The sequence below is a fragment of the Coptis chinensis genome, chromosome 3, assembly GCF_015680905.1.
Source record: "Coptis chinensis isolate HL-2020 chromosome 3, ASM1568090v1, whole genome shotgun sequence".
NCBI classification, from domain to species: domain Eukaryota; kingdom Viridiplantae; phylum Streptophyta; class Magnoliopsida; order Ranunculales; family Ranunculaceae; genus Coptis; species Coptis chinensis.
The window spans coordinates 109,835,041-109,907,129 of record NC_141458.1 but is presented as its reverse complement, the minus strand read 5'-3'; the positions used below and the strand labels follow the sequence as shown (position 1 = coordinate 109,907,129).

At 35.2% G+C, this 72,089-nt stretch overlaps 4 protein-coding genes and 1 long non-coding RNA gene across 7 annotated transcripts; 2 read left to right on the top strand and 3 right to left on the bottom strand.

Moving 5' to 3' along the window:
- Window positions 1-6,350: 6,350 nt before the first annotated feature.
- LOC147512888 (uncharacterized) lies at window positions 6,351-7,235 on the bottom strand. The gene has a single exon (XM_086598818.1). The coding sequence runs from the start codon at window positions 7,233-7,235 to the stop codon at window positions 6,351-6,353; it is 885 nt and encodes a 294-aa protein (XP_086454944.1).
- Window positions 7,236-9,418: 2,183 nt separating this feature from the next.
- LOC147512887 (pentatricopeptide repeat-containing protein At1g06140, mitochondrial-like) lies at window positions 9,419-10,392 on the bottom strand. Its single transcript, XM_086598817.1, has 3 exons — window positions 10,137-10,392; window positions 9,746-10,053; window positions 9,419-9,541 (listed from the first exon to the last, which is right to left on the bottom strand). Exons 1-3 carry the CDS (start codon window positions 10,390-10,392, stop codon window positions 9,419-9,421), a joined length of 687 nt encoding a protein of 228 aa, XP_086454943.1.
- Window positions 10,393-24,528: 14,136 nt separating this feature from the next.
- On the bottom strand, window positions 24,529-26,160 carry LOC147512886 (cycloartenol-C-24-methyltransferase 1-like). 2 transcript variants are annotated; one of them, XR_015217293.1, is made up of 5 exons: window positions 25,998-26,160; window positions 25,818-25,902; window positions 25,689-25,744; window positions 24,762-24,974; window positions 24,529-24,622 (listed from the first exon to the last, which is right to left on the bottom strand). XR_015217293.1 is itself a non-coding variant. In XM_086599501.1 (5 exons), the coding sequence occupies exons 1-4, from the start codon at window positions 26,096-26,098 to the stop codon at window positions 24,953-24,955; spliced, it is 246 nt and encodes an 81-aa protein (XP_086455627.1). In that variant the 5' UTR covers window positions 26,099-26,146; the 3' UTR covers window positions 24,529-24,622; window positions 24,762-24,952. The 2 variants fall into 2 exon arrangements, 1 of the variants encoding a protein (XP_086455627.1); XM_086599501.1 differs by having other exon boundaries at window positions 24,762-24,956; window positions 25,998-26,146.
- Window positions 26,161-55,888: 29,728 nt separating this feature from the next.
- Window positions 55,889-58,652, top strand: LOC147512885 (uncharacterized). Of its 2 annotated transcripts, none has more exons than XR_015217292.1 (4): window positions 55,889-55,985; window positions 56,436-56,498; window positions 57,723-57,809; window positions 57,911-58,652. It is a non-coding gene; the product is annotated as an uncharacterized LOC147512885 (long non-coding RNA). The 2 variants fall into 2 exon arrangements; XR_015217291.1 differs by having other exon boundaries at window positions 57,723-57,818.
- A 1,878-nt stretch (window positions 58,653-60,530) lies between these two features.
- LOC147512884 (protein DYAD-like) lies at window positions 60,531-64,493 on the top strand. The gene is made up of 8 exons (XM_086598815.1): window positions 60,531-60,572; window positions 60,923-61,037; window positions 61,193-61,296; window positions 61,387-62,042; window positions 62,162-62,545; window positions 62,668-62,896; window positions 63,418-64,047; window positions 64,152-64,493. Exons 1-8 carry the CDS (start codon window positions 60,531-60,533, stop codon window positions 64,341-64,343), a joined length of 2,352 nt encoding a protein of 783 aa, XP_086454941.1. The 3' UTR covers window positions 64,344-64,493.
- Window positions 64,494-72,089: the final 7,596 nt, after the last annotated feature.

The window sequence follows — 72,089 nt, the reverse complement described above, 5'->3', positions numbered from 1 at the left end:
ATTACGATATCTCCAATTAGGGGTGTAAAATTACACCTTCACTTAGGCTCTACGTAGGTGCTATTAGGATTTTACACCTCTAATTGTATATTATTGTATAGCCTATAAATATCCAGTCTATACTCCCCAATAGAGAAGTGTAAAAAAAGTTAGATTTTAAACTTGGACGTCACTTAACCCTCTTTAATTTAAATTGACGTCCGAGTTAAAAAATTACTTTAGAATTAGAAAGGGATGTTACTTAAAGTGACGTCTAATTATTTTTTTGTCCGGACGTTGATTAAAGTGTCACCTGAGCTATTTATCAACTGATAACGAGATGGGGAATTCCCCACCTCCTCTATCAACTAATACTTTATTATCTATTGTATACCACTCTCATTGAAAATAGTTTTTTGATATTTGGAGTGTAAACTTTACATTCTATTCGGTTTACACCCTCCATTGGAGATGCTCTTAATTGACGTTCTATGAATCTATGTTGTTTGAATATTGTTGTCCATAAAGCATTTACAATTGCCCATTTGTGTTTGCCAAAATGCCACGAAAACACAGTGAAGGAGTAAATCGGTGAACTTTGAAGATGGAAAGGATTATCTTTTTGTATGATGTGAAGTCTACCGTTATGCTTTTCTCTAATTTCGCTTCTATTAAGTCGATCTAACTTCATCTTCCACTCAAATTTGTCATACCGATCCATTTGCTTTATACTTAGTTTTATAAACAGTGTTCAACTCAATGAACTCTCAAAGAAAATACCCGTAATTGAAAGAGATTATGACAAAAAAAAAACATTTTGAAAGTTCGTTGTTTTTTTTTAAATTAAAAAAAAAGTATGCTACTTTTTTTTGAAACCAAAGTGAAAGTTTGATGTTTTTTTTTGGTCATCTTTATCCTTAGATATATATTATAGCTATACCATCTTAGCTCTATTTTTCAAGGCTTCACAGAGTCTCCAATTTTTTATAAACTCTAATACTAATTAATAAATAAAAGGAATTCCAAATCATTAGATATATAGTATAGTTATACCCTCACCAATCTATTTTTTGGAGCACTCACAGAGACCAGTTTTTTCTAAACTCTATTACTAATTACGAAAAATTAGGATATAAATAAATAAACAATCTCATCTAGAGTTTCACAGTCTCCAACTTTTTCTAAACAATATAGCTAATTACAAAACAAACTAAGACAAAAAACTAAATTGTTAAAAACAATAGTTTCAACCAAAAATGATTTTTCTAAAACCCTTACGCCACAAAAAATTGTTTCCACATTAATCTTAGGTGAAGTTTAACATAACAAAGTTTCTTTATAGAAAATAAATTGAGTTGCTTGAACATTTACTTTATGCATTTGTTAACCACACATATGACTGGAAAAAAAAGAAAAAAAAATCTATTAATCATAAAATAAGTAATAATGTACACCCAAAACAAATAAAATTGTATTGTGTGCACTATATATATGGGCCTAACAAATAAAATTGGATTAATTTGATGTGTCTCCACTATGGGATTTAGATATTTAGTCATAGTTAAGAATTTCAAAAATCATAATTTCAGACACAATAATTACGACATGTTCCAATTAAATTTATGAATTTTATAATTTCCAATTTTAGCGGAATAACGAGATTCAGTTAAAGTAGACGTTGGCTTAAATAAATTATATAACTATGGATTTAGTTAAAGTGGATGTTGGGCTTAAATAAATTATATACCAAACCAAAACAAATTATATGTGGAAAATTAAATTATACAAAAAATAACATCACAAAATATATAATAGAAAATGAAAAAAAAAAGTAAATAAATAACGTCAACCTAATAATGACAAATATATATATAATAATGCATGAAACTAACATCAAAGAACAATTAACGGGAAACATAAAACTAGATGCAAATGCATCGAGCATCGAACTAACCTCAAATAATATTTAACGAGAAATTAGAAATTGGATGCACATGCAAACATTAAACTAATCTTAAAAAGTAATTAATAGACAATCGGAATATAGATAAAACTGCATTAAACTACCATCAAAGAATAATTAATGTGAAATCAAAACTTGGATGCAAATACATCGAACTAATATAAAAAAATAATTGTCGAAAAATCGGAAACTGAATGCAAATGCATTGAACTAACCCTCAGAGATTAAATTAACGGAAAATTAGAAACTAGATGCAACTGTATTAAACTAATCTAAAATAATAAGTATAAATTGGAAACATTATGCAAATGCGTAGAACTAATCTTAAAAAATAATTAACGGAAAATCGAAAACCAGATGCAACTACATTGAACTAATCTCAAAAAATAAATTGGATGCAAATGCATTGAACTAACCTCAAGAAATAATTAACGAAAATTCGGAAACTGGATGCAAATAAATTCATTGAACTAACCTTAAACAATAATTAACAGAAAATCAGAAACTAAATGCAAATGCAACCTTATCAAATAATAAAGGAGAAATCGAAAACTTGATGCAAATGTATTAAACTAATCTTAAAGAATAATTAACGGACAATCCGAAACTGGATGAAAATGTATTGAACTGACCTCAAAGAATAATTAACAGAAAATTAGAAATTAGATGCAAATGTATTGAACTAACTGCAAAGAATAATTAACAAGAAATTAGAAACTATATGCAATTACATTGAACTAACCTCAAAAAATAAATAACAGAAAATCAGAAACTAGATGCAAATGCATTGAACTAACCTCAAAATATAGCTGTGTTATATGTTGTAGGAATGGAATGTCTCAATAAGTATAGTTTTGCATTTAAAACGGTGTTTATCTTATCGTTTTTCGTATGATTTGAAATATTTTGTTATTCAAGTAGCTTCAATATGAACTTCGTCTTATTAGACAATCTCACAAAACTTCAATCAAACTTCTATTATTAAACAACAAAATGAAGCTGGAGGGTTTTATTAATGGCGAGTTATTTTTTTTTAATAGAAAGTACATGGGGTTCTCATGTTGTAACTTATAAGAAATTTGGATGAGTGTTCAATACAATATTTGTATATAATAGTTTTGCATATATAGTTGCATATATTTTTCAGAATAATTAATATGACAGGACCTGTTCGTAGATAATCTTTAAAGATCCCACATAGTGAGTCAGGTATAATTTAAAGAATAATTAACAGGAAATCAGGAACTGGATAATCTTTGATGATCCTATATAGTAAATCAAACATAATTTATTTTTATGTCATGTTTGCAAGGACACTACAGATGGATCGGTAGAAAGTTGGTATTATACATCATATTGGATAATTAAAAGAAAATCGCAAACTGGATTCAAATATATTGAACTGAGCTCAAATAGTAATTAACGGGAAATCGGATACTTTATGCAAATGCAATAAACTAAACTTAAAAAGTAATTAACTAGAAATCAGAAACTAGATGCAACTACATTAAACTAACATCATAGAATAATTAATGAGAAATTAGAAATTGGATGCAAATTCTTGAAAAATATTTAACGGTAAATAAAAAACGGTATGCAAATGCATCAAACAAACCTCAAATAGTAATTAATGGGGAATCGAAAACTGGATGCAAATGCATTGAACTAACCTCAAAAAATAATTAATAGAAAATAAAAAACCGAATACAACTGCATTGAACTAACCTCATAGAATAATTGATAGAAAATTAGAAACTAAATGCAAATGCATTGAAATAACCTCAAAGAATAGATGATGGGAATTAGAAACCGAATGAAATTGCATCGAACTAACCTCAAAGTATAAATAATCAGAAACCATAAACTAGATACATATGTATTGAACTAACCTCAAAGAGTTATTAATGAGAAATCGGAAACTGGATGCAAATGCAAGGAACTAATCTCAAAGACTAATTAACAAAACATCGAAAAATGGATGCAGCTGCACTGAACTAACCTCAATAAATAATTAACGGGAAATCATAAATTTGATACAACTGCATTGAACAAACCTCAAAAAATAATTAACTGAAAATTGAAAACTTGATGCAAATGCATTGAACTAACCTAAAAGAACAATTAATAGGAAATCGGAAATTGGATGCAACTACATTGAACTAACCTCAAAGAATAATTAACGGAAAATTGGAAACTGGATGCAACTGCATTAAACTAAAATCATAGATTAACTAACAGACTGGAAAATTAGAAATTGGATGCAATATCCTTGAAGAATATTTAACGAAAAATCGGAAATTGGATACAAATGCATTGAAATAACCTCAAAGAATAATTAACTATAAATCGAAAACCGGATATAACTGCATCGAACTACCCTCAAAGCATAAATAACTGAAAATTGGAAGCTATATGCAAATGCATTTAACTAATCTCGAAAAATAATTAACGGGAAATTAGAAACTGGATGCAGATGTATTGAACTAACCTCAAAGAGTAATTAACAGAAAATTAGAACATGGATGCAAATGCAATGAAATAATCTCAAAGAATAATTAACGAAACATTGAAAACTAGATGCAACTGCACTGAATTAACCTTAATGAATAACTAATGGGAAATCGTAAACTTGGTGCAATTGCATTATATTAAACTAGCCTTAAAGAATAATTAACGGGAAATCAGAAACTTGATACAACTACATTGAATTAACCTTAAAGAATAATTAATGAGAAATCGGAAACTAGATTCGTTACATTGATCTAGCCTCAAAGAATAATTAATATAAAATCGGAAACTTGATGCAAATGTATTGAACTTGCCCCAAAATATAGTTGTATTATATGTATGGAGAATATAATGTCTTGACAATCCCAAGTATAGGTTTGCATTTTAAGTAATGTTTATTATAATTATTTTATTATAATTGGGAATGCCTTGCTATTCAAGTAACTTCAATATCATCTTCGCCACATTGGACATTATAACAAAACTTCAATCAAACTTCAATTATTAAACCTAACAACAAAAATAAGTCGATGGGTTTTATCAAAGTTTGATGTTTTCTTTTTACAGATAGTGGCGTAAGAAATTTGAATGAGTGATTAATATAATTTTCATATCTCATAGCTATGCATCGTTACTAATATTTTTTAGAACATGTTAATATAACGACACCCGTTTGTAGGACGGGTTCGAAAGCTAGTATATATATAATAGCAGTCCCTTTTGGAGTGCTGTGAAGGTGTCCACGTCGGCAGGTGATTAAGAAAAAATAGGAGAAAAAAACTGCCGAACCAATAGTCCCAATTAATTATGTTTCCTTTATATACTAAATCTCTTTTCAAGAGTCCTAATTAATTGTGTTTTATGTTTTCTAATCTATACACTTCGAAACAACTAACGATTTCCTAATCTAACAGCTATACATTCGGTCCAAGAGTTTGTAGCCATGACTGAACAGTCTCTGATTTTTCTCTTCATCTTTTACATCTTGCAATACCCAACGATGATCTGGGACATATCCATTGCCATGATCGAAGGAATCAATAAGCTTAATTTTCTATATATCTTATTTGAATGAGGATGTGGTGTATCCCCAGCAGTAAATGTGTGCACTTGGCTTCAGTTAACAATCCAGCTAAGGCTAGGAGGCTTTGTTAAATTCTTATTCATTAGCCCAGTTCTCAAATTTCGACTTCTTCCCAAAGACCTGCTGCAAAATATATATTAGATAAGAATATATAATTTCCGGCGTTCTTGGGTTCTAATTCAACAAGCTTTTAAAGACCTTTGCTGCTAGCTTAGCTTCAGAATAAACGACAAAGCACCAAACGAGCTCTCGAGACAGTCGAGGGCCAGCCACGAGATTTGAGAGGCCCTAGGCGAGCTCTCAAAGCGGGCCTTAAGCTTTAACAAAAAAAGAAAGAAAGAAGAAAATTATCTAGGCAAAAAAAAAAAAAAAAAATTGTTATTTATTTTTGAAAGTAGGAAAAATGAAATCTAACCCCACCAAGTCACAAACTAATTACATCAAGTAAAATATCATCGAAAATTTCCCGTCTCACGGTTTTAGGCATGAAATCGGTTATTACATTTGCATAGTCAAGCTCCTCTGCCAAAGCTTTTTCAATAGATAGTATAGCTAATCCATTTAATCTATCTTGCGACATGGTCGTCGAAGGTAAGACTTAATCATCTTTAACTTTGAAAAACTTCTCTCTGCGAAGCAAATCAGAATAGGTATAGTTAATAATATTCTATAAGCAATCCATGCATTTGGAAAGCAACTAGCCCTTAAGTTCAAATGGTTTAGCACTTCAATTGCCTTCTTTGCATCATCTGGTAAAACTTCTTTCAAGAGTTGCAATTCCAAAATAACTCTGTCCCGTCAATATCAGAAATGTTGTCATGTTTGAAAACTCGCTAAGTTGCCACAAGAAGCCTTTAAACTATCTCTGTCTATAGACTTCAACTTCTCCAAATTAAACAAGAACCCAAAATGTTTCTCATATACTTGAAACTGTTCAAACCTACTCTTAAGAGAAGAAATAGCTTGGTCAACAATAAAAATGAAGTAGTTGACTCTAAATGATTCTTCAGCTGACTGTGGCACCTCTTTATCCGCATTTTCATCAAATTGTCTCTTTCTACGAATGATACGTTTTTCACGAAAAATAGGCTCAATTTGCATAGCACTTGCAACTTCTTTAGCTTCTATCATTGCTTCTTCAAATCCGATTTCTTTATACTTTTCAAAAAAGGAAATCAACCTTTGCAGTTCACTAATAGCGACATCAATCTGCATATCTTCAGTTTGTAAGAGTTTGCTAACAACATTAACACCATTCAATATCGTGTGCCAAACAATCATACCAATCAAGAACTCAAAATTTTCAATATCATGTGTGGCTAGAGACTCAGCTTCACTCTTAGTCTTCGGATCATCACTAGTATCCATTAATTCAACTAAAGCATCTCTTATCTGTGGAGCTTGACTTCTAATCGCTTTAACACTTTCCACACGACTTTCCCAACGTGTTTGTGACAATGCCTTCAAAGTAAGATTGGGACCTTTTTTCACATGTTCTTTGAAAACTTCCCACCGTTTTGTAGAAGAAGAAAACAATGTATATACACGTTGCACCACTCCGAAAAAGGACACAGCTTTAGAGCAAGAGTTAGCCGTATCACACAATGCAAGATTTAGACTATGGCAACCACATGGCGTATAAAAAGCTCTAGGATTTATTTCGAGCAATCTTTTTTGTACGCCTTTGTGTTTGCCTTTCATATTAGATCTATTGTCATAGCCTTGTCCCCTTACATCATTAATATCAAGTTGAAGAGTGCTTTCAATACAAACTTTCGGCTCATTAAAGAGTCCCAAACCCGATGTATAAATCCACCTTCATAAATTCTAAAAAGAACTCTTCAATCTTAACTGGATTTGTTGAGACATCCACACATCGTATCACCAGCGACATTTGTTCTTCATGGCTTACATCTGGAGTGCAATCAAGAATAACTGAAAAGTACTTAGCCGCTTTAATTTTCTTAAGAATTGCATTTTTCACCTCACCTGCAAAAAAAATTATGATAACTCTTATAGTAATAGAATGTCACGGATTATCTACCCAAAAGAAAATGCATTAATAACGTCACCTGCTAACATCTGAATTAGTTCATTCTGAATGTTGTGGCCAAGATAATGATAGTGAATTTCATGACTTTCAATACGTCGGATGTGCTCTTGCAATATTGGATCAAATTCTGCAATCATTTCAATCATGCTCAAAAAATGCGTTGTTTTTTCTTCCTTAATCTTCTCATTGTCCCCACGAAATGCCAAAGTATTTTTAGCAAGAGCTTTCACAAGAGCAAAGTATCCTCAATAATAGTTGTCTCCAATGTTCTTTTTCTCGATTGATTTGTTCTTTGCACACTCTTATCGATTGTTTCATTCTTTCCTAACCTATTTTCTAACTCACACCAACTATTCAAGTGTCTTTTTTTGTGCTTTCGGCACTTTGTTCATGTTTTTGAAGCTTTTCACCAAGATTTTTCCAATTTGAACATCCTTCACTATCCAATTGAAAAGCCTTTCTCGTTGCTTGAATAACTTACAACAAAAACAAAATACCACATCCAATCAATGAGAATAAACAAGCCACTTTTCGATCTTGCTTCAAACCATTATCCATCGTCGCGCGTAGTGGAAGGTTGAAAAATGTCTACCTTCATTATCTCTAGGAAAATCAGTAACATTGTCTCTTATTGGACCTTTTTCGACCAAGAAATCCCTATATTTCTGATCAATCTTATCCCAATTTGCTGGATCAAAATAGTTTGTCGGTCCATATTCTCCATTCTCATTCATAGCTTCATTAGGTTCTTCTTGACTTTCAATATTCATTGTCTCTTCATCTTCAGCATTTACTCTCTCTTCTAATTCAACATTATTCATCTCCTCTTCAGCTTCAACATTTGATCTTTCTTCAAATTCATCATTCCCCCTCTTGTCATGTTCCATATTCACTATATGTTCAAGCTCCTCATGCGCAACATCTTCATTAGAAGTCTCTATTTGTCCACTAGTAGAAAGAAATTTAAGAATACTTCCCGCTTGAGATTGAGCAAGTTCTTCTTGTTTTTGCTTCTTTTTTCTCTTAGCACTACCCGATGGATATTTTATAGCGCTACTCATGATACTAACCACTCAATGAATTTTACGAACAACAAAGACTAGCAAGTCGGACAACTAGCTTAGAACACTTTTCAAACTTTTGAGTCATTCAAAATATAGCATACATAAAACGAAAAATTCAATCAAATTCATATAAGATTATTGCTATAAAAAATTCAATCAAATTCATATAAGATTATTGCTACAAACAATTCAATCAAATTCATCCAATTTAAAAAGAAAAACAATAAATAGAGAATTGAGAAGGGTTAAGGGAACATACAAAGTATGTATATTGGGAGCACCTCTGCTAGCGTAGCAGTCTTGTTTGTAAGTTGTAACTCTTCAAAGACTAGGTTCTCTCTTCTATTTTTTTTTTTTTTTTTTTTTTAGTTTCTCTGTTTCTTTTAAACTAACCTTAAACCCTTAGTTTCTTTTTTAAAAATAGAAAATACCGAAATAGAAAACTTCCAGGAGACCGACCGTACTGTTTGAATTGGTATTGTTTTTTTGTTGGCTGGGCTGCTTAAATCAGTTGGGTCAATTGGTTTTGGGTCAATCTAATATTTGGGCTTTTATTTCTTTAGGTCAATCTAATGTTTGGATATGGGCTTTATTAGATAGTGGGTGGAAAATTAGGGGCCTTTTTTTTTGTCAACAAGTGGGGGCCCTAGGCGGTCGCCTAGTTGGCCTTGCCCCAGAGCCGCCCTGAGACAGATGCATCTGGTTCAATTGGCATTGAATCAATAAACTTTGCAGCTTTGTCTAAAAGTCCCCCACGTCCAAGTAGATCAACCATACAAGCATAGTAGTAGATCAACCATACAAGCATAGTGAACAACTTCTGGTGTTATATTATAATTGGCGACATAGAATCGAAATGCTTCCAGCCCTCTTCTATTAGACCAGCATGACTGCAAGCAGATAACACAGAGACAAAAGTAACATTGGTTGGAATGAACCCATCTCTTTTCATTTCGGAGAACATAGTAAGTGCCTCCTTCCCAAATCCATGCATTCCATAGGCAGCAATAATCGCATTCCACGAGATAACATCTCTTTTTCGCAAGCACCGAAAGACCTTTTCAGCACTGTGAATGCTCCCACATCTTGCGTACATTCACAAGAGCATTCCCCATGTAGATCTGGGAATCCACTGCAAACTCCCTCCTAATAGCATATGCATGTACGGATCGACTCAGAGGTAGATTTGCAAGATGGGCACAAGATGAGATAATATTAATAACTGTCACCGAGTTGGGATCCACTTCTGCGAGCATCCTTTGTAATATTAACAGTGCTTCATTGTGTCTGTTGTTTTCAATGTAACATGTGATCAATGCATTCCATGATATCAAATCTCTATCTGGCAAGCTTTCAAAAAGATGTCTTGCAGTTGCTTCATTACCACATTTCATATACATATCTGTGAGTGCAGTACATAATGCTAAATTAAATTCAAGACCATGTCTAAACACATAACCATGAATAGATTGCCAATATTCAGACAAGTTTCATCTTTGCATGCAGCAAGAAGTGCTACCATTGTAAAAGAGTTCGGTTTGATGCTTGACCTTTTCATCCGTTGAAAGACGTCTTTTAGCTGACCAATCAATTTGCAATTAGCAATTACCAAAATCAAAGTGTTCCACGATATTACATCTGTACTATTTATCTCATTAAAAATTCTTTTTGCAGATTCCACACAATTTAGGCTGGCATACATGCTTAGCAGTGCATTCCCAAGTGTTACATTTATGTCCATCCCTCTCTTTATCACATGAGCATGCAAGCCTCTACCTATCCCCAAGCCATTAGTTGATTATGAAATTGCTGAAAACACTATACAAACTGTCGTCAGATCTTCTCTATCGCGAGATGATTGCATTCTACCAGGTAATGCAATCATGTATTGTTAACACTTAGCAAATGTTAACTAACTTCCACAGCATCAAGTTCCACAAAAGTCAGTTCATTTATTTCTTTAACTCTAGGAACTAATTAACATTGCCATTTGCTAAGTGTTTGACAACAATACATTGGTACATAACACCTTAATATGATAATTAATGGCTTTAAAGCTACATATGGTAAACTTTCTGTGGTAGCTGATACCTCCACACTCTCTGTTTATGCATTTCGTAATTTGACAAATAGGGTTTTTCCCTTCTTTCGTAAAGAAAACTACGTCTTTTATATTGTTTTGGTTTGTTGTGGTACTTTGTATGTGACAATTGCTGTGAATTAAGTGTGTATTACCGTTTAAAAAAAATCTTTGTTATGTTGCACAATATGCTTTTAAGCATCTCAAAATGGATTTTTAGCTCAATGGAAGAGCATTTGAGTGTGGAAATACATCCAATAGATAGTGCTTCAAATCCACCAAGGTCCCATCCATAATTTGAGTAGTATATTAATAAGTGACTTTAAAAACTACAAATGATCAATCTTGCTGTAGTTCTAGCATTCAAATATAACAGTCCATCGATGATACTATATGCGAAATCCTTTATAACAAATTAATAAGTTTTTACAAAAAAATAATTAATGGTCTTTTTTTGTCTGGAACTTTTCGGCAAACATGTTTGAGATTTATAGTTCCGAAGGGTTTCCACAACATGATGTTGGTGAAATGTCACCTCCAATACATAAAAGCAGACCTTAAAGTTCCAAATTGTCATTTAAAAGCTGCCATTGTAACTTTTTATAGGTTGAAATCAGCAAATTATGTGCAGTGTAAATATCTTATGTAAACTAAATGCAAATGCAATTAACTAATCTCAAATAATAATTAATGAAAAATTAGAAACGGGATGCAAATGTATCGAACTAACCTCAAATAATAATTAACAGAAAATTGAAAACTGTATGCAAATGCATTGAACAAACCTAAAAAATGTTTGACTGGAAATAAAAAACTGAATGCAACTATATTGAACTAATCTCAAAGAATAATTAACGAGAAATCAGAAATTGGCTGGTTGCAACTGCATCGAACTAACATCAAATAATAATTAATTAACGGAAAATCAGAAACTTGATGCAAATGCAATAAACTAACCTCAAAGAATAATTAATGAGAAATCGAAAACTGGATGCAACTGCATAGAACTAACCTCAAATAATAATTAACGGGAAATCAGAAACTAGATGCAAATGTATCGAACTAACCTCAAATAACAATTAATGGGAAATCGAAAACTGGATGCAAATGTGTTGAACAAACCTCAAAAAATAATTAACGGTAAATCTGAACCTTGATGCAACTGCATTAAACTAACCTCAAAGAATATATAATTAACGGGATATTAGAAATTGTAATGCAACTACATTGAACTAACTTCAAAGTATAATTAACGGGAAATCAGAAATTTGATACAAATACATTGAACTAACCTCAAAGAATAATTAACTTGAAATCGGAAACTTAATACAAATGCATTGAACTAACCTCAAATAGTAATTAATGGGAAATCGGAAACTGGGTAATCTTTGATGATCTCATATAGTGAATCACGTTTAATTTTTTTTTATGCCAAGTTTGCAAAGGCACTACATATGGATCAATAGAATTTGGTATTACACACCACCATAGATAATTAACGGAAAGTCAAAAACTAGATGCAAATGTATTGAACTAACCTCAAAGAATAAGAAACGGAAAATCGAAAACTAGATGCAAATACATTGAACTAACTAATCTCAAAGAATAATTAACGGGACATAGGAAACTGGATACAACTGCATTGAACTAACCTAAAAAAATAACTAACGTGAAATCGAAACTGGAAGAAAATGCAACGAACTAACCTCAAAAAATAATTAACGGGAAATAAAAAATTGGATGCAAATGCATTAACTAACCTCAAAAAATAATTAACGGGAAATAAAAAATTGGATGCAAATGCATTAAATTGGATGAAAATCCGAAACTGGATGCAACTATATTGAACTAAACTCAAAGAATAATTAACGGGGAATAAAAAACTAGATGCAAATGCGTAGAACTAATCTTTAAAAATAATTAATGAGAAATCGGAAATAGGATGCAACACTACACTAAACTAACAACAAATAATAATTAACGGAAAATCAAAAACTAGATGCAAATGCATTGAACTAACCTCTAAAAATAATTAATGAGAAATCGAAAAATGGGCGAAACTGCATGTAACTAACATCAAATAATAATTAATAGAAAATCAGAAACTGGATGCAAATGCATCAAACTTATCTCAAAGAATATTTAACGGAAAATTAGAAACTGGATGTAAATGCTTTAAACTAACATAAAAAAATAACTAACTGGAAATCGGAAACTGGATGCAAATGCATTGAACTAACCTAAAAAAAATAATTAACAGGAAAACAGAAACTAACTGCAACTGTATTGAACTAACCTCATAGACTAATTAACCGAGAAATCGAAAATTGGATGAGCTATCCTCAAAGAATAATTAACGGGAAAATAAAAACTGGCCAGATGCAACTGCATCGAACTAACATCAAACAATAATTAATTAACAGAAAATCGAAAACTGGATGCAAATGTATCGAACTAACCCCAATGAAAAATTAATAGGAAATCGAAAACTTAGATGCAAATGCATTGAACTAACCTCAAAGAATAATCAACGGAAAATCGAAAACTGGATGCAAATGCAAAGAACTAAACTCAAAAAATAATTAACCAGAAATCGAAAACTGGATACAACTATTTTTCGTATGATTGGGATTAATGTCGTGCTTTTCAAGTAGCTTCAATATGGTCTTTGCCTCATTGTACATTCTCACAAAACTTTAATCAAACTACTATTATTAAACAATAAACAAGTTTTACAAGAAATTTGGATGAGTGATCAATATAATTTTTATATCTAATAACTCAACCAGAGCTAAAAATGTCTTTCAGAATATAATATAATATAACGGCACCCATTCGTAAGACGGGTTCGAAAGCTAGTAAACTCTAATTGAATTAGATAGGATTGCCGACTTTTCGTAAACTCTCCCACCAGCCGAATAGTGTAGTTTTAATCTCCCTATTTTTCTTTTTTAGAAACACCTCCCTACATATTTGTAAGCCCCTCTTTTTATTTAAATATTTTGTTATACCTCCGTGAGCTCCTATTTCATTATTTTGTAGACATAATGACCTAAAAATATGTACTTTGCAGTTTTTTATATCAAATATAATGTATTGTTTTTCTTGCCTAAAAATACAACATACTTTCAATTTATTACAATTGATACAATCTGTTAAATCAGATTAGATGGAACTCGATTTAGCCATTAAAAAACAGTCCCGTGAGTTGCACCCACCTCCCATTTTCCATTTTTGTGTTTTGGAAAATTCAAAAAATACTTATAGGTTGACTGCATTACTTACGTGGCTAAATTCAAGCACGCACCAAAGCTTTCCCTCGGTCTATTGTTTTCCCTCGACATTCTCCCGAATGTCTTGAGCCACCATTTTTTGAAGACTGAATTTTTTTTATCATGTAACAACCACATCAAGTCTTGTGGGGTACTTCCTTGAACGCAGACTCTCCTTCCCGATGGTCAAAGAGGTACTTACAAAAAACTAGAAATTGAAGGGTGGGTTTGAGATAACCACTGACAAAGACCTGTTTTACTTCAACTTCTCTTGTGATGAAGATCGGTCTAAAGTCTTGGAAGATGGGCTAGTTTTCATAGCTGGAAGAATTTTCATTCTAAAACCTTGGAATGTTGAGGTAGAAGTAGTCAGGAGGAATAAGGTGAGTACAATTCCAATTTGGGTAAAACTAAATGAGGTGCCGAAAGAGCTTTGAACTTTGGATGGTCTCTCTTATGTTGCAAGCTTGGTGGGAGTTCCCATGTTCATGGATGAGGCTACAGCCAAGAAGAAAAGGTTGTCTTTTGCCCGAATATGTGTGGAAATACCAATGAGTTTCAAGTTTCCTGATACGGTGAAGCTAAAAGTACAAGGGAGGAAAGTGGTCATTGGTGTTGAATATACATGGAAACCAAGTTCTTGTGAGAAGTGTGAAAATTTTGGGCATCAAACGGCTAAATGTTCTAGTGGTATAGGTCCTGCAGGGACTATGAGAAACCAAATTTGGAGGAGAACTCAAGGCAACGGAGCAAGGAGTGTCAATACTGAAGAGGCATAAGGTTCCAGTGAAATTTCACAGGTACAAGGACCTCAATCAGAAGTGGTGGGTGCCAATAGTAGAATCCAGGCCACCTCATGAGGGCAGTGAAAATGCAGGTAGAAGAACTGAAGTTGATAACCATGGGACTGAGAGCATATTACAGGAGAATGGTGCCATCGTTGAACCTATCCTAACCGAGTGCGTGGGTCTAATATCGCATGGAGTCCACGAAGCTCGCGGATGTCGGGTTTGAGGCCTATCCCAAAGATTTTTTGAACGTGGAATGGAAGGAACCTGGGAGTAGTAGTCTACAAATACTACCTAGTAGTGTAGTGGTCACCCGCTTGGAAGAAAATATTCCTCGTCGATTATCACGGAAGAGGAACGGAAACGAGAACCCGATGGGTTTATGTAGTAGGACAAGGGGTATGTTTGAAGCTTTGGTAGCGGAAGGGGGTGAGTTGGAGGATGACCTCTCAGAAAACAATGTTGAATTCTTTGAGGATGAAATTACTCCAACCCCGTTAAACACTGAAATGCCATTGGCAATGGAAAAAAGGGTCCAGAATGAACAACAGAATCAGCAGCAACAGAATGGAAAACAGAAGAAGAAAAGAGGTAGACCCCCGGGGTTAAGGAATAAGAAAAAACACTAATCTCAATGAGTAGAATAAGCTTCTGGAATGTCAGAGGAATAAATGATGCCACTAAAGCTAAAGAGGTGGATAAATTTAGGAGAATGAATAAGCTGGATTGCATTGCACTCTTGGAAACAAAAGTTAAGTTGGATCAATTTGATGAGGTCAAAAAGGTTGTTTGCCCCAATTGGGACTCTATGAACAACTATTCTAGTGATACTAATGGAAGAATACTAGTATTATGGAATCCACTTACAGTAAAGGTGGAGAAGGAGGTAGAAAATTCTCAATTTCTACATTGTAAGGTGTCCATGATGCAACTTCAGGAACCTTTTCTGGTGACATTTATCTATGCTAGCAATAACAGTGTAGATAGATTACTCTTATGGGAAGAGTTAAAGAGTCTACATGGAAGCTCCATAGGCCCTTTGTTATGGGGGATTTAAACAATGTTCTATATACCCATGAAAGAATTGGTGATCGACCAGTGCTGCCTAGGGAGACCTCTCCTCTGGCTGATTGCCTTAATTTTTTTGAATTGCGTGATCACAATGCATCTGGATGCTTTTTTACTTGGTCAAGTTGTGGTGAATTTGTTGGCAGGAAGTGGTCCAAAATCGATAGATGTCTGATTAATCCACAGTGGTCTTTTTGCAGTAGTGTTGAGTACATGCCCCTAGGTATATCAGACCACTCTCCTTGTGTGATGTCTTTTGCTGAAGTGGTAAGGAAGCCCCACCCGTTCAAATTTTGTAACTTCTGGAAGCTACATCCTTCCTCCTGGGACACCCTCATGGTAGCCCGTCGTTTATGTTGTTCAGAAAAATGAAGAACCTCAAAAATACTCTTAAAGGATGGGCTAGAGAACACTGTCATGGTATCAACAAGAGAATGGAAATAGCTAGACTTCACCTCAAAGATATACAGAGTAGACTAGCTCTGAATTGTCTAGATGCGTCTCTTAGTGCACTCGATCTACATTTTTGTTGACATGTTATTTACGAGTTTGTTATTTACGATTTGAAGATATACAATGAAGACTGCTTAACTACTTTTTGATAAAATGTTGGTTAACTGTAGTAATGCATACATAAACGAAAAACATATAATAACTTGAAAAAAATTAATCATAGAAAAAAATCTAATATCTTATTCTTCAATCAACAAAACATTGAACCCATTCATGTTATAATATAAACATGTTTTTGTACATTTCCTTGTTACAAGTAAACAGCGATTAGGAAAAATTTGGCATCAACACACAGTGTAATAATGTCGAATCAACGTTCTTTGTTGCCACCAAGCATATTAACGAGGTTGAGGATCCTCTTGAACGAAATTCACTGAAGTCCGTAAGCATATTAACAGGTTGAGGATCTGTTCGAAAGGCCGGAAGTTCACCGAGGTGCATAGAATTCCAATCAAGGTCTTCACAAAATATTGAAGGATCATAGGCATTATCTAGCATATCACCGGCTCGGGGAGCCTCTTGAGGCATAAAATTTTCATCGCCAAACTTGTTGCATAAGTCCGCCATCCAATGGCACTGCGACCACTCTCGAAGTTGATCCTAATGAGAGTCATGCGCGGATATGACTTCCGCGAGTCTAGGCTGCGCCATAGGCATATGTAACGATGGTACGTAATTACGGTTAAGCTCCACATTTGGCATACTTGAAGTTAAGACCTTGATTGGGTCTTGTTGCAACAAATTTCCATCAAAATTTTGTTGACAATCCTCTTGAGGCAGCTTGACTTGCTTTCAAGTAGACAGACTCCCAATCGATAATGTCATTATCAAATAATGAATCAAGGTTATTAGGCGTATCATTGGGCTGAGGAGCCTCTTGAGGCGTGTTCTTTCCAAGGCCGGGTTGTTGCATAGGCATACCGGACATACATGACCGCCGAGAACTCGATTATGGTCTTGTTTGCAACAAATTCCCATAACTGTTTTGTCGGATTTGTCGTTACTCCCTCATTGAAAGGCGATGTTGTTGAAGGGGACATTGGCGGGCGCCAATCTTTGTAGTTGTCTGGGGCGTTTTTCTCTTGGTTGGTATTCATCATTCTCCTCTAGCCCATCGGAAAAAACAGAGGCACATGAACTTGAAGATGCGCGGTTATCGCTCCTTCCCTTCTTGATCCTACAAAGAGCAAAAACGTCTTTGCGGTGGATATTCTTTCAAAGTGTACTCATGCATTACCCAACTTTTTCTTTCTTACCATTCACTACTTAACCTTGCTTTCTCACCTTTTGGCGTAAAAACTCAGATTTTTCCGATATCCTATTTCTCTGATTTATCATTAGGGTCATAAATGGCGGGATTTTGCATCCTCCCTCGATTTGCCATTGTCTTTGTGCGTCCACGTTCCTTTTCCACGGACGGTTCTATCCATTCTCACTCCATGACCAAATTTCTTCTTGAGGACTGTCAAAAAATATAACTCTGTCGCCGTAGTCCCATTGAATATTTCCGTTGGCGATTCGCTTCCATAGAGATCACGTTCCACAATGATGTTCTTCATTATCCCTTGTGGACCTTCTCCATAGACTTTCTCCCATAGGTAATATATAAGATCGATGTCGCTAGGAAGAAAACGTATTCCCACGGGGATCATCTTTACTTGTAAATAAAATATCACTTTTTTTCTATACTAGCAAACAACTCTGACTTCTTCTCCTATAATCTGCCTTCAACCTAATGAGTTATGCTTGTACTGAAACCTAGCTATAGCTTGTAGAGGTTTTTGTGAGAAAGGATATAAGGTGGTCGTATATTTATAGACGTACGTACACTTGGTGGGGTGGTGATGTCGGCATTTCTACATGTCCTAGTTAGAAGAGGTATCGGAGAAGGGTACGTTAGTTTGTACTTCTGTAAGTTACTGTTTTCTCCAAGCAATTACCATTGGCCGTTTGATCTCCATGTCAATCAATGACTAATCTTTTCTGGTGATTCCGAAATGTGTTGGTGTCCTTTTATCCATCCGATTAGTTTCTCATCATTATATTGATGTCCTCTTCATCCATTTGATCAAGTCTCTCAACACTAATATTGATCGAACTCCTAATCAAAATCATATAACGAGTATTTTCCCAACAAACTCTTATTCTCCAAGCGAAAAATAAGGATTGTTCTGCTTAATTTCTATGCAACATCCATTTCACGTACTTCTCCAATTCGGACTCAAAACTTAATTTCTTTGCTGCCAAGTTACCTTGGAAAATCGGCAGAGTGAGTTCTCCATGGGTGGCATGGCGAGTTAAAGTTACTACTTTCTAGTCCGTATTCCGATTTCTTACGACTTTTTCTCTATTTCTTTCTTTTGTATCATCGTTTATCCTTTGATAGAATTTTGTGCAGCTATCTATATGATTTCATTCTTGCAGTCTGAATATGGTTTAAACTACAAGATTCTGAACCAAACTTGTTTTACGAACTGATCAAAATGGTTCAAAAACATAATAATTAAATCGACGAAAAGTAAAAGGGACCTTTATCGTTGAAGATACGTTCCTTGTAGGCTGTAGCCCCGTGGTAGCTTATATAGCCGAGACTACTAATCTTAAGTGAATTTAGAACTGTTCGATAAAAGTAAATGACAGTCATATTGCCCTCATTCTTTTCAGGTTTGATTGAGTTGCATCTCTTATTCAAAAGTGCATCCTTACTAAATTTCCAGAGTTAGATCAAACTCTGTTTTGAATATAATGAATTAGAATATGTAGGATAGATTATTGTAATCGAAGATAATTCTAGCCATTAAACAATCAAAGATAAGTAGCTGTCAGTTTGATATATATTCATACAAACGGAAAGACTCTTTAGTGTACATCTTGCAAAAGCATATTAAAACATGGTTTCGCTATGTCCAGTTATGGTGGCAACTGCTGTGACCCAGCGTTGTTACTTGCTTCCCTTCCATCAATCCGCAAACGCAAGGAAGAAATTACAAATTTCTGAATGTGTAATGCTATCCCTTGCTCTCATGTTTCAAAAACCAACTCCAAATGTGATTCTCGCTTGTCTGTAAGTCCATTTCTCAATCTTGTAAGTTTTTTTTTTTTTGAATAAGTTTTTGGGGTTAGGCAGACCCCTACCTGCATTAAACTCTTATATAAACTTGACCTCTTTTATCCTCCTCCACAATACATGTCAGTCTGTTGTCTAGAGGAGGAACAAAAAAGAGAACCTCATTTACATTTGAAAGAGCTGCGAGAAAGTCTGCTGCCCTATTACATTCTCTATAGACATGTATGAACCTAATGACAGAAAAGTTAGCAGAAACTGCCTTAATCTCTTTGACTAGATTGACACAGTACCATGGTATTTTCTCCTTACCCAAGAGAATCTTGATAGACCTAAGAGAGTCTGATGCTACCTCCACCTTCAGAATGTTAATACTCTGACAACCATAGAGACCTTGCAATATTGCCTTTAGTTCTTGAAATAAGACAGACTTCATCCCTCCTGAACCCGAGAAGCACATTGTAATATTTCCCTCACAATCTCTTATTGTTCCTCCTGTTCCACACCGATCATCAGACACTGCACCATCAGTATTCAATTTGAACATATCTTGTTCTGGCTTTAACCATTTGCAGAACTTCTGAACATAGTTTCGGTATCTCACCATTATACCAAGTCCGTCTAAGAACATTCTATCACTATAGATATTCTTGACTTCATCCAATTGACTTTGTACATACACTTTCATATCTTGAAGGAGCCTCTGTTTTACCACCTGAGCTGGTTGCCTTTTGTTTTGGAATCTTCTCTGGTTTCTCTCAATCCACACATAGTAGATCGTAGCACAGATGTAGATTTTGGTGATCTCTGCTTGTAAAGAATTCATGCTTTCTGATTACCTATAAGGTACCACCATTCTTCATTTGAGCTCAAAGCAAAGCAGTTGACATCCTAGTAGCAATTTTACTTCCTCCCAAATGGTTTTACTATATACACATTCAAAGAACAGATGCTTTGAATTCTCCCTCGAGTTGTTGCACAAACAACATGAAGAGTTATTCAACACCTTTTTCTTGACAAGTCTGTCTTGAGTCGGTAAATTACCAGCAAACAATTGCCATGCAGTAAACGAGTGCTTAGGCATAACCATTTTCCCCCAAACCAGATTATACCATCTTACCCTCTCTCTAGGGACTCTCAAAGCATTGTAGGCAGATATAGAACTGTATGTACCTCTAGGATCTGGCGTCCAGATAATTCTATCTGAGTCGAGGAATGTGTTGATCTCAATGTTTAAGATTCTGTTTCTCAGTTCAGAATTTTGCAAATTATGCACAAGAGCATTCCATGTACCCGAGCTGATCAACTCACTTACCTTGGACTCCAAAGGCAGATGGATTTCATTCCTGGCATTTAGGTCTTCAATGAGAGGGCGTTGTGAGCACCATAGGTCATACCAGAGAGAAGTTTCATTACCTGTTGAAATACTATACTTAATGAACTTTGAAGCCACCTTTCTCAACTCAAGTAAGTTCCTCCACACCCACGAGCCCTCCTTTGGGCATGGCATTGACCAGAAGTTCTTACCCTTAATGTGGTGACTCCAAGTCCATTTGACCCATAAACTTTCCTCTTTAGTAACTATCTTGAATATGAGCCCACAATAGGCTGCCTTATTCCATAGTCCTAGATTCATGATTCCCAACCCACCTTCTTTCTTTGTTAGTGCCAAACATTCTTTACTTGCGTGATGCATTTTTCTTTCCATATCTGGGCCACTCCAAAGAAACTTCGCACATTTTTTGAAACTTGAGATATAACTGTCTCTGGCAAGACAAAAGTTCTTGCCCAATACACATGGAAAGAGGAGAGAACTGAGTGAATCAATTGCAACCTTCCCGCATGAGATAAAGCTCTTGTTTTCCAACTTTTGATTCTTGTAGTTATTCTCTCTATAAGAGGCTGGCAGTCCTTAATCCCCAATCTTGAGGAAATGAGAGGGAGACCAAGATAAGTTATATGCTCTTGAGCTAACTGCACTCCCAAGTTTGATGACATGAGTGTTCCTTCTTCGATTGTTAAACCTCCAGTGATCAAGGAAGTCTTCTGCAAGTTTACCATAAGGCCAGTTCCTTCTGAAAATTTCATGAGGATACCCTTTACAGCTAATGCAGATTCCATATCACCTTTAAAGAAAACTAATGTGTCATCTCAAAACATAGGTTCACGACCTTGAGCTTTTTACATTTTGGGTGAGCTTTTATAGAAGAATTAGTTAATCCCTCCAATAAAAGTTTGCTCAATCCTTCCATGACTATAACAAACAAGTAAGGTGACAAGGGGTCTCCTTGTCTGAGGCCCCTCTTTCCTTTAAAGTAGCTCTCGGGCTTCCCATTGATGATGATAGAATAGAAAGGGGTGGAGTAGCATAACTGTAGCCATAAAATGACTTGTTGGGGTATTCTCATCTTTTGAAGCATGACATGTAAAGCATCCCAATGAACAGAGTCATAGGCTTTACTAATATCCACCTTCAAAGCACATCTTGGTGATGTATATCTTCTCTTATAGTTTCTTAGCAACTCATGAGAGAGGAGGAGATTGTCTTGTATAGATCTTGAAGGTACAAATGCTGACTGGTTGAAACCAATAAGGTCAGGTAATATAGGCTTCAATCTGTTGACCAGGACCTTTGCCACACATTTATAGGTAACATTGCAACAGGCAATAGGCCTATAATCATTCACCTTTCCAGGGTTTGGTACTTTAGGAACCAGCGATATAAAAGTAGAGTTAAACCCACTCGGCATGGTGTGAGAGCTCAGTACAAACTTTACTGCATTCATAAGATCTGCCCCAACAATGGACCAACACTTCTTATAGAAGAAGGCATTATATCCATCTGGCCCTGGGGCCTTATAGTTGTCCATCGAGAAGAGTGCTTCTCTAATCTCTTCTTTTTCAATCTGTACTTCTAATTGTGCAGCTTGAGCTTCAGTTACTGTTGGCACATTTGTGATATCTTGAATAACTCGAATATCAGCTTGAGAAGTATCACCTAGTAGAGATTTATAGTGTTCGACTATTAAATCCACTACTTTATCATGTTCTGAGATCAATAGACCTTCACCATCAGAAATTGTCCAGACTTTATTCCTTTGTTTCCTTTCCTTGAGAATGTTATGAAACAAAGCAGTGCATCTGTCACCTTGAACCATCCACGTACAACCTGCTCTCTGTCTTAATTCCTCATACTCCATCTTCATGAGCTCTATATAAACCTCTCTTACTGCCCTTTCTTCTTGAATAAGAGAATTATTCGCCTGGGCAGTTTGTAGTTTTTCTTGGACACTGAACATCTTAATTCTGGCTTCTTCAGCTTTCTTCCCCACATCTGAAAAGTTTTCTCTTGACCAACTCTTTAGGATCCCCTTGAGAGTTTTCTGCTTTTGAGCTAAGATATAGACTGGATTGCCTGTCACTTGCATGTTCCAGGCCTCAGAAACAGTTTGCATAAAAGACTTGTGAAGCACCCAAGCATTGCAGAACCTAAAAGGGTAAACAAAATTAGGGGTTTCGTACCAATTTAGTACCATCGGTGAGTGATCAGAAACTCCTTTGGGTAGAAACTTTGCCTTGGCAAAATGGAAGGAGTTGTACCACTCTTGGGTTTACTAGGCATCACGTCGATTTTGGAGCTCCTTCTTTCTCTTCCCTCTGAATGTTAGTCCGGGTAAAGAAGCTCCACCCCTGTCGCGTAGATCATGCACCTCAAGAGTGTTTACACATTCTAAGAAATCGTCAACTTCTCTTGGGTGAACTAAACTTCCATATCTTTCGGATGAGGAAAGCACACTATTAAAATCACGGCTGATGCACCAAGGTTCATTAATAGTGTAACTACATGACTTGAGATCACTCCACAAAACATTTCTTTCTCTCCTTGAGTTGCTAGCATAGACAATAGATAAAAAAGAAACCTTTGTTAGTGGGAAGACAAGTGACTTTGCGATTGAATCATTTGGGGCTGTTGTTTTTGCGGATGAACAATGGATACCATCCCAAGATCCCCCAACAGAACCATACTCTTCCCGGGCGATCGGGCGAGCGATTAGTTATTTAAGTGAGCCCAAAACGGGCAGCATAAGCTTCTGATCGAGTCATATCTGCCTTGCCTCACTTTGGTTTCTAGTAGTCCAAACATACATAATTTATTCTCTAATCTTACTTTATTCACTTCCTTAGCCTTATCAGCTTCGTTTATCCCTCTTACATTCCATACTCCTAAACTACACATTTAAAGAACCAATGGAAGTTATTTCTTACTTGAGCCTCTTGCTCTACCTCCTCTTCTGCCACCACCCCTTTCACTGTGAGTTGGTACTTGTTGTTTATTTTTTGTGGAATCGTGTGGCCTTTGCTGATCAGGGTATAAGTTCAGCACCGATTTCATCTTTTTACTCCTTGTTTCAGTTACAGAGGTAGGAGCTGATTTTGCAATAGGAGTAATGACAAGTATCTCCTCATCTAGATGGTCCTCAAACACTTCCTTAGATGTGTCTTGTATAGCTGGCTCCTTTAACACCGAGTTAGTTAACAAGTCATGTTGCATTGCAAGGAAGTCCTGTTTCTCTGAGTTATACTGGTCAGTATCAACACTAAAGTCTTGAGTGTCTACACCTTCAGAAAATTCTATATGTGGAAGGTTTTCTATATGCAGGGTGGCCACATCAGACAAGTCCACTCCGTCAGTAGCATAAGGCAGTATTGTTGCTTGGGATGCATCAATCTCACTATTTATAGTAACTGCTGAAGCGGAAGGCTCCACAAAAGTTACTAATGCATTATGAATTCCTTGCATTGTAGCGTTCACGCTTGTAACTTGAGTAACTTGAACATTTGCAGGTTGTTTTTGAGCCCTTTCCACTAGAGTTTCTTGAGTATAATCAGCAGCATTTGTAGTTTCTCCTGCATTGGTATTCTCCCTATCCTGGTCTTCCATTTCTTCTACATCAGTAGACAATGCTTGGAACTGGTTTGAAATTAAGACTTCACATCTATTTTCAGTTCCAGTTATCCCTTCCTGATTCACATTCACTACACTCTCTATAGGGTTTTGATTTGTGTTCTCAAGCATGGTACTGTTTTCATTTCCATCTTGTAAGTTGAATTGGGTAGAACGACATCTCCCTCCTTACAAAGCGGCACTCAACATCTCTCTTGTCTTAGCCAGAGGAGAGAGGAAACTGCAAGGAATGAAAAGGAGAGGGGCGCGCACCAGTCAATAAGGGCTTAATAATGAACTATGAAGGCTCTGATAATGCACTATATATTCACATTGTGCATGCATGTCTACATATCTAACAGGAAATTTTGTTTGATTACCTTGAGTTGTTTATGGCACACATTCAATCTGTTGCCTTGTTTCATATTGGAAAAGTTCGAACTTGTCAAGTTCATTCAGTGAGTCTGAATCTTAAGTATCCACATCTAGAAGCACACAGCATCGGTTTGAACTCTCTATACATCGATAGAACCAATTCTTGAAGCCACGTATATATGCTAGGCCGCATAGCTCAGCTGGTTAATCAAGTTCCTCTTTACTTAGATTAGCAAAGGCGAAGAGCAGGTGAGCAGCACTAATTAGCACAGATAAATCTGTCTAAGTCTAGAGAAGTAGGCAAAGGTTCCTAAAACAGTAAGTTTAAAAATCTATGCATGTACAAGTAAAATCAAGTTGGCGCTTCCTCTTTAAATTAAAAAAATAAGTTCAAATAGTGGACAAGTAGTCAAGTTGAGAGAAGATAGAGTCATATCAACAGACAAAACAAGTTATTTCCCTGTTTCCAAGCCAGTCACTCTGATATTAACTCTCAATACATGTTACCCTACATATACACAAGGTGCCCAGATAATACAACCCTAAACTCCTCAAAAGCCCTCGTCCATATGCCATTTGAAATGAAGTAGGAAAAATATGTCATGGTCACGAGGCTTAAGCCTATGAGCCTATCAAAGCAAAGGCTAATTATGTCTACCACTCTACCAGAAAAATATGTCCTGCTGATAAACGTGATTTACCGACTACCAGATTACATCCATAGTCATTATAAACTACATAGTAGCACTCATTCTAATGATTCATCAATTACAACTATCAGATTTAGCTTAATGCATGGTTCATTGTCTTTACAAAGATAATAGAAAACAACTGTGTCCTGTGGGAGGAAACAAAACGTAATTCATAGGAACAAAATGGTTCTAGAATTTTTTGGTATAGAAATATGCAACTCTTCATGGTATATGGTTTACCTAAATCTCGCGATTTCTCTGAGTGGCCCACCAATTCCACATCCCACGTCCAACACCTATTTGGAAGATGTAAACATGTTTAACAAGAGAAAACTATCGTGTTACTGCAATCTGCATAAGGGAGCAAACCTTCTGTCCAGGTTTCAAGCATAGTTGTAAAGCAAGATAGTGCTCATGTCGCTTGATACTTTCCCGAAGCGACTCACCATTCCATCTAGATATATCATTTATACGCATCATCGATTCATAAGAAGCAGAAGAAGAAGACATCATAAGATACATATATAGTAAGAAAGGTTCAGTATAAACCTGTTTGCGAAATGGAAAGACTCTCCCCAGCCAAATTCATAGAGGCTGGTTGAAAGGTCATAGTATTTGTTAACCTGAAAATCAATGGTAAGATATTCCATAGTGAATGATAAAATAAAATAAAAAAAAAAAAAAGTTAGGATGAATGTATTGGTCGTGAGAAGAAAAAAAATACAATGAGATAATATAACTATTATTAGTTAACTCAGAGTTTTTATCTAAAGACGACAATATTTCTCGCTTCTGTATGCAAACACATTCACCGACTTTCATTCTTCAATAAAGATAATGATTTTCAAAAATTTAATAGTTATTATCATCCTCCCAAGGTTCCAGACAGATCTTTTCCAGTCTTAATTAACACCTCCATACTCTTGATGTTATTGTTTGATTCATCTAATCCATTTCATGATAAACAAGGATTCTTTTGATGACATAGATCATATGATTTATGCCAATTTCACTATTGAAACATATGCTTCAAAGTTTCCTAAAAAGGTAAAATCCAATACAATGAGCATAAACACCCTATGGAGAAACTTCTTTCCAATTACTTTGGTATAGTCACTACGTATTACATGGAGAATAATTCATCAAATACTAAAAGAATATTCTAGTAGATGAGATGTCATATTGTCACTTGGGACAAGTGCTAAATGAGTTTCAGAACAACATTAATAGGCCAACAAATCATAACTGTGTTGACTCAGGTTCAGTGACACATTCGGTAACGCACGAATTCAACAGGCACCAAAACAAATTCTTTGAATGGTAAATGCCAGAATCGGAAGTTGATTTTAAAAGTAGGACAGAAAAGTTTTATTCCAACTGAAGACATGGTCCCACAAAAAGCAAACGGTTTGTTACCTTTATACCCTTTCATTCTTTTTCTTTTTTTCTTTAACAGCACCACATAATGTCGTACAAGCAAAATACAATGTCTTAACAACACCACATAATGTCGTATAAGTGAGATACAATGTCTTACTATGAACATATTTAGTTTCATGCTTTTTCTTCTTTTCTTTAACAGCACCACATAATGTCGTACAAGTGAGATACAATATCTTAACAACACCACATAATGTCGTACAAGTGAGATACAATGTCTTAACAACACCACATAATATCGTACATGTGAGATATAATGTCTTACTATGATCATATTTAGTTCAGTTAAACATGTATTTTCAGGTTATCAAAATACAAATAACACCACCATATAATGTCATACAAATGAGCTATAATGTCTTAACAGCATCACATAATGTCGTACAAGTGAGATATAATGTCTTACTATATAATGTCGTATATATGAGATACAATGTCTTCATATATAAATATTGTGGAAGGGTATTAGAGGTATTTCATGTGGGGACCACGTCCAGAAGTGGAAGAAATCTTCTTTGCCACATTCAACGGGCTACTCTGTCCTAATCTTAAAGTCAACGTTCGATTCGGGAATTTACCCTTCTTTGAAGCATCAAATAAGTAACAATACAAGGAATATTGACTTTCAGTTACACTAACATGCAAATTTTAGTCAATTTTTGTTATTTACAAACTCTGTGTTTCCTTGTATTTTGGGTCGTGTAATGTTGATTTGATTACTAGTACTTATTTGATAAATTTTTATGGTCAGTTTGGGATGGTTGATTTTGCGCATAATGTGTTTGATGAAATTGGGGAGATAAAAAACGTGAACAATAAGTCCTAATACTATGACCATTGTAGAGAGGATGAGAGGCATGTTGTCTCACTCTAAGTTACCTAGAAGTTACTGAGTAGAAGCAACGTGCACAACCGTACATGTGATCAACCTATCGCCTTCGAAGCCTCTGAATAGTGATTATCCAGAGAGAATATGGTCAGGTAGAGATGTTGATTATAGATGCTTGAGGGTATCTTGTTGCAGAGCATTTGTTCATATTCCCAAGGATGAGAGATCCAAGCTTGATGACAAAGTCAAGCACTGCATTTTTCTGGGTTATGGGGATGAGAAGTTTGGCTACAAACCTTATGATCCGATTAATAAGAAGGTAATCCGAAGTCGAGATATTGTGTTCTTGGAAGACCAAACTATAGCAGACTTTGAGAATGGTGAGAAGCTAGAAGTTTTCATTGATGATCTTGTTGACTTAGAACCAGAAGTTCCTACTGTGGAACATGCAGAAGGCATTGAGATGTAGAGAACCATGAGTTTGAAGCTCATGATGATGATCCTATAACTCATGATGGGATAGAACCTATTGACATAGAAGATGTAGATGAAGTGCATGAACCGGCCACCACCAGAGCAAGATGAAGTGCATCCTCCTGAGCCACAAGAAGATGGGGTAAAGAGGTCCGACAGAGAGAGACAAGTTTCAACCAGGTATCCACCACATACGTATATTTTAATATCTGATGGTAGAGAACCTATGTACTATCAAGAAGTTCTTGAAGGTACAGACAAGGAGAAGTGGTTGAAGGCCATGCATGATGAGATGAATTCTTTACATAAGAATCACACTTATGACTTAGTTGAGAAACCCAAAGGAAGAAAAGTTCTCAAGAATTAGTGAATCTACAAAGTTAAGCATGATGAGAATAATCCACATTCAAGGCACAAAGCTCGCCTTGTTGTGAAGGGATTCGGTCAAAGGAAAGGTATTGACTTTGATAAAATTTTCTCTCCTGTAGTTAAGATGACTTCTATTAGGGTGGTTGATAAAAATGCTACTTCACGTTTATTGGTTTTTATACTTAGTTTCTTAAGTCCGAGGTCCACAGTCCGAAGTTCGAAGTCCAAAGACCAAAGTCCAAAGTCCAAAGTCCAAAGTCCATATAGTCGTACGTTTTAGTCAAGTTACCTTACTCACGTGGGTTTGGTAGGATAGGTCGGGTAAGGGATCGTCCAAACCTTAGGGCTCGGAAAGGTTCACAACTGGAATTACAACTTTTGGTGAGTAGGATTTTAGGTTTTTTAGTTGGTTTTAATTAAATTAACGGTAATGTAAATAATATAAATTACTACGGTGATTTATATGTAGGTAAACAAAGATAGAGAAACAGGAAGAGAGTTAGTCATACTCATGCAAGAATCATTTTTCAACAGTTTATATTACCATATCACTACATCTCTAATTCGTCTCGTGTTTGGAGACGATGTCAAGTATTGATCCCTAGCTCATGCCCACATCTCTAAGTCGCATCGCACTAGCATAAGGAATTGAACTAATATTTCATCTCTGGAATATCATTTCAGCTCCTGGCTCGATTCCATCAATTTGGACAAATTGGAGAGTCATCGACACCATAGATTAGTCGCTGGCGAGACATTTTGGTTCGCGCACGAGACTGTTCTGGAGCATCAGCACTCCAAATTTGTACAATCTCAGTCATTTTGGGACCGGATGTCTAATCTATGCCTAATTCCTAAGCAGTGATTCTAGAACATTAAATAGTCAATCCGATTCTTACACGAAGCAAAGATAACCCCCCAGGGGATTAGCTCATGGTCATTGAAGGAATAATAAAACTTGTTGTATACATTAAGTAAATAAATGCAGATGTGAATTAAACTAGAAAAGAAATGATTTATTAAGGGTAAAATGACTTACAGTATTTAAGCTGCTGGAATGAAAATGACGGAATGTAAGTGCTAAAATAAAACTAACTAACTGCTAAGCGGATACTAGAGCATGAAAATGCTGAAGGAAGAATATCAAAGGCTACCCCCTCATATATATAGGATGATGTCTCGTGAAGGATTAATTGGCTTTTGTTTGTTTGCTAATTGAAACATTCAAAACTTTGAGAATCAAAGTTTTGTTTTTACCTGTTTTAAATTTTAGCTTTTGTCTTTTTGCTTATTAAGGTTTTGTTTTTTAGCCAATTTCAATTCAAACCACCTACTTTGAATTGGTACGTGTTTTCTCCCATTGCAAGTTGGCACTAAATTGTGACCATCACTTGCCACCTGCATATGCTGACTCGTCATGCCTTTTGGGCCCGTAGAGTGGGTCCACTTAGTATGTCCAGTGGCGGCGCCGATTTTGTCATTTTTACAACTTTCTGTCTTTGCGTAGAGTTTGTCGCCCTGGTTGCTCTGGCAGTTCACTAGCCAACGTCGGCACCTAGATTTATCAAATGTGAGCTTCAGAAGTTTGCTGCTTCTTTATATGTGGACCCGCTTACGACCGGTTTTGTTCTTTTGGAAACTTCGCTCTAGTCGGGGCTTTGTTGGGCTTCACGGGGTTGAGTGGGAAACTTCAAATATTCCAAAGATTCCGTTTTGATGCATGTTTTATCATTATATTTATTTTAAATGCGGAAACTTGCAAAAGTACGAAAATATAATTATTACATGATTATTAAACACATAATCGACCAAAATGCTATGTCTCTCGGGGTTTAATATTACAGTTTTGAGTGCTTATCAGTGGTATTGGGTCTGACCACAAGTATGAACCTAAAGGTTGAGCAACTAGATGTCAAGATAACTTTTCTTCATGGAGACCTTGAAGAAGATGTCTACATAGACCAGCCAGAGGGGTTTGAGGTCAAAGGCAAGGAGCACCTAGTATGCAAGCTGATAAAGAGTTTGTATGGGTTGAAGTAGGCACCGAGACAGTGGTACATAAAGTTTGATTCCTTTATGGTGAAGCATGGCTACATGAAGTTTGCTTCTGATCATTGTGTGTTTGTTCAGAAATTTCCATATGGGGATTTCATAGTGATCTTGTTGTATGTGGATGATATGTTGATAGTTGGCCAGAACATCAACAAGATATCCAAGCTGAAGAAAGATTTGAATAAGTCTTTTGAGATGAAGGATTTGGGTCAAGTAAAGCAGATACTTAGGATGTGGATCACTCGTGATAGAAAGAGTGGGAAGTTGTGGGTTTCTCAAGAAAGCTACATTGAGAAGGTGTTGAAGAGATTCAACATGAATCAAGCGAAGCCAGTCAATTGTCCGCTTGGTGGCCAGTTCTGCATGACCAAAGATATGTGTCAAAAGGGTGAGCATGAGCAGAGTCAAATGGAAAAGATTCCTTATGCATCCACAGTGGGCAGCTTGATGTATGTAGTGATGTGTATAGGACCGGATATTGCTTTCGCCGTTGGTGTTGTAAGCCATTTTCTATCAAATTCGGGTAAAAATCATTGGGAAGGTATTAAGTGGATATTGAGATATCTCAAGGGCAATTCCAAAACGTGTTTGTGTTTTGGTGGGAGTAAGAGCTTACTTGAAGGTTACACAAATGTAGACATGGCAGGTGATGTTGATTCTATGAAGTCCACCTTCGGTTATGTCACACCCTGAATTTCGACAGAATTCGGAAAAACAATATTTGTTCCTGACTCTTCGATTTTTGAGGTGTGACGCACTCTCAACTTCCAAAAAGCCATAACAGTTTAAATATGCGGAAAATTAAAAACCAATAAGAATTTAACATTAAACAAAAGTCCTCTTCATTACAAAACTTCACAAATAAGATTAGGTTACAACTCTCCTTTTAATAACTAGTTAATTAAAATTACAAATGAAAATACAAAAAAACATTGTCTAGACTGAAAATCTATATCACCTCAAGGGAAAACAAACCATATCCTGAAATGCGACGCTAACGCAAACCACAAGCAGCAACCAACCTTCTTCAACACTAAACCTATCAAGACTTATCAACTATGTTCATTTAATGAACACACTCAATAAGCAAACATGCAAATCGGGTCAGCATTATAAAAATGCTGGTGTGAGTAGCTCTAAAATACAACATATACTTATACATATACATACACAATTCATAAGGCAGTTAGTTCCTCCACTGATGCGCCTTAACTTCCAACAACTAATACGACATCCTTAAGTACAATAAGTAAGGCAGGTAGTTCCTCCACTGAGGCGCCTTAACTTCCCACTAACCACACAACAAACCATACGCATAATAAAAAGGCATTTAGTTCCTCCACGAGGCGCCTTAGGTTATAACTAAACTAATAACCAGCCAAGCATATTCTATACTTACCTCATTTCATGCTCAATTACAGAGTGGGTCGTCTCTGCACAAGTAATTAGTTTGACCCACCCTTCTGCAAAACCATATACGATCATCTATCTAAAGATATATCATTAAACAACATATTACCATAATTATATTAATTAAAGCTTTCTTTGCGTGTCCCTAAAATCACATCGTATCTATGTCTTACCTAGTTTTCCGGCTACCACAATCGCTTCCCAACGCCGAACATGTACATCCACATGCCTCCCCTCACATAATGAACCACTCTTGTGCGTAACTACCCTGAGCGGGATGCCGCACACCAGGTAACCCTCACACGAAAGCCATTATGTGAATACTGCCATTATACGGCATAAAATATCGCGCATCTCGTTCTAATTTTGCGAACGGAATAATCAAGCCACTATTCGGCTACGCTAGAAGGGCCATTCAGATTCACTGAAATGCCAGAAGGGCCAATCATATCACATACGCCCATCACTAAGGCCAAATCACATGAGTTGTGGTAGCTAGGTTCTAGGATTTTCGTTACGTAATTTATTCAGGTGTCATACCTTTATATCTCAGAGTAATCATTTCACTATATCCCGTGCAGTCAAATACATTATTTCACTAAGCCAAATATATTTAGAATTATCTCAATACATCTCATAACAATTTTCATTCTTTCATGTGCCAATATATTATTGCACTAAGCCACAATCCCGTGGGAAAATATCCACACATACTATACTACCTTATAGTAGCATCTCACTTATATAATAACAGAGCGTTTATATCCATTTATTTCTCCAAAACTATTACATTTAATATATATATCCCAACATGTTATATAATGTCACAATTGTTTCAAACGTATCGCATAGCATTTTTATAGCGTTTTAGGAATATTGTATCTCCTAAAGTTTTTATCTCGTCACGGGTCAAAATATACACAATATCAACGTCAAATCTTTCTTAGATAATGACAACCAAATTTATACAAGCTTCCACAGCATTTTAGCATTTGATTTGTCCATACAATTTACAACGTAAAATGTAGCACAATTAAACAGTCAAAAGTCCACCATCAAAGCCCGAAACCAAAACCCAAAAGTCTAAATATTTAAAGACCCAATTTGGATCTATATTAAGTTATATGGACCGGCCCCCAAAACAAACTTGAAACTGGCCCAAAACTTTAATTGGATCAGCCCAAACAAAACCAACCCACTTGGTTCCGACCCAAGCCCAAACCCCACCAAGTCGTCTCCCTCAGCTGGTGAACAGCTCTCCTCCACCGCCAGCCACCACTCGTCCTCCCCTTTCAACCCCACAGTTTCACTCCTAAACAAAAACCCTATAACTTTAATTCACCAAGAAACTCCAAATCTTAAGTTTCGAAAACACTCCCCCAACCATAGATCTGGATTCTCGACACCATTGATGCGTCTTCAAGCTCCCAACATCCCCCATTCGACACCCCTCATACACTACACTACCCCACTACAACCAATCGTCCATCAACCAACACAATCACCAAATAACAGTTCAAACCATTTTACAGAGGATGTTTGGGCGAGCCGCCATTTCCAAGCTTTTTCCAAGCTTTAATAGCACCCCTTAACACTCCTTCACGCTTCCATAACCCCATTCAATCGACTAACAACCAACAAGAGTTCAAAATAAAAACAGACAGGCGACGCCATTGATGCCGGATTCCATTGCTTTGGCTGGGCGACGCCATTGACGCACCTTCAGAGCTTGAATAGCTCCCTAACAACCGATTCTAAACCCACATCACCCACCAAAACAATCAACATGATTTATGTCGGTGCATTCTTCCTCCAAATCTGGATTTGTATCGGGCAGCCATTAACAAGCATAAACAACACCCGCTACAACTAAACTAATCATCCGTCACTCCAAACAATGACAACCATAACAGTATTCAAGTTTAATCTAATCTACCGTTGTGCCACCGTTACCAAGCATAAAGCTTCAACAGTTCATCACAGAGTTTCAACAGTTCAATAAAACTAAAATATATCAACAGAAATAACTAAGTAGAAAAACTGATCGGAAACACTCGACATTAAAAGTTTTTATTCGTAGACGTAAACCTCTAGTTTCGATAAAAAGAAAAAAAAAATATAACTACTCACCTGTATTAACAGCTCCTACGAATTCATCATAGTTAGAATCGTCGCGCTCCAACACTCTAGCAATCCAGCTTTTATCTCTGCCTCCATTATTATTTTATTTTATTTTATTTTTTATCTCCAAACCCTATTCTCTAGAAAAATATGAATATATACTTGGGTTCGAAACCTAAGCCCAATACAGACTCGGACCCAGAAATCAGGCCCACATATTCCAAATCCAATCCAGCAAATTTTATATAAATAATTACGTATTTTAAATACGGGCATTACAGGTTATCTATTTACTTTTGTAGGGGGAGCAGTTTCTTGGCAATCTAAGTTGCAAAAGTGTGTTGCCCTCTCCACTACAGAAGCCGAGTATATTGCAACTATTGAGTGTTGTAAAGAGATGCTATGAATGAAGAGGTTCTTCGATGAACTAGGGCTAAAACAGAAACAATTTGTAGTTCTATGTGACAGTCAGAGCGCCATCCATTTGAGCAAGAATCCGAGTTTTCATTCTAGATCCAAGCACATACATGTGCATTATCATTGGATTAGAGAAGTTCTGGAAGACAAGAATTTGTGTATTGAGAAGATCCATACCAACAAGAACGGGTCGGATATGATGACCAAGGTCTTACCAAAAGGTAAGTTTGATGTTTGTTGTGCTACTGCCGGAATGGTAGCACACCTCCTGTTGATTTGGGAATGCATGGAGGTATCCCCCTCACTGTTTGAGAGAGGGAGATTTATAACACCCCGTGTATTTCTTTTATTTTTGCTGGTACAATAATAATAATAATAATAATAATAATAACAAATAATACAAAAATATGATAGATATTAGTTAAGGATAGGAAGCCCGTAGGTAAAAAGATAAACCTTCATCCTTGTTTTGCGGGGGGTTTGAAAAACAAAAAGGAGTTCTCACATAGTTTTTGGGAATATAGAGAGTTATACACAGAAAAGAAAAAAAAAAAAAAAAAAAGGTGGGAGAGAGTACCGGTGAGAAAGAAAGAGAGAGTATTGGGTAGAGAAGAAGGAGATAATGAAGAAGATCCTAATCGCGGATCCATCGATACGGATGATTATGAAGTCGACGGCTTTCCCCGCCTTCCCCCCGACTTCCGATTCAATGTTGGGTGCTTCCAACTCACCTCCTTCCAGATCTCCTCTCATGTTCGCTCCTAAGCTTCTAGTGGCTCCCCTACAAAGAGGTGATGCCCTACCCATTTTCAATCACATCTGGATCAACGACCCACACAATTGTCTTGACGCGCCACATGATCACTTGGACCTTTGGTGGTAACACTGTTGCTGTCCAAGGATCTTGGGACAATTGGACATCAAGGAGGATACTGCAGAGGTCAGGAAAGGACCACTCCATTCTCCTGGTGCTTCCATCTAGTATATATCAGTACTGGTTCGTTGTGGACGGCGAGCGCAGATACATCCCTGATCTTCCTTGCATAGCTGATGACACATGCCTTGGTGATAATCTTCTTGATGTGCATGTAAGTTTTTCTTTAAAAAAATAACAATTATTATTCATTCAATGAACTTTTTGGTGCTACCTCATAATTGACCCTCACAAGAAAGCTAATGGCTACTGCATATCTATTAAGTTAACCTTTTGAGAGGGTTTACGAAGACAAGGGTAATATTATTTGTGAAAAAAATGACTTAAGTAGTAAAGTCAGTTTAGGAAATAATTATACTAATATCATAAATTTGGCTTTAAATCTATGACGAAACAAACATGTCGGATAGTGGACAGACTATTTTAGTATACATAGTTCGATTTTGATTATATTTTTCTTTGCTGATCTGAAAATCAAATTTTCTAATGATGCTTCTTTAATGTACCTACTAGATAGCCTTGATAGAATGATAATCATTATAGAATGCAACACACTCTTTTACTTGGTCCCCTAGTGATACTAATTACATCAAAAGTGTGCCATTTAGAGAATGTATTGAATAAATTCCTGGATAGAGGGGGTGTACACAATATTTGGTTGGGAGGGTACACTAATGCTCTAAACAAAATTATACCTACTGTACTTGGAATCATGAAGTGTAACACATCTGTTCAGTGTTAATATTCTTAGGACAGAACATGATGAGTTGTCATTCTTATATGTATATAGAAGATATATTTTTGTTTATCTACATTTTACCTGGGTTCATAAGATCGTTTTTGGATAATCAAAAGTAGAGAAATATCCATTTTTGAGTTTTTAGTTTTAAAGGTTCATAATGTATCTCTGGGTATGAAACTTTACGTATAGGATTGTAGAAGTATTTGAAACTTATTGTATGTGATTATATATAGTATAAATTGTTGTTTTCCTTAAATGTACATACAAAGATATTGATATTTATTGGTTAAGAACTATGAATGCTTGATTCCAACCTTGAAAGATTTGGATACGTAGGCAGCTTTGAGCAAAAGTGCAGCCACTATATTATATATTAGTTATTAGTTATTAGTTATTGTGATAACTATATGTGTACAATGTTAATACTTAATGATGTACGTGATTGTGGTTGTTTAAAATATATTCACGAGACATTTAACTAATACGTTATTCCTAATTGAACCTTTTGATATCTATAATTTATATAATTAATAATGAGGTGAGTTGATTAGTTATTGTGTTTGGAATCTTTAGTAATGATTCTATTGTTTGAGACGATGTTTGTTTTGTAATGAAAATATTATAATAATTGAAAACTCTTGAGTGTTAAAATCCGGTATAAAAGTGTCCGGTGAAAATTTAATGTGTCGCCCACATCTTTAGATCTCTCCACGCCTCTTTGATGAAATGAAATGAAATGAAATGTTTATGACTAATGATGTCATGTGAAAAGCCGCCTTAGAGAGGAACTAATGCATTCGCCTTGCGGGTTGGCTGTATTCCTTGAATGTACGGGAATGTAGGTGGGTATTCCTTGAATGTGGCGGGAATGACCTAAGGTATTCATTGAATGTATCATGAATGACCTGTTAGTGTTATGATCAATATTCCTTGAATGCGGCGGGAATGACCTAAGGTATTCATTGAATGTGCCATGAATGACATGTTAATGTTATGATCGGTATTCCTTGAATGTGGCGGGAATGACCTAAGGTATTCATTGAATGTGCCATGAATGACCTGCTAGTATTATAATGGGTATTCCTTGAATGTGGCGGGAATGACCCAAGGTATTCATTGAATGTGCCATGAATAACATGATATTTTGTTATGCCCAAAAGAGGCTTTGTGATTATGTGTATGGAAAGCCCAGAGATGGTTGTGACTCACACAGTTACGAGTTTACAAGATGAAAATATGTTTCCTGGAGGCGATATCCCCGCTTGGGACATATGTCTTGTAGTGGTACTTAGAGTGAGTGAGGCACACGAATATGTGTGATTTGGCAAATGTGTGTAGTGCAAATCATGGAGTAAGAACTAAAGGTTGGGCTGTGTCTTTTAATAAATGAGTCAACGAGATAATTAATAAACAAAGTAAAATATTTATTTTACGTGTGACTGAGTTATTGCATATGAATATTTATGTATTATAATGTACATGATTTCTTATGAGAAATGTATACGTGGTTTGGGTGAGTTAATACTCACGAGGGACGAATGTACTCCCTAGTTGTGATATATTTCCTCGTTCTCATAACTAGACGAGTGGTTTTTAAGAAAAATATTGGCTTTAAGTATGAGCGAGTTGTTGGACATGATTGGTGATATATTATGATATGATGCATATAATTTCTTATGAAGGAATGTGAATATGGTTAACGTGATATGATGGATATGGTGGTGTGATATGAATATTAGTTAATATTAATGATATATTGTGATATGATGGATATGGTGGTGTGATATGAATGTTAATATTGGCGATATATTATGTCAGATTATATATACTTATGATGGTTACAGTGAGAGTGAAATAGATGTATATTATAAATGATTACGTTTGGAAAATCTAACTTTGTTTTACAGGAGGGTAGGACTTATTAACTTTTTATGCAGAGACGCTGTCCTACCCTTATACAGAAGTGGATATCAGTAAGATTTAAAAATGAGTTAATATAATGAGTTAATAGAATGGATGTCTTGCTTGGGAAGAAACTATGCCGGTTGAAATAACGGAACTACCTGTCTTCCAAGCTGAGAATGGTTAAGTTATGGGTACATATAAAGTGTTTGTTTAGATAATTAAAGTATGGAATTGTTTTTATGTTGTTAGTCTACTCATACCAGTAAATTCAATTTGCTGACCCATGTTTGCTTTCTTTTGCAACGTGGGTATGTTCTTGGAAACATAGATGGTAGAATGCAGTGGATGAAGACGCTTGATTTTGGATTCGCTCTTGGAGTCTTACTGGTGTAAGTTTTATGAAGTATAAAGTCTTGATTTGAAACAGATGTAAAAGAGTTGTTCTTTTGGTTTTCTATTGATTTCAGTTTTTTATATCGTGTTTGATAACAGGGTATTGGGTTTTGTTTCACCCCGGATTTCCAGATGATTGATTTTAAATATTGTCTAGAAATTTGGGGTGTGACAAGATTGTTGGAGTTATCCCTCACATGAGGATGAGGAAGAGGAGAGAAACTAGTACTATTCGTGTGAAGAAGTCTGAGCTCGCACGCGCTCAGATTGGTTGTGAGCAAAATAGCCACCATACTTTGCCGTGAAAAAGAAGATAGTTTTTTTTTCAGCCCTCTCTCACGAAAACATGTCTCACCGGAAGTCCGGGGGAAAATAAGAGGGCCTTCAGATTTGCTTATCCGAGATGCCATCATGCCTAAATAAGTCGGGTTCTAATTTTTCCTACAGTAACACGAAATTTCAGATTACTATAAAAACAAGTTAGGTTTTGGAAAACCAAGTCTTGAAATAGAAACCCAATTTTGAGAGCAATCAAAATTGAGAGAAAACATTTGCAAAGAAAAAACTTGTAAGGAGAGAGGAGTGATCAAGTAAGGTGGAGAGACTTAAGAGAAGTGATTGTAATATTCTTTCCCATACTTATAAAAAGATTATCTCTTGTGGAAGTAGGCATCATTGGCCGAACCATGGTACATCTTTGTGTTGTGGTATGTTTTACTTGCTTTATATTTCTATTATTTGTTTGTGATAGTTATATCCATATATTAGGATTGTGGTTGTTGGTTGTAGTGAAAGATTAGATTTTTTTGTTGGAGTAGTAGATTGTCCAAGTACAAGCTATCTTAGTAGGGATCGATTGATATCGTTTTCCCCAACAACCATAACTTGTATCAAAATAAAGTCTTTTGGGGGACAATCAGTAGTTCAGTAGTGATTATCACAAGACCTTCTAATATTTATCACAAGACTATGAGGCGAACTTGCATCAATGTAGAAGCCTACAAGAAAGAGGAAATCAATGCACAAAAGATTCGTTTGCAATGTGATTATATTTGTTTTAGTAACTTGATTGCAACTAGTGATAAGAGAACTAGTATGAAGATCTATTTTGATGGGGCATATGATAGGATCACGAAGAGAGGAGCAGCAGCAACGGTTTGTAAAGATAATGAATGACAAGTCCTTGGAGCAATGTACAAAAGGTTTAGAGCTGATGATCCTTTGCAGGCATAAATGGTTGGAGCAGAGATTGCAGGAATACTCTTGGATAGAATGTAGCTAGCGCAAGTGGTGGTGCTTGGAGACAACAAGAACCTTATGAAGCAGTTGCAGAAAGAAGAAACTCAAGGTGACTGGAATAGAATTGATTTTCTGCAAAAGGTCAAGCTTCTGTTTATGTCTTGTACTGTTAATTATCATTGTAAGTTATCTTTTTTTTGGGTTGCTAGGAAAGACAAGTGGGAGGTACATAATTTAGGACAATGGGCGCTTAACTATGCTTCATTTGGACCTCATCCTGGTTGTGTAACACCCTCATTTTATTAAATGTCCAAAATTAATTATTTTGCAGAATAATAATAATAATAGTAATATAATATTGACTAAGCCTTAAGTTAAGTGGAGTGAATATGTATGTTTGACTTATTAGGGGAAAAAAAAGGGAAAATAGTTAGTTTGATTTAAAAATGATTTAATAGGAAAGTTTTTAAGTTTTAAAATAATGTGTAGAGTTTGTATTAATAAGGAAACAGGGAGAGAATAATTCCAAAAATATGGGAGAAAATATGGAAAGTTTCTTTAAGTAAAATATGGCAGAATTCTTTAGAATGGTATGGTTTTTCAAAAATGGAGGTTTTTAAGAAAAACTAATTTTTCATTAGAACTAGACAAGTTAAAACAAAGAAGAACGGAGCACAGATCATGCATCTTCTAGCTGGCTCGGAATCATTTTTCTTTCATATTCTAGATACGTTTTTCGCGATACAGGTGAGTAGTTATTTTGCTATTTTTCATCAAACATATAGTTTAGTTTTACGTGTATACAGACATATTTGTCTGTCCAATGTTTTCGTCCATTTTTACTGCTCATTCTCCTGTTATTTTCGGCGTCCTGTCGTATTATTAAACTCTGTTGAATATGAGAAATTGAAATTGAACTATCGAAGAAGCTTGATTGGGCCCGTTAATGGTGGCGCAAGCCCAGGAGATAGAAATCGTCCTACATAGTTTTTACTCTTTTTTGTTGTGGTTTTAAATTCCTATTGTTGTATTGATTATGGATTGTTGGTTTGATGTTTGGGTGATTGTTGGGTGGGGAATGTCGAAGCTTGGAATCAGGCATTAATGGCGTCGCCTGTTATGATGTTGGTTGAACTCTTGATGTTTTGTTTTTTTTGAATTTGTCGGCTTGAATGGATTGTTGGTGATGGGGTAAGGTAGGGTGTGTGTGAGGGCTGTTAATGGGTGCTGTTGAAGCTTGGAAAAAAGCTTGAACATGTGTTAATGGCGGTTGGGGTCGAGTTTGGAGGTGAGGGGAATCGGGTTTGGTGGGTATCAGAAGATGGGGTTTTTCGCAAGGAGCAAAACCGCTATGATGGGGGTGGCGGATGAGTGGTGGCTGGTGGTGGAGGAAAGCTGCTGCCAGCTAGCGCTGGAGGTGAAGGAGACGACCTGTTCTTCTTAGTTGGGCTTGGGCCAAGTTTCTTTTGAGTTTGGACCAGTTTGGTTTAGTTCTTTGGGCCCGACTCTATTTGGTTTGGTTGGGCCAGTTCTATTTTGTTTGCTTGGGCCTAAGCCTTTGTTAGTTGTTGGGCTGAAATTAATCTTTTGTTTTGGGCCAGTTTAGATTAGTTTCCTTAGGCCAATTTGGGTTAATTTTGTTGTTGGGCCGGACCAGTTTAGTTTAAGTTTTGGCCGGTTTCAGTTTAATTCTTTGGGGCGAACCCATTTGTGTTTTGAGCCAGTTTCTAATTTGGTTTTGGGCCAGTCCATATAACTTTAAATATGTAGACTTTTGGATTTTGGTTTTGGGCTTTGATTGTGGACTGTGGACTGTTTAATTGTGCTACGTTTTATGTTGTAAATTGTATGGACAAAGCAAATGCTAAAATGTTATGGAAGCTTGTATAAATTGGTTTGTCATTATCTAATTGGGATTGGACGTGAGTAGTGTGTAAAGCATATAAATATTGGCAAGTAACAAGAGGGGAATTCTTATAAGACTTAGATATATACGTTTTTATGAGAATTAAATTATATACGGACTTAGATTTATGGACTTTAGTATTGGGCTTTGATGGTGAATTGAGTTCACATAAATATATTGAACGAATACATTACATGAGTGATTACTATTATGAGTTGCTACTTAAATGAATTGTAGTATTTATGAAGGCTTGAGATATTCCATATGGTGTAGTACAATATATGATTGGCACATGAAATAATAAGTTTTGAGATTCGATATAGAGATACTTGGATATCGTGCAATGAATAGTATTGGCACGTGATAATGTGGATTGTATTATAACAAGAAACGTTGAGCTCCAGTACAATTAAGTATACTGGCATGAGATAGAACTAGAATTATTATGAGATATAAATGTATGACACCTGAATAAATTACGTAACAAAAATCCTATAACCTAGCTACCAGAACTCAGGTGATTTGGCCCTTGTGATGGCCGTATGTGATATGATTGGCCCTTGTATAGGGTGTATATATAAGATGTTGATTGACCCATGTGTTGGGCAATCGTAGCCGAATAGTGGCTTGATTATTCTGTTTGCAAAATTAGAACGAGACGCGCGATATTTTATGCCAAATAGTGGCAGTACTTACATAATGGCTTTCGTGTGAGGGTTACCTGGTGTGCGGCATCCCGCTCAGGGTAATTGCGCACAAGGTGGTCCGTTATGTGAGGGGAGGCATGTGGATGTATATGTTCGGTGTTGGGTAGCGATTGTGGTAGCCAGGGAAACTAGGTAAGACATAGATACGACGTGATTTTAGGGACACGCAAAAAAAACCTTAAATAATATAATTATGGTAATATGTTGGTTAATGATATATCTTTAAATATATGATTGTATATGGTTTTGCAGAAAGGTGGGTCAAACTAATTACTTGTGCAGAGACGACCCACTCTATAATTGAGCAGGAAATGCGATAAGTATAGAATATGCTTGGCTGATTATTAGTTTAGTTAGAACCTAAGGCGCCTCAGTGGAGGAACTAAATGTCTTTTTATTATGCTTATGATTTGTTGTGTGGTTAGTGGGAAGTTAAGGCGCCTAAGTGGAGGAACTAACTGCCTTACATGTTGTATGTACATATCGATATGATTATTTTTATTATTGGAAGCTAAGGCGCCTCAGTGGAGGAACTACCTACCTTAATTATGGTACTTAAGGATGTTGTATTATTCGTTGGAGGTTAAGGCGCCTCGGTGGAGGAACTAACTGTCTTATTTATTGTGTAAATATATGTATAAGTATATGTTGTTATTTAGGGCTACTCACACCAGCATTGTTTATAATGCTGGCCCAATTTGCACGTTTGCTTATCGAGTGTGTTCATTAAATGGACATAGTTGATAAGTCTTGACATGATTAGTGTTGAAGAAGGTTGGTTGCTGCTTGTGGTTTGCGTTAGCGTCGTATTCAGGATATGTTTTGTTTTCCCATAAGTGTAATAGATTTTAGTTGAGACAAATGTTGTTTTGTATTTTCAGTTGTAATTATAATTAAAGAGTTGTTGAAAGGAGATTTGTAATTTAATTATATTTGTGAGTTCTTGGGAAATAAAGAGGACTTTTATTTATCTTAAATTTTTATTGGTTTTTAATTATCCGCGTATTTAAACTGATTATGGGTTTTTGGGAGTTGAGAGTGCATCACATCTCGAAAATCGAAGAGTCGGGAACAAATATTGTTTTTCAGAAATTATGTCGAAATTCGGGATGTGACAGGTTGGGTCTTGAACTCTGTAATTCCTTTGTTTTCAGTTTAATGTAATGTAATGATAGGATCCCGATCGGAAAAAAAAAAAAAAAAAAAAAAAAAAAAAAGGTAGTTCAGTACTATTAAATAAAACATAACTGAGGACTCCTTGGCTATATACTCATACATTATTGCCTTGAAGTTGTTGAGACTCTGAGAGCAAGTCACATACACTATGCTAAAGTAGCATGCCTAATAGCAATTTGACCAATGGATGTTTTTTTTTTTTTTTTTTTTTGCTAACCGGTGTCTGGGCCAGCTTACACGCACCTCGACTAATCCCATGGCCCTGGTATTGCCATGCTAGTGGCTTTGAGGGGAATCAAACTAGTGACCATTGGAGAGGAAACCCAAGGTCAGACTAGTTGTGCTACCCCTCAAGGTTAACCAATGGATGTTCGTTCAAGCCTAACTAGCAAGTTCAGATGCATAGCAACATACATACCATTTTCAGCTACCAACTAATTTGGGAATAGGATAGTTTCAGATCACTTAGATCGAGTAATGTTTTTTTAGGGGAATAAATCAACTTTCAATTTTCTATGTCAACTTTCAGTAAATATAATAGATATATTAATAATATTAAATATAAAACACATAAACTATTATAGATTTTGGGTCGGGCCATTATCAGATCGGACATAGGTATGTTCAGACCTGGCCCAATAATCTTATCAAGCTAAATTTAAAGTCTAAGTCCTTATCTTATCGGTTCATATTCAATCGGGCTTCGGGCTTGTCCCGACCCATTGATACCCCTAGATGTAAGTTATTTACAACACGATTGATATCCTCGTGTCAAACTTATTTGTATCAATAGTGGTTTGTGTTAAAAATATCTTGAATAACATTCCAAATAATATATACTATGTGTGGAAAAAAAAAATCCAATGCGTTAAATAATACACATGAACGAATCCAAGAATCTAAGTTTAAGAGGGGCAAAACTATATGCACGTAGTATATTTAAAAATATATATATTGGAAGTGAAGAAATTTGCAATATCAGTGCAGAAATTCTTATATAAATAATCATATAATGGGTCCTAAATATAACGACCCATTACAGTTACAAGAATAAAAACAATTATGTTGCCAATAATGTATATTCGGGAAACAATTTAGTATATTCTTACTACATCTATGTTTTGATCATTAGTTGCATTTAAGTGTGGGATTATTTCTCATTAATATATATATATATATATATATATAGCCCGACTCTTAAACGGACGTTCGTTTACGGACTTGTTATATAGTGTCTTGCGCAGCTTATATAATGTCTTGTATAGCTTATATAGTGTCATATATAAGCATAAATTAAAAAGTTAATAAGTGTAAATTAAAAAAGTTGATTTTATCGAAAAAAAATTAAAATTAAAAAAGTTGTTCAAGACACTATATAAATTGTTCACGACACTATATAAGCTGTTCAAGACACAGATCCGTAAACGGACTAGTCCGTTTATATATACAGGCCGACTTTTAAACGGACTAGTCCGTTTACGAACTTGTGTCTTGAACAGCGTATATAGTGTCGTGAACAATTTATATAGTGTCTTGAACAACTTTTTTAATTTACACTTATTAACTTTTTAATTTAAATCATGGAAATTTATATATATATTGAAATAAATCATGAAATTTTTTTGTATTATTATTGTTACAAATGTATGAAGTGTTTTTGAGTCTTCAAAAATCGTACTTGTTTGTTCAAGTCTATTTTTTTCTCAGAAGGTGAATGTCCCCATCTAGGTGGCCTGGGCACATGCAATGACATTTGTTGGATTGACATATTGGGCAGTTACAAACATCGCCCTTCGTTATCATACCTCTACATTAATCGATCACTACTAAACAAAAGGTATCTCTTCGATCCGCAGTTAAGGGGAAAAAGTTAATAACACAAACTAGAAGTTATATATTAGAAACAAAAAACAAAACCAACCAAGAAAAAAAAAAGTTGTGGTAAGAATCCACTTCTTAACACTATTAGTAAAAATGTTAACATGGGTGAATAGCTAGCTCTTTCAATTGAACTTAGGCTTTCTATATAGCCAAACTAGATTCCCCATTCAAAGTCAAAGTCGGAAAATTAAATCCAACAAATATAAACATATATATATTTTGGTAATTAATATTTTACTTATATATAAACAAGTTATACGAAGATAGGTGACAAGTGCGCTACAAGTTGCGCATCTAGTCCTTTATGAATAGCGTGCAAACCCGGCCTACCCTCTTAAAGACAAAAGTCATTAGCGCCAGCAGTCATCACATTGCTATCCATGACCTTCTGCAATCTTTGAGTAACTCAATAGATTGAGATGCCAAAAATCCAAAAGTGTCAGAGGCAAATGAGATAAAGCAGTGTTGGTTAGCTCCTTAGCTTACAAATCTCCTCATGTTTGTCCACTTACTGTTGTATCTTATTTTCTTTTAATTTTTTTTTTATTTGTTGTTGCATCAATCAACCTAAAAATGATTGGGGCATCCAACTCAAACACCTTAGAAAACATTAGTTTAATTTATGCCAGGGAGAAACTTCATATATAGGTGTTGCTAATTGAACCTACGCGTTCTATGCAGTTACAGTGGACAACAAATCAACAATTCGAATAATACAAAATATTATAATCTTAGTAATAATAGTTGAGAAATGAGTAGAAACGTAATTTATTAATGGAATAGAATATGTCCCTTATATATATAATCTTGCCCGTTATATGAACTCCACTTATACAAACTCCAAAAAAACTCCACTATGAAAAACAATGAATTAGAAGCTGATTTTTGGAGGAGATGTTCTCCCCACAATATAGACCATTTTTAGAAAAAATCAGCACATTTGAAGATGTTTAGATGTATCAAAATTAGCTTACAATGTTATAAAATTATCCAATGGTCAAGATTTTTCAAATTTCAAAACCACTTTTGACAAGGTTAAACATTTTGGTTTGGGCTGATTTTTAGTAGAGAGATTCTCTATTATGAGAAGAGTATTTTCACCAAAAATCAGCCTTCAATTTATCTTATAAATCCACTTTTGGTGGTGGAATTCATTTGGAGTTCATATAAGGCGGAGTTCATATAACGGGATTGATATTTAATTTGTTAGATAAACAATAATTGTTTCTAACATGCATGATTCTATGATGTTAAGTTAAAGAGAGAGAAAAAAAATTGGTACAAATGAAGACATTTCTTTTGTGCTAGTAATTGTACGTCAAAGAGAAAGAGAGAGACATGTTGCAACAAACAAAATAACTAATATGAAACCTAACTTAAAGGGATCCCTCTCTATCTATTTTTCTTGTAAGGCATCAATTCTTGACTTCTTGGTGTGTTTGAGTAGCAGTGGTTTGGGCATTATTTTATAGGAGAAAAAGTGAGGAAAATTGTGTTGCAACTAACATGTTCTCTAAATTGGTAATTATCCAAATATTTATGATTCACTGACATGTTTTTTTTTTTCCAAAGTAGTTCTACGTACTCAAACCTCCATCAATAACTCATTTGGGACTCCATTTCCTACTTGACATCCAAATCTTATTTTCTCTTTCCAAAACTCAAAAAACAAACATAGAAAATTAATAACAAATAACTTACCTAATGAAATAACTAAAACCAAAAATAGTAACAAATAAAAAAAAATTACCTGTATTTAAAAAAAATAATAATAATAAAGAAAGAAAAGAAAAACCTCAATACCCAAAAAAAATAAAATTGAATTAGGTGCCCAAGTGCTAAAACAAATCATCCTATTTTTTGACATATTTATATACATTATACATATGGACCATTTTTCTACATTCCAAATTAATATAAACTAAAGTGATAACAAGTGGAATTTTGTGACGAGAGAGAGAGAGAGAGAGAGAGAGTCCATTTTTCTACATTCCAAATTAATATAAATTAAAGTGATAAAAAGTGGAATTTTGTGATGAGAGAGAGAGAGGTGATTTGTTATATTTTTATTATATTTTTGTCCCAAATTTTATTATATTTTTATTTAATTTGTTTGTGCAAATATAGATAAGTTTTTTGTTACTATTTTGAGTTATTAGTTATATATTTGTTTCTATTTTTATTTTTTATTATTTTTTTTTTTGGAAAGAGAAATATAATTTGAATGTTATGTAAGATATAGAGTCCCTAGGGTCTAGATAGATTTTTTTTGTTTTTAACATGTGGTAACATAAGAGGTTATACCTACTACATTTGCTCAAGAGAAAGAGAATTGCTTATTTTGGTAATTAGTTAAAAAAAATTCTTAATTTACATAATTATTGCAAGTTAGAATTTGTAATGTTTATAGTCATATATGGTTCATTTTGGTAATTTAATTTTTAATTTAAAAGAAATTTGAATGTTTGCAACTTGCAAGGTATCATAAAGAACTATTCTAGAACTCAAATAAGAATGAGGTGGTCTTTTTGTTTTTCGAGAATCAAAAAGATTGAAGTGGTCATGCCCAATAAAATGACCCATCTATATTTTGTGTAAAATACTTTTTTCTTACAACTTTAACCAGGCGGACCTTTTGTAATATTTAAATACAAGTATATCAGTCTTGTAATGAAATAATTAAAAACATAAAAAGTTTATTTTGGATTTAGATTTTTGTTTAGAGTGTATCATGTCATGGCAATGGATTACTAATAAGCAATTAATATTACATTGGTTTTCAGAGCTAATTATTCGGGTGAGAAGTGATGCTATTTGATATAATTTAGGAATATATTTTTCCCTACCAAAATATGTATAGTGTACGTGATCATACTAAAAATCTACAGTATGAGGTGCAACAAACAATATCCTATTCTTATCATCACATCCCACCAATTAAATCTTAGAGTGCAATGGAGATCTCAATAAATTATATGCCACTATAACAAAGAGTATGTTTTTATATGAAGTCGATATTCTTCAACTATTACGTATTTTTGTAATAAGTATCTTTGTTTGTGTTTATTTTTTGAGTTATGGTAAATGATTTTCTTCATTTCTTGTAGTATAGGTGTGTATTACTATATATATATTAGGAAAAAAAACTGCCTAGTGCCTAGCCCGTCTATTGAATTTGATGATTAAAATCAGCTAAGAAAATCAAGCTGAGTGGAACCATTATTTTCTAGGTTTATCAAGGACAATGATTCTGCTCATGATGACGACTTAAGTGAAATACCATGTGTCCAATATAATAAAGGAAAGTCAAATTGATCCAACATTCATATCTTCCAGAGAGAAAGTCCACCTGGAGCTGGAGGAGGTGCCCCAACTTCTGGAAAAAAAAACAAATAAAAAACAAATAAAGAAGAAGTTAGTACTATTAAACAGGGCCTTTAAACAATACAACACAAACTTAATAAATCAATGTTAAGAGTCTTACCACAATGTTCTTCATCCAAGAAATATCCAAAAACAAAAGATATGATTCCAGTCAAGACACAAAGCACCACTAGTTCAATAAAAGCGGGTAGCACCAATCTCCACCAAGATCTAATTGTTGAAAAAGAATCCCTCAACTATTTGACTTCTTCCTTCAATCCCAAAATATCAAAGCCAGCAGTACCCACCAATGCTAAGACTCCAACGAAGATCCCCCAAACCAACCAAGCTAACGTCGTGCGTGCATTACAAGGAATAGTAATGGTAAATAACACGGTTAGAAAACCAACAAAAAGAGGGGCTGATTGAATAAACCGGTTTACGTATTCCCTTGACCAGTATACATGTATTATTCTAGTATTGTATTGATCGAAAATGGATATGAAAGAATGTTGTACACGTGTTTTTTTATAGGAAGTTGAGAATAGGGTCAACACTTTTGAGAGAGGACAGAAAGAATGTGAACAGGTACTCTACGAGGCAACAATTTAATGTCGTCCTCCACAAAAAGGCAGATTTTGAGATATATGGTACTTAAATGTTACTTTGATTCATGTTTTTTTTTATTAACTTTACTTCTACATACAGCAGATTGGTCACAAGGTAGGAGTTTTAAAGATGGCGGTAGAACCTGACTTTTCAAGAAAAACAGAAACGCAGGTATTTACTACAGAAGATTGTGCCCTTTTTTGTTTTTAAATTAGAGAGGAATTGGTACTGCTTAGCTTCTCTTTCCATGTTAGCATTATTACTAGAATCCTGGCGTTTTCATTTCAGCAAGCTGTGGAGAAGGTGGATTCTTTAAGGGAGAAGGTTAACAACGACCTCCAAAGAAAGCAGGGACGGAGCCAAGATTCTAAGTCAGGGGGTGCGAGATTATGTGCACACCCCACCCCACCCCACAAAAAAAAAATATGCAATTTTTTATTTTTATTTTTTTTACCAGAAGGTCTAAACAATAAAGATAAACAAAATTATGCATTTATTTCAATTCACAAAGCTAGAGTGCGTTGACTACTAAGAATTGAATATGGACTGATGAAGTTAACTACTTAAGCACTTAAGCCATTAATTTATACTACTATGTCTATATATATCTACATAATCTAGTCTACAACAATTCAACAAATTGTTAACTTTCTATAATATTATAAGCCTATATAATCCTACTATTGTGTGGAGAATACTATAAAAGATTAACATTGAAAGTAAAAAATTATCTTGTTTTGTTTTTGTTTTTTGTTTTTTTTTAACACGTGAAAATTTTATTGATGATGATAACGAGTTTTACAAATAATTAGGACAAGCGTGCAACAAGCTGCGCCACAAGTCTTTTCTGAATTTGTTTTTTGTTTTTTGTTTTTTGTTTGGGTTGAGGTCTGACTAAGAATTGAGAGTGAAAGAAAGGAAGGAGAGCTTATGGGTTTGTTATGGGTGATTAGAATTATACAAACTGACCGGTTGGGCTTTAAATCTTTAGCTTTGTTTTAGTCTTATTAACCCATCAAACATTCAAAGACACATTTGTCCCTCTTTAATGGTTTTGGACTCAAAATAAATGATAAATTATAATTTTGTAAAGGCAAAAAGAGAAGTAAAAAAAAAAATACTGGTTTATTGGAATGTTTTTTATTAGTTTTTTTTTCATACTATTTTTTTATTGATTATATTCTCACTATAGTTGTGAAAATTTTGGGGGTGCGGTAGTAGAAGTTTGCTAAAATAATTGGCCGGGGGTGCGAGTCCTTATAGTTTGAAGATTTTTTTAGGCAATTAGTTATGTGGTAATAGAGCTTTTCTAATCTCAGGGGGTAAGACCGCCTCCACACGCACCCCTCTATATCCATCTATGCTTGACATTGCCCTCACTCCTATCTCGGCTTCCAACAAGTCCAAACCTTCTTTCTTGGCAAGGGCATCCTCCATCTTTGTTACTCTTTGTCCCATTAGCTGTAAAAAAAAAATGCAATTATTCAAGAATAAAAAATAAAGATTAAAAGCATCTTAACAGTATGTTTAACAATTTAACCTCATTTGATGGTTTTAGATGCCACAATAGTTTGTCCTCATATTATATGCTAGCATCTTTTACCAAATACACAATATTTCAAAGTTACAACTCATTCAAACTCTGAAACTCAATGTTAATCTTTTATAGTTACGAAGATAATCCCATGTTCAGTATAATCCCCTGTTCACTCTGAAACTCAATCCATTATGTAGCTCATTCAAACTCCACACGACACAATCTCATATATCATCAACAACGAATTCGGTCCACAATAAACCAATTACAACATCAACCAGTGCATTCCATGAATACAAGATCTAAAACTGCCATTCAACAAGAAAACCTCAATCACAAAATGACCACTAGATCCAAAAATGGCATTTTCAAGCCTAAACGTTTCATTGCTACCAAACACCCTATTCAAGCTCTACATATCCTTGGTGGGTGGTTTACAAAGCTTGTTTGGACAAGAACTGATTTACAATATCACAGTATATGCACTCTCCTAGAACTCCACTTTTTTCTGCAGTTAAAAGGATTTTGAGATAAGTCAAGGGCACTCTAAATCAGGGTATTTGCTTCACAAAAGGGCTTATGTCTCTAACAGCATACTCAGATGTAGACTGGGCTGTCTCCCCATCTGATAGATGATCTACTAGTGGCTTTTGTCTTTCTAGACAATTGTCCTATAGCTTGGTCAGCTAACAAACAATCTACGGTTGCAAGGTCTTCAACGGAGTCTGAATACAGATCTCATGCCCACACAGTAGCAGAGTTATATGGGTTGTGTTTGATCTTATCAAGTCTAAAGGTCTATCTAAAGGATCCTCCAACACAGGTGTGATAATATAAGTGCTATATCACTTGCTTCCAATCCAATTTTCACGCGTGACTAAGCATGTAGAGGTTAATTACCAATACATAAGAGAACTTGTTGTGAACAAAGCAATTAAGTGAAATATCTATGTAAACTAGATCAACTAGCTGGTAGTTTTACTAAGGGTCTCTCTGCATCAAGGTTTCAAACTCTACTGCACAAGTCCACCATCAGACCATATCTAGTTGAGAAAGGGTAATGAAGATTATTCAAGTTTCTGACATTTCATATTAGGAGAGGGATAGTGCATGAGAGAGGATAACATAGTGTAAGTACCCTCCGTTCTACATTCATATCACTACAGTACACGTGTCCACAACCCAGGTCGTATCTCCATCAGCTCGTACCACATGACCAGCACATCATAACGACCTGAACACAGGTCGTCCCAAATATCAGTTACAACCATATATAGAAGCAAATCATCTAGCGCAATCCTGGAGCTCAGTCAACGCACCAATCAAGGAGACATTTACTTTGTAACATCAGAGTAATGTCGAATCATCAAGATAGTACAAATGATAGATCTACATTTGATAACGGCATGGAGCAAATAAAGAAAGTCAGCTCAAACATCTATAAGTAAAAAGAGATAAACTACGTAAGTCTTGATTCAAGTTGGCACCGAGAAACTTAATACGTGGGTAATTCTTATCCCAAGAAATAGTGCAGCCATTCCCTATCAATCCCAACCTTAGGTCGTAGACCCAATACCAAACCTCTACACATAGTATAAGTTATAGCCTTGTTTAGAGCATCATCAACGCATTGTTATAATACATTTCCAATGTGACAGTTGACAATTTATTTGGCAATTTTCGTCACCAACGTGCTGTCAAAACATCATTTTCATTTTAACAATTATCAAATATGAAACCAAATTCGTCAATAATATAGAAATGACTCGCACGGGACAAGTTGTCTCGTCCAAGAGTGGGACGGGACAAGTTTTGCCGTCCAACATTTTTTTCTTTTTTTCTTAATAAAAAATTCAAACCGCTCGATTTTGTACCGTTGGAATTAACGGCTATATTTAGTTCCGTTGGATCATCACTATATATATTGCATATTTGCTTAACTCATTTTTCACCAATTCACTTCATCTTCTTCTTTCTTCTTTTATTCTTCACCAAAATCACAAAATGTCTTCACAAAGGTCTAGAGGTAGAGAAAATAGAGGTGGTAGAAATTGTGAAAACCAAAGCCAAGAAAACAGCCAACATACCTATGTTCAGGGTCGTTCAAAAAAATTCACAGTTGTAAAAGATGAAATTTTATGTCATAGTTGGATTTTTATTTCAAAAGATGCAGTTGTTGAAACGGGCCAAAATAGATATGTTTTTTTTTTGAGAAAATTGTTAATGAAATGAACAAGCGTATGAGCCAGCTTGGTCATGTAGGGCAACCACGAACTGGTTGATCGGTTCAAGCGTGTTTTCACATCATCCAACATGCGGTAAGTTTATTTCAAGGTTATTATGATCAACAATTGAGAGTGAATGCTAATGGTACTAATGCGGATGATACAATGTCATGAGCTCGTACTATTTTTTTAACTGTTCAAAAAGAACAATTTAAATTTGAGCATTGTTATTGGATTTTAATTTTAAGTCCAAAATGGAATTATTTCTATCAAGCTAGAAGTGATAGTAGTTCAAAAAAGCAGAGAACCACTTCTAGTAGTGATGTTAGTAGTGGATCAACCGCTAACAATATTGGAATAGCCAATATTTCGTTAGATGAAGAAAGTCAACCATCGAGGGAAGTGTCCGGATCAGAAAAACGGCCAAAGGGAAGAAAGTTTAAGAAAAGAGATGTTGATGAAGTTGCACACCAAATGGCACAAACTCTGGAGGAGGTCAGAGACAATCAACTTACAACTGCAAAATATCTGCAAGAACAAACAGAGCTAAAATGACAAATGTTCCTCTCAATGAAAAAGAAAAAAGAAGACGAAATATTGAGGCTTGAAGCACAGAAAGAAAAAAAAATACCATGATGCTTGATCTAAGCAAGTTTAGCGGTATTCAACTGACATTTTGAGAAGCTAAGCAAGCAGCTATCTATCGTAAGTGGGTTGAACAAGAACAAGGTATTCCTACTGCTCTTTCTATTTCTAATTATCCAACCTCTTTTACTCCATACATTCCAACCTCTCCTAGTCCATACATTCTAACCTGTCCTTCTCAACAGTTTGGGTCTTTTTCTTCTTCTGGATCAACAAACAGTGCTAGTCAGTCTCGTGGTAGGCGAGCACGCTCTCCCAATCCATTTATGAGGGATGAAAATGAAGAATATGAAGATGATGATTTTTAGTTATAACGTTTTTAATTCCAAGTATGTTATAACATTTTTAATTTTAAGTATATGTTGTAACGTTTTTAATTTCAAGTATGTTGTAACGTTTTTAATTTTAAGTATATTGTAACATTTTTAATTTCAAGTATGTGCAAATCTTATTCAACAAATCACAATCTTATTTAAACAAAACAAACTTGATGAACGTTAACAGAAAATACATAAAGCACACTTATTAAAAAACACAATTAACAGAAAATTCAACTAAGACAAATCAAACTTAAACAAACTTATTAACCATTTTCATCCACTAAAAACTAAAAGAGGTGTCATAATAAAATTTAGAAATGCATTGATGATGCTATTACCAAGTATTGTAAAAGGTATACTGATGTAATTCTAGAAGCCCAGCAGTTTGTAGTCGGTTAGTTAAATGACAGCTGTATAGTTGGTTACGCTGTGTCTGTAAATACTTGTAAACATTCTGTATTGAGTAATGAGAAAATATCTTCATTAGAGAGAGAAAAAAATAGTAACTTACCATCATCTCGCTTTTAAAGCCATGCTCTAGCTCCCGTTTTATAAGATCTGTTTTGTCTTCAACATGCTGTGATATTTGCCAAAGTCAGAAAGGTATAAACTTATTAGTTTTTTACTTTTAGCATTCTGTAATCCTGAACACAATTGTGTATGAATTTTGGAGACAAACACCTTTATATCTGGCTTTCTTTGGAGTTCGTTGTTAACCTTCTCCCTTAAAGAATACACCTTCTCCACAACTTGCTGAAATGAAAACGCCAGAATTCTAGTAATAATGCTAACATGGAAAAAGAAGCTAAGCAGTACCAATTCCTCTCTAATTTAAAAACAAAAAAAAGGCACAATCTTCTGCAGTAAATACCTTCGTTTCTATTTTTCTTGAAAAGTCACGCTCTACCTCCATCTTTAAAACTCCTACATTGTGACCAATCTGAAAGTAGGCTTGCTGTTGGCAAGTAGCCAGTGGATGGTAACTTTGCATGCAATGGTAATAGTAAGCCTGGTGACAAAGATCTCATTTCTCTTTTTATTTGGTATGATTCTCTAGCTACAATTTAATGCTCTTCAGTCTTCTCTTCTAGCTATAGACGGATGAGATATGTTCTCTGTCAAACAGATATGTTCTAATTTTTTGTTTCCTTGGGAAATGTCTTAGGTCCAGAACCTGGAGAATTGAAAGTGGGCTTTCTTTATGAAATTGACAAAACATTACTACCCCGCAAGTCCCCAATTCGACTCAAATCCATCAGAGTTGTTATGGTTAATTAGTGATAATCAACTAAATCTATCATGCATCATATATGTTGTTATTTAACGTACATTGCCCAATGCATGATAAATATTGAGTATGATGGTGTTTGTTTGATTTGAGTTACAGGTAACTGAGAAGAATGAGCTTAATGTAACCGTGAGCTTCCCAAGTACACTTTCTCTGCGTAAATATTTCAGCAGTAACGAAATGGATGGTAGTAATTATAGTACTATTTATCTTTACCAAATAAATATATATACGGGTTGGGGATATTTATATTAACCTTTAGCTTGGTTTCCGTGTCCATTACCAGGTTGATGAGATTTAGAGCTGAGGCTATTGGCAGTCATTATCGGTGGAATGATCTGTGTCAACATTTCTAATGTTATAAGCTGGTGGCGCTCAAGATAGAAAAGATTGCTGACTTCTTAAAAGGTTTGCCTTTACTATACCTCAGTGCTCAAACAAACATAAGCAATTTGTATGTTACATTATCCTTTTCTTGCACTACTAACACACAATAACAACGGCTTAACGGGATATAAAAGTGTTCTAAATTCAAATACAAATGGTGAAGCATTGGTAAGCCATTTTCTCACATATTAGTGGATTATAACTTCTCATAATGGGTGATGGTTCCCACCAACTTTGTGCTTATAACACCTTTGAATAGGAGTAATCGGTCATTTTCATGAGGTAGTGAATTAAAAAACCAAATCCACACCCTCATTTTGAATTGTATGCCACCATAAATGCCATTTAATTAACAATTTAAAAACGTTATTTTTTTTTAAAGACTTGCTTTTATCTAAACCCAAAATCTCCCCACTCTTCCGACTCCCTAATCTCTCCATTGTCGATTATTGAAAATAATAGTAATAGAATTCGCTCTATTGCCATTTGATTTTTTTTTATTTTTATTTGTTTTCAAAAGAAGAGATTCTATACAAGTAATGATTCTATACTGAGTTTTTTTTTTTTTTGGGAGCTGTGTATTAGTCTCCTTAAGTTGTGTTGAATTGGTTTTTCCAGTAGCTCAATACGATGGCAAGAGAAAATGGTACCAACGATCTGTGTATGTCGTGAATTGTGATGGTATGTTGTTATCTATATCTTATTTTCTAATGTACGGTGTCCACTCTGTGTGAAGCTATTTGATTTTTATGCCTATATGTTCTTTTAAATGATTGCATCATGTTCGTGTTAAGCTTGCAACCTATGGCTCGCTGTGTATTCTGCAAATGCGAAATGACTGAAATTCACTTAAATACAAGTTGTTAGTCGATGCTTCTTCGGAAAATGAGTTGACATTGCCATATACATGCTTTAATCTTGATGCCATTTGTGTCTGGATTAGCTTTCTTATACTTAAACTATTCAAGCATATTTATTATTAACAGAGCTCAAATCATTTGTACAACAAGGTTTGTCCATGCTTCTTAAGGTTTGCCCCGGCCTATACATCAGGACTTTTGACTTTCTAGATGCTTGTGTACCTGCGTTTGTCGATGGAACTCTATAATGATGTGGAGAAAATTTGTTTGTCCATCTATGCATAAAAGATGTTGATTCTCATAGCTTCTTTTCATTTTCTTTTTCGCTACATTTGTAGAAGAAATGCTCTGAGGGAGAGCTTTTTGTTTCTACACTGAACTTAGGTTTTTGCTTTATTAATCTTCAATATATGTTCATGTGGGTATATATATATCTTGGAAGTGAATTTATTTGTCCAAATTATTTCTCTGGTGGTGCGAGATTGTTTCAACTGATACCTCAAGTTGTTCATTGCACAAAAAGTCTGTTTTATAAAAATTATATAAAGCGCAAGCAATATACATCTTCATGATTTAAGTAAGGGCCTGACCTCATGTTGAGTAATAAAATTAACTTTTGTTCATGTGAAATATACATCGAGCATTATTTTTATCACAATGACTCTTAAAGTTCGAGCAATGTTGTGATTTTTTTGAGTGAGGGTATCGTGTTGTTTTCACATTCCAATAAAGTTGGGCATGGATTTTTTTTTTTGTGAAATTGTATGGGCATGGAATTTGAATTTAAGTTATTTGTTGGCGAGCTGATTTATATTGAAATCATATTACTGGTTAAGAATATTAGAAAAGCTTTGGAGAAGTGCCTATGCATTTGTTTTCACGGATATTGAGAAGAGACATGGGCACCTATATGACGTGTGAATAACAAACAACCATGACACCAGAGTGTAATTATTATCTTTTCTATTGTGACCTTTGGTTTTGTTTAGCGAACTTCTACACTTAATTGTATGAATGTTTCTTAATTAAGTTCGTGTCCTTCCAGATTGTTTGCATTATTGATAGCCCATTTTAAGAGAAATATGGATTGGGATGACTTGAAGGGAGACAACATTTAACAGACCAACTTTAGGTACTTCAGGTGAATCAAAATTCATTCCAAAGTGCTACTTCATGTTTCCCTTTAGAAAATGGTATTCATTTATGGTGTTTTGGCATTGCTTTCTTTTACAGACATATTCACTTCAAGGAGGAGCGCTTAATTGAATTTATCATGCCTATGTTGATTCTTATATTGTTCGCAGGGTATGTTAACTGAGGAGTGTACTGTCTCAAGTTCTTTTGACTCTATAAATGATTTTAGGACTTCTCAATTCTCAAAATAAAATAATTTTAAATATTATATTCGGTATGTGATATGCTGTTTTTTCTACTTAACATGGTATAGAGTGAAAATTTTCTATTGATAATGCCGATCACTATGGGTGCTGCCATGTACATCTTTTGCAAGGCTGGAATGGTTTATGTTGTGCTTGACCAGTATATTGAAGGTCAGAGTCTGAGTTATCTCTAAATAGCTTGGCTTATAACTATCTTATCAACACGTTTTGGGATATGACAATGTTGATAAGGCATGTAAGGTGTTATAGGATTCTATTATGCAAGGTTATTTTTCCTGGCTAGAGGACCTCTTTTACACTCGCAGATGGTCTATGCAGAGAGGGAAAGTTGGATAAAATGAAATCAGGTTTTAAAGTACTTTCCTAAAGGTCTCGATGTTATAGACAAGACCCTCAAGTCATTGTTGTTAACAATTGTCAAAATTTGTGACTAGATTAACAATTACAAATTGTCTTTTGCTTTTCAACGTGTATATTTTTCTTGAATATCTTGAATGCTTCGAGATCAAAATGTTAGTTATGTACTGAAGGTTTGGCTTCATTTTTTCAGCACTCATAGTAATTTTTCCAGCACATTTAACATTTTTTCATTATCTTAGAGGAATATTTGCTTCAGTGCATTAATTAATATGTTAATGAAATCATTTCAAAAAATTGCATTGGTACCTATCCATCTAAATGTCTCTCTACAGCAAAATATGGAAGTTCATTTGCAAAATATAATCACGTGCAACACATGTGCATTTTGCTAGTATTGATATAGACAGATATATCTCTGTTTTCTGTTTTTGGGGGTCCAATTTATAGGTCGATATGGAAAAATTGGGCCTAGATCACCACTAACATAATGTGGCCTCTTGCATTTTTATTTTGTGTCTATAATTGGTGAATGATTTTTACTTTGTGTCTATTAGACGAAATTACTATTCCACAAAATTGAAGTTGGTCGAATGTTGAATCGTAGATAAGAGGCTAAGTAAAAGTAATGTCACAATTGCCGTCAATGTACTGAAAGAATAGCGCGTACAAAATCGATATCCAGTGGACACTCAGGTGCGAAAAAATCACTCTCGTTATTATTGGTGATCTGTAAATTCACTTTAGGTACCGTGTCAAAAATTGAATTTCTTACTTGGGGTTATCTAGCAGGATAACTTGATCAGAATACTATCAGCATACTCGCTCGATTGGTACATATCCATACTGCCAATCTCAGTGGGCCAAAAAAAAAACATTTTGATGTGTGTTGTTGATCGAGTTGATAAATTGCATGTAACATAATCATGTGCCAATTTGCAAGGCAACTACTAATTAAGTTACCAAAAAAAAGTTCACCAATTAGTACCACGTACGTGCTGGATGTGCTATGGCAAATTATGTGAAGTGGTTAATGAGAGGACTTATGACGCCATGACCAATTTGAAAAAATGAGGACCACAAGTCCATAGAGTAAAATCAGTTAACACTGGGCGGGTATGGACACGTGCTCCACTCACAAATTAGTGTAGGTTTATTCTCTGCCATTACATGGACGCCAAGAGAGTAGAGACATGATTTTGGTTTTGAGGGTAAATCTGTCATTAAAACTCAACAATAAAGCTCATCATCTTAACAAACACCAGACACGTGACCAACAACGGCACGTGCTTCTACGCAAACGAAATCATTTCATTCTCTCTCTCTCACTCACGTAGCTGATGCACAGAGAGAAGGTTCCACTACACTACTACTGCTTTAAAGCATCTCTTTCTCTCCACTCTCATTTCACCATCTTCATATTTCGTTTCTAAACACAATAATATGTCTTGACTTACATTTTTCTCTTTTCTGAATGAAAGAGCAAGTTTAGCTTCTATTAAAGTGATTGGCCTTTTAGATCAAATAATTTCATTACTAAAGGTATTAACTTTTGTTTCTGTTCTTGTTTCCTTCACAACTTCATTTCAAATTTTCAAACAGTAAACTAAAGAGATTTTCCGGTTTGAGACTACTATACTTTTTGAAGTCTAGACCAATATTTTCTTATTTCAACACAAAATAGATCTATGTTTTCTAGTCCACTTTCTTGGTATTTTGGGGTGGTTTCCTCGTTTGAAATCTGACTTGTTTTTTACCTATTTGTACGTAGTGAAAAATGTTGGTATGTATCTAAGTTTACTATATCAATGTTAAGTTTGCATTGCCTGAATGGGAGTTATTGATATTTGATTCCTCTTTTGGTTTCCAACCTATAGATCAAATCAAGCACACTCATAAAACACACTTGTTTTTTTCACTCAAAATTTTCCTTTTCAGGATTTTCAGTTTGAAATAAATGAACATGTCCATTTTCTTACATTTATTTGTTCGTTATTCTACATTTTGCTCAGATATTAAATTTATTTCATTTATTTTTTAACAGAAAATAAATGTCTTGTTCTTTTCTGGTTTTAGGGTTTAGCAGAGCGTCAACTATGGAAGCAGCATTTAATGAGGCTAGAGATATCACCATTAGGGTAAGCCTTTCTCTTTCTCTTTCTTTCCGCGTGCTGTTAGAATATAAAAAAACTTTTATTTTTATTTTTTATTTCTGAATGTGTTGATATTTTTTTGCCACGTGTGTAGTTGCTTGGTTAAAAAATTCAAATCAAACCAATTTTAATGATTGATGAAATTAATTACAATTGAAAATGATAATTCGGGGTGTAAATAACATTACTTGATTACTTTAATACCTTCACTGAAGTCGTTATCAGATATATTTTAAGGAGAGAGAAAGAGGGGAGTTGGTCAGTTGGTAGTGGGGAGCAAATAATCTGAATTGACAATGAGTTGTGTTTTGTTTGCTGCTATTTTTCTTATGCAGGAAATCAAGTGTTGGAAAGGGAATGAATCATTATACATGGATGAGGAAACTGTTCAAATGCCATTATTGGCAAAACAAGAGGTAGTCACAGTGGATGGCAACTTTGCATGCAATGGTAATAGTAAACCTGATGGCAAATCTCTCTTTATTTGATATGATTCTCTAGCTACAAATTAATGCTCCAGTCTTCTCTTCTGGCTATAGATATGTTTTCTGTCAAACAGATATCTATGTTCATCTAATTTTTTGTTACCTTGGGAAATGTCTTAGGTCCAGAGCCTGGAGATTTGAAAGTGGGATTTCTTTATGAAATTGACCAAAAATTACTTCGCCCCAAATCCCCAATCCAACTCAAATCCATCAGAGTTGTTATGGTTAGTTCTAATCAACTAAATCATCATATATGTTGTTAAGCCCAATGATAAATATTGAGTATGGTGGTGTTTGTTTGATTTGAGTAACAGGTAACTGAGAAGAACGAGCTTAATGTAACAGTGAGATTCCCAAGTACACTTTCTCTGCGTAAATATTTCAGTAGCAACGAAATGGAAGCAGGTACTAGTTATAGTAGTGTGAAAAAGAACCCAGAATTAGATGAACAATTTGTTTTCCGATCGAAGCTCGCGAAAGAAGTCCTAGTTAGACCTATTTTTCCACCGGAGTTTACCGAGCAACGTCACCTCCAAAGCTTTTGGTTGTTACCCTCAAAAGTAGCTGAAATTTCCACATCCCTAACTAATCCAGATTCAGAAGATGAAACTTCAGTGAAGGCTAGTTTGTGTATGTCGTCTTTAAATGACACTCCTGGTTTACTGAAGTGGGGTTATCGGAAAAGAATCACTTTCATTGGGAAACATAAAGAGAGAAAAAAGAGTAGTACTACCCCAAGAGTTCCATCTGTTTCAACCTTGGCTGAAGAAGAAGAAGAAGTTTTGAACACAGTGAACAGGGCCAAAGAAGTCGATCGCGAGGAGACGACCATGAGGGTCACTCGAAAGAGAAAACGTGGAAAGTCTGGCTACAAGAAGTCTAAAGCAGCAAAAGTTGATGTCAAGAAACCCAGCAGCAAAATCACTAAGAAGAAACTGATACTCTCATATGACAGATGGTCCAAAGAAAGGTGATTGAATTGATAGCTGTTCAATTCTATTATTGTCATTAGCTCATTGTTTACTACATTGGACTTGGGGGTTGTTTAATTTTTGTAGTTGATGTTGATGTTTTCATGCATGATTCTAGGTATAAGAATGCTGAACGGAAGATGTTGGAAATAATGAAGGAGAAAGGAGCTGTGATTGGGAGCCCAGTGATAAGAAACAACCTTAGAATAGAAGCAAGGAAACACATTGGGGATACTGGACTACTTGACCACCTACTGAAACACATGGCTGGTAAAGTGGCACCAAATGGAGAAGATCGATTTAGAAGGCGGCACAATGCCGAGGGAACAATGGAGTACTGGCTTGAGAGTGCTGATTTAATGAGTGTAAGGAAAGAAGCTGGTGTGAGGGATTCTTATTGGACTCCAGCACCTGGTTGGAAGCCTGGTGATTGCCCATCGCAAGATCCAATTTGTGCTAGGGAGTTGAAATTGCTCAAAGAACAGATTGACAACATCAGAAAGTAAACACCCTTACTTAATACTACTTCAATTTGAGCGTAGAGTACCATTAATTTTTATAGAAATGCATGTTTGTAGTTTCATTCGTTTATTTAACTCTTTCTATGTTTATTTCATTGGATAGTGATATGAAGGAGCTGTTATTGAAGAGGGACAAAGAGGCTGCTGATAATCCTATGGCGATTGATTCAAACACTAACAACGGAAACTGCTGCAATAACCTCATAGAGTCATCAGAAGCAAATAATAAAGATGCATCAGTTGAACTGGGTGATTATGAGAAATTGGTCAAGAGGAAATCAGACCTGGAACGCCAACTTATTCAAATTTCTGAATCTTTGAACGAAATGCAGGTAATGGAACAGTCACTTTTTTTTGTGTCTACTGCTTACTTGCTTGTTATTTTGGTTTGTTCAGGTTTTAGCTAAAATTTAGAAACACGGGAAAAAAGAAAAAAGAAAATCAAACAATGAAGAGGAGAGAATTTTTTTTGTTTAATTAATTAAGATACCATCTAAAAGACTAAAACTGATGGCGTACAAGTGTAAATCTGATTTGTTTTCTTAATTATTTTATTTGTGCGCGTGGGCATGTGACAGGGTCACATAAAATCACAGATTATTCCGTGATAACTCAAGCCTTATGACAAATACCTCAATCCCAAAGGATTTGTTTAGTGGGCCCAGTATGAGCTTAAAGTTTTGATATGTTTATTCCTCATTTGGTAGGCAATCCTTCTAGGCATGTGTGCAGCAGTGCAAGTGTTTGACAATTAAAAAGGAGACATGTAATCATGTGTTGAAAAACTATTCTGGACCTTCGATCTATTGTCATTTTTATTGAGATGTTTGATTGATGGTCCTGATGTGTGCAGGAGGATATGAAAAGAAGTGGTTTTATAGTGAAAGAGGGTGGTGCAAATTCCGAAGTAGTGGAAGCAAATAGAGAAGAAATCAACGAAATCATAGACTTAAATGAAGTGAAAGAAAACGTTGATGATCTGCAGCAGCAGGTGCCACCCTCATCAGCGTCTGTCATGGAATCAAGAGAGGCAGAAACAGCAAAAGCAGCTAGAGCTGAAATGAGACAAAGGCTAAGAAGTGGGTTCAGAATCTGCAAGCCCCAAGGCACGTTTCTGTGGCCCAACATGGGTGCCAGTAACAGTAGCAGCGCCGGCAACAATAGTACTACCAGTAACGTGTTGTCGCCTGCTCAGGCTTTCGTTGCTGACCAACTTCTTGTGGTCCCAACTCCACCGTCTGTTTCTTCTGCCACGTCACCACCTCGTTTCCTCATCCCTCCTTCAATAACTCTTGAACAACAACCAACTTCCCCCGTTAAAACCATAGCTGAAAAACGTCCCGTTATTGTTACCGTTTCAACTTCCACGATTTGTGAGGGAGATAATGTTAACAAATTCACAAACGACAATAACGAATACTGTGGGACCCCCTCATCATACTCCACTCACCAACAACAACGTACTCCTCTCGTACTCCCACCCGTACGTACTCCTACGAATATACTCTCAATCTACTTCACTTCTGAGTAAATTACGAGGACACCCTTAGAATTTGTGTTTATTGTTTGTTTGTTTGTTTTGGACAGGTGCCATGTGCTGCAAGTGGTGATAATGAGGCAAGCTGGGGAGCAATGGAGAGCAGTAGACCATTAACAAGGACTTATTGTAGGAAACAGCAGCAACAGCAACAGCAGCAGATTGAGAACCAGGAGGCATATTATGGTCACTCCTGGCTAGCTCTTGCTACTCCTTGTTCTAAATCTGAACCCAATTTCTAAGAACTTTAATTAAGGGTGAGGATGTTCTTATGTAAAAGGTGTGGTCTCTGTATTCTGTGACAACGGGAGAAGGCCCACCTTAATATAGATATATATTCTTACTTCAACCCTAAGACATTTTCATGTTCAAAACTTCAAATTAGTTTCCAATCACACATCAAGTATTCAAGTGTATCTGATTTGGGAAATTTAAATATCTCGTGTTGATCGACTAGACTGCTACTGAAGCATTGTTTGCACTGAATTTAGTGATTGTAATATGATCCAACAAGGTGTCGTTTGAATCAACAACGCGTACGTTGATCACGAGTTAGATCATATTACATACGTTCAACATGTTGGATTATAACCGGCCCCCGTCACCAATTCATCATGATTTAATTAAGGAATCAAGGTTAAATTAAACCAACTGATCTACTGAATTGCTTAATCCCTAGTGAAAATCCAATATCATTCAGAAAGGTTTCCTTTAGGCGTACCAAGTATGAGTGGTACCATGAACTAACTTGACTGCTTATCTTCCTTTGCGGCAATGAGCTAGAGCTTACACATTCACTGATTTCAGTTCAAGTTACCAAAGAAAAAGTTCAATTTGGGCCCTTCTTGGATTGGACCAAGCATGTTAAATCTTACACCATTACTAGTAAGTTATTTTTACCACCAAAGTCCAGAACAAAAAAAATCGGGGTTGAAGCGTAGATGGGCTTAGACCGGACCTAACGGATTTTCAATCTATTGAACCTATCGGACCAGCTAATTCCATAGTTTGTAGGACACCCAAGCATAATAAACTAACCATGCCTATAAATATGTATGTAAACCATTCTATCATATGATATTACCTAGACAATGCTAATTTATGGAACAATGCTAATTTACCTAGACAAACTCTCCTGGCATGGAAATTCTATCATATGATATTATCCCTACTAGAGATCACTTATCGTTTATTATGTTTATATCAGATAAATCTTGTCTTTGATGTGGAAATTGTTTAGAAAGTGTTCACCAATTTCTCCTAGTCTGCCCTTTCACTAGAGTTTTGTGGTTTCAAACACCTTGACTGTTTCGACTTGAGGAGTTCAAACTATACTCCTCTAAAAAGTGGTTGACATTTGGTTCAAGCCACCTATTGATTGGCCAATAGAGACTAAATAGTGGACAAAATTCTGCCTTCTTCTATACTATAACATCTGGATTGATAGATGTAACATCCTTCATAACAAGCTCTACTACACCTTCTCTGACTAGAATAAGAAAAGTCCTCATAAATTTTTTTTTGATGAACTTATTATACCTACTCCAAACTCTAACAATCTGCTTTTTTTCCCTCCCTGTTACCTGGAATTTACCTCCTCCTGACCATCTAAAGTTGAATGTAAATGCTAGTTTTAATATAACAAATAAGCAAGCAGGTTATAGGTATGTTTTGAGAGATCACAAAGGAAAATTGGTTGCTGCAGAAACAAACACAAGCTGGTCATCCAGTGTAGAAGAATCGGAATGTCGAGGACTTCTCAGAGCCCTCAATTGGTGCTCTAACAACCATTCCATAAAGCTTCAAGTGGAGATGGATGCGAAAGCTGCAGTCGAATTTCTGGAAAACAAAGCAACCAATCTAACTTGGACAACACAAATGATACTGTCAGATGCAGCAAAACTTTTTGAACATTTCTGTTATGTAGATATTAAAAATGTACACAGAAGTGGAAACTTAGTTGCTCACAAGCTAGCCGCTTATGCTTCTAGAAATCCACACTCTAACAACTGGACACTCATCCCTCAACACCTAGAGGTGGACTATCAGTATATATTTCCCAGTATTCGTTGTTTATGGCTGAAACAAAGCCTGAACCATGACAATGCAAATGTAACCCCAAATTGATATTAATAAAATATTTGATTATCAAAAAAGGAGTTTCAATAGTTCGGTCCAAAATTGCCCCGAGAATCTTAAAAAAATTATGTATATATTCAAAATTTCACTCATATACAAGTATACAATTAATACAACAATGGCCAACTTTCGTATTCTCCTTAATTATGACTCCAATTCTCTTGAGGTAGCCCTTGTGGCTGGTGGAAATGTATTGTTAACACTGAAGCAACTTCAAGTGGCAACAAATAAGGGACAAACGTACCTATATATGCTGTTTGAGTGTGATCAATTTAAATACAATTCCTTATCCAAAAATATAAAATAAAAATAAATACAATTAACTTAAGAGCATAATAAACTCATCAAGACTTGTATTAATTTTTCGCTAATGTGATTCAAAACTAAAGATCGAAGGGGTACATGAGAGAGCGAAACCCTCAATATTCATGTTGATGAACAACAATAGCACAAGTACGATTGACACTTTCGTTCCATACAGTAAATTAAATGTAACTGCTGTTCACAAAACAACTTCCATATATGGTATACTTACGTGTTAGTATTGAAAATGAGCTACAACAGGGGAACGAGAGAAGTGCCTAACTAATTGATCAAAGTGCAACCATGGTAGCGGCATGAAGACTATCCTCATGAATTTGAGTGGTCCAACTACGTCGAGCATTGATCAGCCTCTCACGAACCAATCGAAGTGCTCTCTCCCATCGTTGCCCATTGTATGCTTCGAGCTCTTCCCCAAACATAATAACACCCAGTCGGAAAAGAAAGAGTCTTGAAGCGGTGAAAGCATTAGTATAAACTCTATTAATATGTCTAATACTGAAGGGAACCTTGAGAATAAATATTCCTAAGGCAGTGATCAATGGACTAGAACTATGTGTTGTAGTCAGAAGATGGAGCTTTGTTAATGCAACAATGTGTAGGCCCATTGGTTTTTGAGGGATGAAGAAGGAGATTTAGAGTAGATATATACTAGACTCCTTTATATAGTTATACTGTATGTCAGTGTGTACATGAGAAGTGCAAATTAGGTTCATGAATTACCTATCAAGTATTAAGGTCTCCAATATTTTTCTGATAATGAAGGCAATAGGAGAAAGTGGTCCTACAAACGCTATTATAGAACTTCAAGAGCACCAGGAAAGTTCCTTGAAACTTCGTTGGTGAAATGGATGTCATGGGGTAGCTTTGGATTTTTGTCTAGAAGCGTACAAGTACAGAAGCTGGGACCTGTATTATTTTCTGTCTAATTAGTCCGCTTTCGTTGGATAGTAGCAAAATGTTGGAGGCTAGATTATCGAAAAAAACAAATGTTGGAGGCTTGGAGCAGATTAATTATTTTACATTTACACTAGTCGTGTGCACTGTAGAACATAATTTGAACGCGTACGTGTTGCTAAATGCCTGAATCGTAATTGCTTTGCATGAACAAGCAATGCGTAGAAAATGGTGGGAATTTCGCCCTAACGACCGAACTGACCATAAGTCTTATAAAGCCCTCACAACTAAAGTCCTCACAGCTTTTAGAGCAGGCTAAGGTTAAAAAACATGGGCTAATTCAAATTCATTAGTCCGTTTAGCCCTAACCAAGCCCTTCTAACCGCCCCCCTGCTTTCACTATTTCACTATAAATACACATATCATAATTGTCCAACTCTTTGTTAAATATTTTCAATTAAAATAACATTGTCATTTGTAATTTATTTATCACTTACACTCAAAGGTACTTCCAATAACTTGTCTCATATAACAAAAACTTGTCAACTTAGCAACTACGAAAAACAATGAGTACTAGCCTAATAAAAAATAAGACTTTATTCCTTTGATCATCAAGTCAAAGTCCAGAACTTATTATTCTCAATTTCTTTTCCAACTTACTTCTTATAAATTATATTTTTATTCACATCCAAGCCAAGTCTAGAACTAAAGGTTTCCTTCCACACTATTAAATCGAAATACAGAGCAAACATTTGTAACATAGAAACCAAAAAACAACTTTTGTCAGAAAAATGGCATTTGTAATCTCAAACATTTCTCCATCACTTGTTCAAAAGCCAATATTTTCATTTCCACATACAAAACTTGAATCACTTTTAAATTAGAAGAAAGATAATATTATATTTGTTTGAATCTATTATGAAAATAATTTATGATATTGGAAACATTTTAACAACTTCCCTAACCCTTAACCAAAGCTATTCTGTTTCTTCTTTATATCTATTACTTCTTCATTTAAAATGATAATATAATTATTTGTCTATGTATCTCAATGTTAAATGTAATTTTAGTGAGGTTTGAGTACAAGGAATAACAAATTCCGAACTCTCGATGTACTTCAGTTCATTAGATTGTGGATGTGCATTTTAAATTGTTGGACTTATCCAGGATTATTACTAGATTGGTGGGACTTTGAGTTTGTAGATCATTGTACATTTTTGTAATATAAATAAGTTTTAAAACTGATGTAGTAAAAAGAAGAAAATATATAGGCCCGACTCTAAAGCCTTTAAAGAGGCTTAGGATAGAGTCAAGACTTGTGACCCGCCCCGATCCGACCCGACCCTATGCTGACTTTAGAATCAGACCGACCCGATCTTAATATCTGAAGAGCTTTAAATGTTTAGGGCAGAGCTAACCCGACCCGGTCCATTGCCCACCCCTAGTAGAAATGCATGTAACTAAACTTATATATCATGATGCTAAGATCAAGTCATCAAACTACACTAGCTTCCGAACCCGTCCTACGAACGGGTGATGCTACATTAAATTATTTAGAAAATTATTAGCAACTATACAGAACTATGAGATGTGGATATTATATTGATCAATCATCCAAATTTCTTGCAACGTGAAAACGTCACTCTCCATAAAAGTCACTCTCCATAAAAAGAAAGAATACACTCCTGATAATACCCTTCAACTTCTTTTTGTTGTTTAATAATGGAAGTTTGATTGAAGTTTTAATTTGTGATAATGCCCAATGAGGCAAAGATCATATTGAAGCTACATTACTTGAATAACATTCCCAATCATACAAAAAGAGATATGATAAACATCATTTGCAAAATTATATTTGTCGAGACATTTTCACTACATATAATACAGCTACATTTTGATGTTAGTTCAATGTATTTGCATCTAGTTTCTAATTTCCCGTTAACTATTCTTTGACTATAGTTCAATACATTTGCATCCAGTTTCCTATTTTTTGTTAATTATTATTTGAGGTTAGTTCAATGGAGTTGTATCCACTTTCCGATTTTTCATTAATTATAATTTGATATGAGTTCAATGTAGTTGCATCCAGTTTCCGATTTTCCGTTAATTATTTTTTGAGGTTAGTTCAATACATTTGCATGCAGTTTTTTATTTCCCGTTAGCTATTTTTTTTAGGTTAGTTAATTAGTTTGATACATTTGCTTCCAGTTTCCGATTTCTCATTAAATATTCTTTAAGATTAGTTCGATACATTTGCATACAACTTTCAATTTCCACTTAATTATTATTTGAGGGTAGTTCAATGCATTTGCATCCAGTTTTCGATATTTTGTTACTTGTTCTTTGAGGTCAGTTCAATGCATTTGCACCCAATTTTTTATTTCCCATTAAATTATTCTATTTGAGATTAGTTCAATACCCTTCAACTTCTTTTTGTTACTTAATAATAGAAATTTGATTGAAGTTTTAATTTGCGATAATGCCCAATGAGGCGAAGATCATATTGAAGCTACGTTACTTGAATAACATTCTCAATCATACAAAAAGAGATATGATAAACATCATTTGCAAAACTACACTTGTCGAGACATTTTTACTACATATAATACAACTATGTTTTGATGTTAGTTCAATGTATTTGCATCTAGTTTCTGATTGCTTGCTAACTATTTTTTGACGTTAGTTCAACGCATTTGCATTCAGCTTCCTATTTTCTGTTAATTATTCTTTGAGGTTAGTTCAATTGAGTTGTATCCACTTTCCGATTTCTCATTAATTATTATTTGAAATGAGTTCAATGCAGTTGCATCCAGTTTCCGATTTTCCGTTAATTATTCTTTGAGGTTAGTTCAATGCATTTGCATGCAGTTTTTGATTTCCCGTTAGCTATTTTTTTTAGGTTAGTTAGTTGGATACATTTGCTTCCAGTTTCCGATTTCTCGTTAAATATTCTTTGAGATTAGTTCGATACATTTGCATACAACTTTCAATTTCCGGTTAATTATTATTTGAGGGTAGTTCAATGCATTTGCATCCAGTTTTCGATATTTTGTTACTTGTTCTTCAAGGTCAGTTCAATGCATTTGCACCCAATTTTTTATTTCCCATTAAATTATTCTATTTGAGATTATTTCAATGCATTTGCATGCAGTTTCTGATTTACCATTAGATATTTTTTGAGGTTAGTTAGTTGGACACATTTGCTTTCAGTTTCCGATTTCCCATTAAATATTCTTTGAAGTTAATTTGATGCATTTGCATACAATTTCCGATTTCCGATTAACTATTTTTTTAGGTTAGTTCTATGCAGTTGCGTCCAGTTTCTGATTTCCCGTTGTTTATTATTATTTGAGGGTAGTTCAATACAATTGCATCCAGTGTTTGATATTTCGTTACTTGTTCTTCGAGGTCAGTTCAATGCATTTGCACCCAATTTTTTATTTCCCATTAAATTATTCTTTTTTTTAGGTTAGTTCAATGTATTTGCATCAAGTTTTCAATTTTCTGTTAATTATTATTTTGATGCACTTGCTTTCAATTTCCGATTTACCGTTAAATATTCTTTAAGGTTAATTCGATGCAATTGCATCTAGTTTATGATTTTCCGTTAGTTCGATACAGTTGCATCAAGTTTCTGATTTCCCGTTTATTATAATTTAAGGTTAGTTCAATGCATTTTCATCATGTTTTCGATTTTCTGTTAATTATTTTTTGATGTTTGTTTAGTACAGTTGCATCCAGTTGCCGATTTTCGTTAATTAATTATTCTATAAGTTTAGTTTGATGCATTTGCATCCACTTTTTAATTTCCCGTTAATTATTCTTTGTAGTGAGTTCAATGCAGTTCCATCCTGTTTCCGATTTGCCGTTAATTATTTTTTTAGGTTTGTTTAATACAGTTGCATCCAGTTTCCTATTTCCCGTTAATTATTCTTTGTAGTGAGTTCAATGCAGTTGCATCCTATTTCTAATTTGTCTTTAATTATTTCTTGAGGTTTGTTTAATACAGTTGCATCCAGTTTCCGATTTTCCGTTAATTATTTTTTGAAGTTAGCTCAATATATTTTCAACCAGTTTCCGGTTTCCTATTAAATATTATTATTTGAGGCTAGTTCAATGCATTTGCATCAAATTTCCGATTTCTCAATAATTATTCTATAAGTTAAGTATGATGAATTTGTATCTAGTTTCTTGTTATGACAGAAAGATCAATGGCAAACTCTTATAACACAAATGTAGATTTCCTGGTGTTACAACTCGAACACTAGTTACAATCCTATTCTTGCTTTCTCTCTTGGCTGTGATCCAGCCCCCTCTCTTCTCTTTCCTTTCCTCCTCCCTTCCTTTCTCCCCTCTCTTCACTTTTATATCCCCCCCTCTCTCATCTCAACCCTCCACCTGTCCCTTTATCTCGCGGTCCACTCCCATCCATGTGGGGGTTTCAGATCCTTGACCACGTCTTTGGTATCACGCCTGCGGTGCGGTAGCGGCCTCGTGGTTATGTTACGTCCGGCCCACTCCCTATGATATTCCAGGGACGGTACCATGCCACTACAGATGCCCCTCCGAAGTCCGCGATGGTATCTCGACGGGGAGTCGAGTTAAATCACCTTCCTCCTTCCGAGGCCGGG

What these genes read in the sequence shown, in the direction of transcription:
- LOC147512888 (XM_086598818.1), bottom strand. Translation starts at nt 7,235, where the DNA reads ATGAAAGGCAAACACAAAGGCGTACAAAAAAGATTGCTCGAAATAAAT.
- LOC147512887 (XM_086598817.1), bottom strand. Translation starts at nt 10,392, where the DNA reads ATGGACATAAATGTAACACTTGGGAATGCACTGCTAAGCATGTATGCC. An exon ending in TGCATGCAAAGATGAAACTT is followed by an intron (nt 10,054 to 10,136) that starts GTCTGAATATTG and finishes CTGCACTCACAG; the next exon opens with ATATGTATATGAAATGTGGT. An exon ending in TGGGGAATGCTCTTGTGAAT is followed by an intron (nt 9,542 to 9,745) that starts GTACGCAAGATG and finishes ATCTGCTTGCAG; the next exon opens with TCATGCTGGTCTAATAGAAG.
- LOC147512886 (XM_086599501.1), bottom strand. Translation starts at nt 26,098, where the DNA reads ATGGAATATCTTACCATTGATTTTCAGGTTAACAAATACTATGACCTT. An exon ending in TCTTTCCATTTCGCAAACAG is followed by an intron (nt 25,903 to 25,997) that starts GTTTATACTGAA and finishes TGATATATCTAG; the next exon opens with ATGGAATGGTGAGTCGCTTC. An exon ending in GCTTGAAACCTGGACAGAAG is followed by an intron (nt 25,745 to 25,817) that starts GTTTGCTCCCTT and finishes TCTTCCAAATAG; the next exon opens with GTGTTGGACGTGGGATGTGG.
- LOC147512884 (XM_086598815.1), top strand. Translation starts at nt 60,531, where the DNA reads ATGGAAGCAGCATTTAATGAGGCTAGAGATATCACCATTAGG. An exon ending in GACAGATGGTCCAAAGAAAG is followed by an intron (nt 62,043 to 62,161) that starts GTGATTGAATTG and finishes GCATGATTCTAG; the next exon opens with GTATAAGAATGCTGAACGGA. An exon ending in CTCCTCTCGTACTCCCACCC is followed by an intron (nt 64,048 to 64,151) that starts GTACGTACTCCT and finishes TGTTTTGGACAG; the next exon opens with GTGCCATGTGCTGCAAGTGG.